This window comes from Podarcis cretensis, assembly GCF_951804945.1.
Source record: "Podarcis cretensis genome assembly, chromosome: 14".
In the NCBI taxonomy this organism is placed as follows: domain Eukaryota; kingdom Metazoa; phylum Chordata; class Lepidosauria; order Squamata; family Lacertidae; genus Podarcis; species Podarcis cretensis.
Window position 1 is genome coordinate 52,830,884 of NC_137183.1, and position 72,089 is coordinate 52,902,972.

A 72,089-nucleotide genomic window follows, 5' to 3' on the forward strand; every position below is an offset into this window, starting at 1 on the left:
CAAAAATAACCAGCTAAGCCAAACCTCTTTCAACCATTGCCTAAATGGCCTCATCCTTCCTCTTTCCCCCTGAACCCACTTCATTTTTTGGCTGCCTCACACATTTGCTTCTGGCAAAAGGAGGTGTCTTAGACGCAGTGTTGCCTGCCAGTTTCTGTGGAAGTAAGATGCGGCTCAGGGACTGCTGGTTGCTGACCCCGTATTATAGCGTACATGACCACCGCTGTTCTCTAACAGAACTTAAATTATTTTACAGACACTTCACTAGAAAGTACAGTAACAAGTCACATTTTAATAGATTTACAAAATTCATATATACAAAACAGTAAGCTAATTCAAAGCTATAATACACATTTTTACACCACATTTTAAAAATCTAATACACAGCTTTCATAAGCTGATGCTATCACAGCAAAATAGGTCACAAAGAATTATACTCTTTTAGTGCTTATAAAAGACCAGGGTTGTTTTTAAGCACACAATTAAAAAATATTACCAGTATGAATTATGGCACTTTCATCACAACTTATTTTAAAATTTGTCACCTTTCAACAATAATTAAGCTTTTTTTGCTCAAGTTAAAGATTAAGGCAAGCACAGGCCTTTTCTGTCCACAATGCTCAATTTTCTGATGATTCACTACACTATACAAGCTCTAGGGCAATATTCTATATGCGCCACCGAGCATGGAATACTGCCCTAGAGCTGGTATGGTGCAGTGGCCAATTGTGAGCAAGAAACCAAGCATTCATCATGTCAGTTGTGCTTCACTAGTAGCTGTAGGCAAACCACTACTATGTCTGCAATATGGGTATAAAACTAGCCTACTCGTGCAAATATGTGGAATATAGATGAAGCACCACTTGAAAAGGAAGACATTTCTGAAACCACTTTTCAGTATAATGTCAACACTAGGCAGCATTTTTGTCAGTTCCCTATTTAATTTTTTCAATTATTCTGCTCCCAACTTTTGACCTAAAGCCCCCAAGATAGTGAACAGAAAACAAACACAAACTTGGATTTATGCTGCTTTCTTCAGCCACCAACCAGGGAAAGGAACCAGATGAAATTGTCCCCAAGCAGATCAGTTGCAGCATGGCCACTCTGTATTGCTCTTATGTATAATCTCTACCAATAAGAACCCAATAACATGCTATGGGCCAGGTGTGCTAAGGAAAATCTTTGGAGAACTCTTGAGGGAGTCTGGGGAAAAACTCCCTTGTGATGTAGTTGTTGCTGGGCTAAATCATCCGGGTTGGTAGAACAGATGTTTGGGCCCACATGAGAGATCCCTCTCCAGCATGTTAGGTTTGTGTGTGCAGGTAGACTTTTATGTGGAAATCATTCAAACATTTGATTACCCACATTCCCCAGTAGTACAAACTATGCATCTGTTTCAGCTCTTACAGTACTTCTAGAAAGTAGATTTTGTAATGTTTAGGTTGGTCCTAATAAGGGTTTTGTCATACTGTTGCTTCTGTGTTGTTGTTTCTTAACCTAGTATACGAACACAGCTACCTATATTTTTGAATGCTTCCAAGAAAGTATTCAGGTTGTATTTTGACAAGGGAATGGAATTTTACCATTGTGGAACAACCACTGAAAATACCATTCTGTGTGTCTTTGCAGTTTGAATTTGGCACATAAATCATGAGAACAGTCTTGGTTGATCTGAAAGTACACAATGGAGTAAAATAAGGAACAGTCTTTTAAGGTATGAGGGCCCCAAATGCTAAAGGCTTGATTTTGTTGGTTTTGAAGAGGATACTTGCTTGCCTTTTAGAACATTTATCAGAGCTTCTGCATAGCCAAAGCCTCTCAAGAGCACACTGCAAGAAACCTGAATTTGCATGTCCCAGTTATAAACAAACAGGCAGGCTAGGAAAAAAAAGATTTATGTGTGTGCCAATAGCTACAGTAGTGCCAATAGGTTGTTTTAATATGCTGCCAAATCCTTACTCTGGGGGAAAGCATACAGGCTCTTCATTGGTGGCTTTTGTTTCAATGCATTTTGTTTCAATATGCACACCGTTAATGCTTAAGCAGCACTGTTTGAAAGTCTAGAAACTAGATCCCTCTCCAAATCTCTCCCTCCCAACAAAAAAACCCATCAAAAAAGAGCTCATCAAAAAAACCCCAACCCTCGAGAGTCGGTATAAAACTATGGGAGGTTTGCTAAATCCTAGGTAACTTGCTGGCTCATTGATAAGGGTTCTTTAAATCAGTGAAATGAATTGGTGGCAGAAGTAGAAACATCTACCATATCCACATCAGTGGCGGTATTTTAGTCACTATCCCAGAGGCCACAGAAAGTCTTTTTTAATGGGCCTCAAACTTGCCAAGTATGGTAATCTCTGTTCATCCTTTATAAATTTTTGTGGATGGCAGAATGCTACTCTTTATTTTGGATAACACAGCTGCTAAGTTGATAAACTCAAGAGTCAGTTTCAACAATATTCTGTTATGCTAACATGGTAAATTCTGCTCATGTGCACAGTCCACTTGAATATGCAGTGTGCGCATAGCATAACATAGGAACTGTGAACTCATGCCAACTTGCAGCTTCCATTTCATGAAAAATGATTTCCCACCCCCCGCCCCGGCAAGTCCTTGCTCCTGGAGAGTTTATATAAAAACAAGCAGATTTTCAGCGGAAAGTCTACTTCCACCTGTGTGTGCACATGCATGTAAATACATATATATGCACACACACCCTGTTAAAGACATGAGGGGGTGATCCTCTTTGTCCATGGTTAAAAACACCAAATGCACAATATACATTATTTACAGCAAAACTTCATCTGACAAATGAGAAGCTGAAGCTGAAGCCTGTTTGGTATGTAATATGCCAAAGCATAAGTTCAAGGCCTGTAATAGACTGTCTGATGTGTAACCCATTTCCCAGCTTAAAAGTATCATTACATCAAGTATTCCAACAACAAATCTTTCCTCTCCCTGCTAATTGTACTTAGGACAAAATGTTCTCAAGGGTTACAATTAAAGGCAAATGTCTTGTGGCTTTGGCAAGAGGAAGAAAGAGCGGGTAATTCAATGGTTGCAGAGCACCCAATACTACTGTACTGGATTGCAAAAAAAGATTTTGAATTCAAAGCAAACTATTGAAACACAGTATATGAGCAGTGCTATGATTAGAAAAGAGGTTTCCCTTATCTGTGTGAAGCTATACTGTTAAAAGATACTTTTAGGATTCCAACTAGTTATTTAAACCAGACTGCACTATAATCCTGAAATTGTTAAAACATCCTGCCTGTTAGATGTTAAGCTTCTACTACAATGTTAATCACAAGAATTATATCAGTGTGTGATCATGACCAAGGCGTGCAGCTGAAGGGATGAGAAGCTGGAGAACTAGAGCTAACAGCATCTTAAATGGCAAAATAAATTGGCTGAAAAATGGATTAGGCTGAACTTGATTTTGACTGCAATCCTAATCTCCATTTACCGGGAAGCAAGTCCCACTGAATTCAATTTCGTTTACTGCTAGGTAGACATAGTTTAGGATTACAGCCTTAATCTGGCTACCAAAATCTTTACGGTAAGTTTGCCCCAGCAAGGGGCTTCCATCATACCAAAAGATAACTATCCGATACCAAAGGAACACAGTAATATAATACATTTTACATGCAAATACTACGGTAACCATACAGAAAAAGAAATACAGTACACGACTAGGCAGAGTTGTAAGAAAAAGAACAATTTGAGAACTGCAGCATATTATTTCTAAGTTTTTATTTTAAAACGCAAGTGGTGGCATAGTTCAGATTGTTATAAATGGGTTTGTGCTACTCCCTGCCACTTAAGGGCAAAGAAAAGTTAATAGGTAAAACCGAGGCACTTTTGGGTAGAAAATACATAAAGTTCAACTTTTTAATTGAATAGTCAAGGCTCCTTATAGATTGTATATTACTGCTGAGGAAGCAAATTAAAATACTGTGACCAGAATACATAAGAGCTACTTATGAATGCCATGGGTTGTGAACATGTCTAATGGGAATTTTCTCCTTTAAAAGCAGGTGCATATTCCACATCACAAACTGCTCTTGAAACTTCTCATGTCAAGATAGCTATTTGAGAAACACAAATCAAACATCTTTTTTGGGATGTGGAATTTAAAGTTTCAAAAGACACATCAATGAAGAAACCCAATGAATAGAAATTGGCAATCGTAGCTGAGATGCATTCCCCTTAACCCTTGAATAGCCATTCATAGCCTGCAAAATTATTCAACACTTTAGCGTACTCATGGCAAAATTGCAATATTGTTTTCTTTTCTAGAAGCAGATATGAAAATAGTAAAATAATTGGTCCTAGAAAGTAAGACAAGTGCCACTAGAAAGTCTCCAAATGTAATTTCATCTCAAAAGGTTGAAATGTCTGCAGTCACTATGTGGTTGTTGTCTTATTGAAATTTTAGTTTTAGATAAAAAGTAGGAGACAAACTCTTTCTTAATTTCCAAAACTTAGCTTGATTTTGCACAAACATCACTATCAGAGTGGAAAATTTCTGGTTCAAAGTCGGGTACACCACACAAAAACATGCTTATATAAATGTGAGTAATCCCCACAGGAAAAAAAAAATCCTGGAATTTGTCCAAGCAGAAGTCATGAGAGATTTGTTTTAGTTTGCTGTTATTGGTGGCATTTATACCTGGAGTTTTGCCTACTGTGCAAGACATGATTGTCCCAGAGGGGCATAAGCTACAGCATTCTGATATCATGATACAGGAAAGAATAAGCCCTTTATAATTTGATATGACAAGTATGGTACCAAAAGTATGGTAAACATTTCTTATGTTTAAGAAGATCCCTGAATAAAGTCTATAGCACTGAAAATGTAGGGTTTAGTGTAGTTAATACATACCTCATATCAGACAGAGTGTGAAACATCAGTACACACAAAATAGGCACCCATAGTTAAATTCAACACTTTAGAATTAAAAAGGAAGTTCACATCAACATTATTCACAGCCTCCTGCAAATTCACATGTACTCTGTAGTAGCCTTAAAGGGGCAACTTTAAACTTGACAGTTTACAATATTTTAAGTGTATATTATATAACCTAGTAAATTCATACAGCAACAATTAAGGATTAGTTCAAAGCAGAGCTCTTCTTTCCAAACTCAGTGCAGCTGTAAAGTGGAAACCTCAAGAGCATTTGGCTTTAGTGCTGTGAGCAGCCTCTGCTTACCAAACATTAGGCTTCCCTTTTATGAGAACACCCATAATATGTCTCATACATAATATTCTGTCAAGAGAAAGTTTTCATATAGTTCCAACTATAGGTTTGAGAACAGAGTTAATGTCTCAGCAGAGCATCTGTGTGAGCTCCAGCCTCATGCTATATGAAAAGTAAAATAAAAAGAAAATAAAAGTCTTATTTTCCATGATGCAATAAACACTGTAACATGTAGTGCAAAGTACAGCCCTGTGTTGCACCAACCCAGGTCTTGGATTTCTGCCCCCCTTCAGGCCAATTGCTAAAATGAAATTCACTAGTGTGGCCAGCCAAGTTCAATTTACAGTTGTAAACTTCAACAAGAGGGAAACTGTAGAGAGTCTCAAAGAAGAGCTGGATAATCATTTTGGCAAGCACAGTCTGGTTACTGGCAAACAATTTTGCGTACACCAAACCTAGATATTGACATATTGCAATGTATTCTCCAAAAAGAAGTATCAATGAACTTACTGGATTTGTTAATTCAGCACCCAAAAAGTGAGGCAGACAGGCTTTACAACCAACAAACTTTCTTGCACAATGACAGTGGATTAAAAAACACAAAATGTCTTTACGTCATTTTTCAAACTTAGAATTATCTTTTCAAAAGGCAGAAGGCAATAATGTTATTCAGAGTTCAAAAGAAGGCACTGCACTTGCAATTTACTACTTTCAGTAGTTTTTTTGTTTGCTTGTTTGTTTAGTTAAGTGATACAGTAGCTAGCTTGAGCTCTCACAATCCTTCTGCTTGTCGCTCCTCCATTGGGACTGGCTATTTTGCAGCTTCCTTGAGCCAAGTAACTGCATGGATCTTTTTTTTTAAATCCATCGTATAGGCTATAAAGGTTGGGCCTTCAACTAGGCTAGGTTTGAAGAGACAGTTCCTTCAGTTTTCCTTCACTGCAACATAATATCCTTAAGGTTTTCCTGAAGGATTGTATCCTTCACAGCATGGAACACAAAGCGGATGTTTTCAGTGTCTATGGCTGTGGTGAAATGATGGAAGAGGGGTTTACTGCGATTCCGCCGCTTTCTGTCAAAACACTGTACCAGGTAACGCTGAACATCTTCCAGCCGGTGAGGATCACCCCTGAAGTCTGAGAAGTACTTCTTAATGCTGACATTCTTCACTTTCTCCACAAGTAGGTCCATTTTGTTAAGGAAGAGAATGATGGAGACATTAAAAAAGAGCTTGTTGTTGACAATGGTTTCAAAGATGTTCATAGATTCAACTAGTCTATTTGTGCGTCTATCTTCCATAAGGACCTGATCATATTCACTTGAGGAGACCATGAATAGTATAGATGTTATCCCATCAAAACACTGAAACCATTTTTGGCGTTGAGACCGCTGTCCACCCACATCGACCATTTTGAAAGGAATCTTCTTGATGATAAAGTCATGCTCCACAATCCCCTTGGTAGCTTTTCTAGCCAGCAAGATGTCTTGCTTACTGGGAAAATAGTTCTGCAGAAAGAGACATGGAGGCAGGGAAAATATCAAAATGGATCAACAGCTGCTTCCATTGAAAGAGGGTACAGATACACTGAGTCAGGGTAGTGACCAGAGGGGTAAAGGAAGGAGAGAAGAAACTAAAGATCAATCTTAAACAACCTGCTCAGCTGAAAATGTGAGTTGAGTCAAGTTCTGTAAGTGAATCACAAGGCCACTCTGCTACATGAACAGCTCACCTTCATTTAAGCTATTTTCATTATGTCTAGTTGGTTGTATGAACTGGCTGTAAACCAATTCAATTTGAAGTAACAAACTGAATAGTTTACAAGACTCCTCAGTATCATGAACGTATCCTTTGAAATTCTGTGTACCATCCTTACAACATATGCAATAAAAACTGGGGTTTCTGACAGCCTGCAACATGCAAGTTTCACTGTTGCTGGCCCTGGCCAAGTCTCCCTGCCACTACATCCAAAGTAAAATGATGTGGTATGTTTAACAATTTTGCAATGAATTGAGCAATAATGCAGACCTATCTTTGTTCCACCTCTCTCTGTCTCAAACATAGAGCCAATTCCTAGGGGCCAAGGTCATGTTGGCCCCCCTGCACTGCACCATGTGACTGATCAGGGAGAGCGGGGCTTACCTGCCCCAAACATTTTATTCAAGGTGGCACCTCTGATATGAACAGTGGGTAGAGGGAAGCATCCCTCTTCCCTGAAAAAGAAATGATACTGCAGAGGTCATTATTATCTAAGAAATTGTTAAGAGTCACATTTTGCCAGACAAAGGATCCACCTCGTGCCTATGTGCATTAAGAGTGCTGTGTGTACTTTAATGTAAGTCTGACTTGCTGACAGTTCCATACAATTCATATCCCATTTGGGAATTATTCAGTTGCCTATATTCACATACTGTCACACAAGCAACCTTTTTGTCTTAATACTTCATATTGAAAGTATTAAGAAAAAAAGGTTGTTTGTGCGACAGTATATGAATATAAGCAATTGCATAATTCCCAAATGGGATATGAATTGTACTAACTACTTTATATACAATATTATTATTATTTTTTTGGGGGGGTGTAAACTTTATTCACTTAGGAACGGCTGCCTTTCACCACAGAGTAGATAGAACTGGAAACAGTGACTGTTCCCAAACTGTGGTCAGTGAATTTACCAGTGTTAGGCGAGCTTCGTTCAGTTATCTAGATTTGTGGTTGAAATGGGAGATGGCACATCAATTGCACTGAATATTCATATTATTTTTAATTGCATTTTTATTTATTTTACTGTATTACTATTTGAATTCCATGGAATTAATTTGCTACCACAGGCAGAAAAATAATTAAGTACCGGTAGTTCACAAACACCTGCAATTTTCAAATCGTCCTGGGGTGGGGGAAATTGGGAACCACTGAGTTAAAGGGTGGTTGAGGAAGACAGTAAGCAGAGTTTAGTTCTGCTCGGTGATTCTCCATTTAGTTCTGCATTTTCTACACTGTGCAGTGTGCAGTGAGAGTTTTTGGTTTTCTTCAAGGCCATATGGTTTGAGCATATCAGACAAAGAACATAAAAAGGCACAATGCATTAAGTACTGGAGGACAGAATGGGGCAAAGAAAAAGTAAATCTCACCAATTGGCCAATCCGGTCCAAATTATCCAGAAAATATTTCACCGATTCACCCTGTTGAGAGAAGAGGACATTTGCAGCTAATTTCTGGAACTGGGGTTTACAAAGCCAAAACCATGTTTAAAGAGGGGGGAAAAACCTTCACTGTACAGAAGCAATATATTGTATTATCCTTGATAATCTTTGAAAACAAGTTTGAAAAGACTAACATGTGGAAACACATGATGCCAAGTAGCGTAGCCTTCCAACAAAATATAGCTCAGTCCAGTCATTTCCAATCTGAAAAGGGTATACAGCCTTTACATGGTTTCCAGTTAAGGCCATCACATGCATCTGAAAATCCTGATCTACTTCCTTCATGTCCAGAAGCAGGTCCTCCAGGAAACACCTTCCAGATTACTCTGAAGCAACCATACAGGAAGAGTAAGAACAGGGATGGCATGTCAAAACCTGCTGCTTCAGAGCAACTGGGACTTGGACAATCTAGCAAGTTTCCTTTCACCCTTGAGATACAAAATGTTTCTGATTCTAAGCTAATAGCAGCAATGAATGCTAGAGAGAAAGGAAGCCCTAGTTCAGCAGTCTTTTTTTTTTTTTAAAGTCCCCAAAACTTAATTTTTATTATTCTATTTTAAAGAATTAAGCTGCTCAATTATCAATAGTGTTTGCTTTGTGGTACACAATATTATATTCTCATTAATATTCCTGCTCCTCCTACCCAAAGAGTTAAACACAAAAGGTTGGGTGATTAATTTTTGCACTGCTGTATATCCTATGCTGTATATCCTTTGACTCAATCTTGCCAACTGGGACCACATAGGAGGTGCTGTTCCCATTGTTGAGCAGCAGCCATGAGTCACTGCACAACTGGGAATTGGAAAATCCAAAAGTATGAGCAGCAGGGCCTGAAATAGGCCAGGTCCCACATTTCAACATTACTTTGAGCTTCGTATCTTGTTCTTTGGATATTTCTGGCAAATATTGTAGAGCTTCTTCCTGCTTTGGTCTTAAAAGGGAGGACTGTGGGGACTCTTGTGTCATTTTCATTTGTGACACTTAACAAGTTAACAAGAAACAGAGGGCCTTGCTTAGTGCACTGACATTTGGAGCAGCCACTTTGGAAAGAGTCTGCACTCAAAAGCACCTAGACAACAACTTGTTTGGTGTTAAGACATTTGATGTTAAGACATGATAAGATGCAAACTGTGTGTCATGACACATTTGTGAGTCGGCTGCAGTGTGTATGTGTGTTGCACAAATGCTCCTTAATTTGATAGTAAAATTGAATTACTGTGTAATGTGTCACCAACATGAAAAGTTTGGAAAGCTCTGATGTAATGTATACACAATTTTTAGTTGTGTATAAATAAATTGGCATCATTTCTTCATGGATTTAGCACTCATGAGATATGAACTCCCTATGAGGTCTCCCAGGGACAAAGCCAACTTAATTTGTTGTTGTCAGATGAAGCACAGGCACAAACTGCAGAAATTTCACACTTGAAGCTTTAGCTAGGTGTTCAGCAACCTTCTTTTTTTTTTAAAAAAAGTGTTAACAGTTCTGATATTTTTCTACAAGTAATCTAAAAGCTTCCCTCTAGTTAATTTATTCTAGAAATAAGAAATTAGATCATTTGGTCTACATTTGCTAGCCCATTAACCTTTTGCTTTTCCCAGGACAAAGGATTAATTTAGTCTTCCTGATTATGGTTCTATGAAGCCCAGTTCCTAAATTTAGTTCACAGTTTAAGGTTAAATCCAGACCAGGAGTTACAAAAAAGAGCATCTGTAAAAGTTCCAGATACATGTATTTTATTTAAAAAAGCATTTCTAACCACTCCATCTTTTTAAAAAATCTCTAAGTAGTCTACAATATATATATATACAATATATAAATAATATCCATTAGTACAAAAATATAAGCTAAAACCAACAATTTTTAAAGCATCCTTCTGTCTGAAGTGCCTCCAGGGGTGAAGTCAAACCGCTGTGTTAGCTGTGACAGTGGGATATTTTCTTTCTAATCTTGCAGGAACAAGAGCTTCATTTTCACTGGCTGCCTCACAGTTCCCAAAGTACAGAAATATAGTTTATGACAGTGGTCCTCAACTGTCTTTTTCTCTGCACCACACTTTCAGAATAAAAATTTGCTTGCACCACACCCCATTTTTTTATTGATAAGAAAAACACTGGAAAACAAAAAGAAACAACACCTAACATTGATTGATATTTTTCAATATTCTGCAAATTAAAACATTATTTTGCTAGTAAGCTATACTACATTATACCACACTGAAATTTTTAAATGTTTCTTGAATATTTCTGCCATACTTGCTATCTTCAAGTGCCATCCTTTCAGAGCCACTGGCTTATGAGTACAGTGGTACCTTGTGTTACATACTAAATCTGTTCTGGAGGTCTGTTTGTAACCGGAAACTGCTCGTAACATGAGGCGCACTTTTGCTAATGGCGCCTCCCGCTGCTGCTGTCCCTCCGGAGCACGTCTTCTGCTCGCACCCTGGGGCAAAGTTCACAACAAGGGGCATCTACTTCTAGGTTAGCGGAATGCGTAACCCACAGCATTCGTAAGGGGGGCAGTACGTAACACAAGGTACCATGTATGTGGGACTCTCAACACCAATGCTGCTAAATCAAATTTAATATGCAGGCAGACCTCTACCTAAAGCAGAGATGGGGAACCTTTTTATCCAATGGGCCAGAGCAGAACTCCACTCCCCACATATCACCTGGGGAGTTTAATCCTGCTTTCTGCAGTGATCTGCTGTACAACCAGCTGCAACTCTATCTGCTGCACACCTGGTGCCACATATGCCAACAAGTGGATGTGGATTTTGGAAAACCTCCTCCCTTACAAATGGGGAGGCCTGATGGGCCAAATGTGGCCCAAGGCTGGAGATTCCTCACTCCTGACACAAATGATATGCCCGTAATATAAATGACAGTGACACAAAATCAATACCACAGCACTAGCACCTAGGACAAGTGAGAGATGAGTGTCCAATATCTTCAAAGCAATAACTATTGTTGAATTAATTTCTAGTCAAGGGAAACAATGTATGAGTGAACTCCACTGTTTATATACGAGGTGCTCCAATTTTAAGTTATCTCTAATAAGTTTAATGTTGCCAAGCAATCATTTATTATATAAACAGAGTGTGGATATAATAACATGTCCTAAGGTGAGCAAGTATTTCAAGATTTAGGGTGTTTTGAAACACTAAGTACAGTGGTACCTTGGGTTACAAATGCTTCAGGTTACAAACTCCGCTAACCAGGAAGTGGTTGCTCCAGGTTAAGAAGTTTGCCCCAGGATGAGAACGGAAATCGCGCGCCAGCGATGCAGCAGCAGCAGGAGGCCCCATTAGCGAAAGCACGCCTCAGGTTAAGAACCATTTCAGGTTAAGAACAGACCTCTGGAACGAATTAAATTCTTAATCCGAGGTACCACTGTAGTGACAGGCATAGATTGATATTAAAGTTTTATAATTGTAAAACCAGGGGCATGGAACCTGTGATTCTCTAGAACTGTTGGACTCCAATTTCCAGTAGCCCTAGCCAGCATGGCCAGTAATGATGGGAGTTGTAGCCCAGCAACATCAGGGGTGGGGCATAGATTCCCAACCCCTGTTACAGATACAGCCTGTGAATTACAGTCCACTGGCAATATTTGTAACTCAGATAAAAGCAAATATTCCCCATCCAGTTCCGCAAGTTGGGCAAGAGTATAAATCCTACATTCAGTTCATTTCCCCCCAAAGGAGACATTGATCTGCAATGTTTTAAGTTTGGGTTGCATCAGATAATTGAGCCGATTCTTACAAATTTGTAAGTGTAGAGTTAAGAAGATATAACATCAGTTTCACACTGTTGTCTCATAAGATTCACAGTATTAACACTCACATTAAAAACCAAGTAGTTAACACAGTATGCTTCATATGTGTTAAGTGATATTTTAGTGGAAGTACTAATCTAGAAACCTCTGCACAATAATGGAAATACAAACTTTAAACTGTCTCAATGCCTCTGAAAAGTAGTCGGGATTACTGTATACAGATGAACAGAAGGCCAGGAAACTTTATAACAGTTTATAACTGATAGCACATTTGTAAAAGGAGCTAGAATTTTATTAATGTAGCAATGACATCTTTAAAAAAGGAGAATAAGGCAAACATCATTTTGCTAGAATGACAATCCTAGTAGCATCAATGCAGTTCAGTGAAGTAGTGCATTTTTCTCTTCAAATACTCTACCAAAAACGTAAGATAAATTCACAAGTGGTCATACATAATGGTTTAGGTGTATGAACTTGTTTAATTCACTTCAATGATATGTTGCTAAATTTTGATGACTACATCCATGTACAGGTACTGAAAGAGCCAATGGGACGTAATGGAAACAGGCTAGGACAAGTTGAAGTTAATAGAATAGTAAACAACTTGCTCTGGGGCCCCTAACATCATTAACTGAGATAAAAGGACTGCCTTCAAAATAAAGCCCTAGCATGCAACTAAGCCACATAATACAGCTATTACTCTATGACTTAGATACTGAACTGCACAATCACATATGGATTAGTCTAGGACTGCAGTTATAGTCTCTAGGACTGAGAACAATAGCCCTGTTCTCAGAAGGCTAAAAGCTTTCACCTAGAGCTTTCCCTAAAAGTCAGGAGTACTGTATACTGAAGAATTTGTACCATTAAGGTAACAACCAAACCTTGGAATACCTTAACTGTACATAGCTTCAGATTTTGCCTCTGTTAGCTATTGTTATACTTCTTTCCCCTGAAGGCTCTTGTGCAACCTGATGTCTGCATGATACCTAGTAGAGTTCCATGTGAATGCCCACCTCCTTCCATATTCTAGCTTAAGACTATATGCAGTTTCTTTCTTCTTCTTCTTTTATGCTTTATTAACCTTACTTACATCCATACATCAAAGATATTTTATAGTCTGTAGATCAAACTCATCAAAATAAAAATTCCAACAAAGAAGTATATTTCTTCATAAATTTGACTACCTGTCCTTCTCAGCACTTTTCACTCTAATAAACCTATTGCCTAAATTTATCAGCAAAACCATAATAAAATATTGATATGCATCTATGTATATCTATCTATATCTATTTTAACCCATTTAACCTTTATTTACAGAGCTTATTCAAAAGCTGCTACCGAATTCAGATTGCAACATTTATTTTTAAAGTAACTCTTTAGAGGTTTCCAGTTATCAATGAACTCCTGTTTTTGCTTATCTTTAATCTTTAATCTTTTCCAAGAGACTATCTAGTTCAGCATATTCTATCAATTTTAGTAACCATTCTGATCTGATGGGAATTTGGTCACTCGTCCAATGTTTTGCTGTAAGTACTCTCGCAGAAGTGGTGGCATACGGAAAGACTTTCCTTATCTTCCTATATAGATCTGATCCTGTAATACCCAATAAAAATGATTCTGGTTTTTTGGGGGGAAGGATGCATTTAACATTATTTGAAGCTCAGTATGTATGCCATTCCAGAAAGTTTTGATCTTTTTACAAACCCACCACATATGGAGCATGGCTCCACTTGATTCTCCGCATCTCCAACATATATTAGGGACACTTTTGTACATATTGGAGAGTTTAGAAGGGGTTAAATACCAGCGGTATAACATCTTTTGAAGGTTCTCCCTTAATGTACAGCATGCCGTAAAGTTCCAATTTACTTTCCATAGGTGTTCCCATTGGCTCATCTTTATGTTGTAAGCAAAGTCTTAGGCCCATGTGATCACTGAGGACTTAACCTCCTCCTCCTTGACTTTCCAGTCAAGGAGGAGTCAGTATGTTTTGGAGAGGGTTTTAGTTTTAGAATTTATTAGATCTGATTCAAATCTGGAAATCTCCATCGAAAATCCTCTTTTTAAAATCACATTTGAAGGTTTCAAATAATTGATAATATTGGAACCAGACTGAGACTTGATCTCTTATTTCTTTGATTTTTTTAAAAAATTAATTGATTCTCTTCCTCTATTAATAATTAATAATTTATAGACAGGCCAATTTCCATTTGTGTTTTTCCTTTTAATGGCAAGAGCTCCAGTTGGCAAGATCCACCATGGCACCTTAGGCTCGAGAAGGTCCTTATATTTTCCCTAAACAACGTAAAGGGAATTCCTGATGACATGGTTCAAAAAATTCTTATGAACTTTAACCTTTCCATAGCCCAGGTATGCATGTCAGCCGAATCTGTTGTTGTACCCCTCCAGGTCCAACAATTCTGGATTTTTGAGTGTGCACCACTCCTTTAACCAGGTGAGACAGGCCGCCTCATAGAACATTCTTAGATCTGGCAGACTATATGCAGTTTCATGGCATTACCACCAGCCAAGTCCCTCCCATTTTTGTGTTCATCTAATGTCTTCATCAAATCTGATTAAGAGTTCTGGAGTACTCAAAAAATTGCATGCTATTGGTATTGTCTGTCAGTATGTTTTTTGCTATATTTTTGTTTTTATCATTGATGTAAAGCATGGTATATAATTTGAATAAATAATAATAATAATGCTGTAAAATTCATTTTAGACTTCTACTACTTATAGCTCTGAAGTAGTATTTTGAGCAGCCAAGCCATAAGTAAGATAAGCTGTCACAATGTTAACACATAGTGTAGCCAACCTTGATGCATAAGGTGTGCCTAGAAATCAAAGGTAAGAATAAGCTTGATAATTGCTGTTCTTGTGGGAAAAGAGATAATCCCCTGGAATTAGTTATTTCTCAGCATTTTAATATTTTTATTCAGTTGAGATATTTTCAAAATAAAGAAGGGAACATTTTGGCTGATAAACCCATGAACCCATTTCTCTCAGTTGAACTAAAAGTAAAGCATCCAACAAAAGACTCTTCTTGCAGGTTCTCCAATGGATCTACATCAGAGATTTAAAAGGTTGCTGAGAGGTTGCTGTTTCAGTAGAAGTGTTAAAACCAGTAAACTAATCCTTTTCCATGACCAGTGGCAGGAGCTGAACACACCACATCTTAGCTACACAGAAAACACACACATACCGTATTTTTCGCTCTATAAGACGCACCAGACCACAAGACGCACCTAGTTTTTGGAGGAGGAAAACAAGAAAAAAAATATTCTGAATCTCAGAAGCCAGAACAGCAAGAGGGATTGCTGCTCAGCGAAAGCAGCAATCTCTCTTGCTGTTCTGGCTTCTGGGATAGCTGTGCAGCCTGCATTCGCTCCATAAGACGCACACACATTTCCCCTTACTTTTTAGAAGGGGAAAAGTGAGTCTTATAGAGCAAAAAATACGGTATATATCTACTAAGTTCAAAGCTCATTTGCCTGTCTCCCAGATAGGTAACTGGAATGTCTCAGAAGGTACTGGAATGTCTCAGAAGGTACTACAGGTAACTGGAATGTCTCAGAAAAGATTGTTCAACAAGAGATACAACGGACATCAGAAATATGGTACTGCACTGGACTATAGTGATTCAATAATCACAATATATCAGAACTAGTCATGGGACAAGAAATATATCCTATTATTCCATTTGCCACTCTAGGCAAATGTCTCTAGGTGACAACTAAAAACACCACAATCAAGTTAATGAAACAGTATATGAAGAAACAGTATTCTGAAGAAGTGTGTATACCCACGAAAGCTCATACCTAGAAAGTTTATACTTAGTTGGTCTTTAAGGTGCTACTGGATTATTATTTTTTTAAGATTCTTTTAAAGACTGTCTTAAGACAAAAAGACTTGATTCTCTTAAGGGAGTTCTTTTTGGACTATCTATATCTATATCTATAATCTTGTTATTTATTAAAACAGGATATGGTTAAAGAACAGGAAAAAGAGATTGGGACAATTCTCACAACATAAAGTTGTAGGAAATGGGATCTTCCAATGAATGATATTGGGCCTGAAGCTTTTAAATTTATTCATAAATGACCTGAACTTGCAAGTGATCAGTGTGATCAGCAAGTTAGCTGATGACATCAGATTGTTCAGAGCAGTGAAAACACAAGGCGATGGCAAGGAGCTCCAAAAATATCCTTCAAACCAGATGAAAGAGCATTAAAATGGCAAAGACTATGCAATGTAAGAATGTGTGAAGTGATGCACATCGGGAGGAAACCTTAATCGCATGTACACTAATGGGGTATGAACTGAGGATGACCTACCAAGAAAAATAATGAGGGTCGTGATGTGAAGACAGTTCCAATGTTTGTTTGTTTATTGTTTATTCATTAACTAACATATTGTTTTCAGGTGAACCTCCCAGAATGTTTCACATACAAATAGTTTTTAAAATAATAAGCATCAGGTAAAACTGCACCATGAAAAAACTAGAATAAGCCACACAAAGGGGATTATGAATGAGAGATTGGCAGCTCTTCAGGCTGCTCTGCCTTCCCCTTTCCCCTATGAGCAAGACAGTCCTCCACTGTGGAAGTGAGAACACTGTGGAATACTGGGAGCTAGACAAGCTTGAAGGCTCACAGGCTTGAAGGCTACACTGTTTTGCAGCATAGAGACTTGCAGCAGGAAAATACTTGCCCATCAAAATAGTACAGCTGTCCAGACAATGCAATGCAAGATGTCCCTTTAAAAAATGGCACTGAAGACTGGCAAAACATCAGCACCCAAGCTGCAGCATTCCTTGGACTGGGATGCTACTGTTAGAATTACTGAAGAGGGATGCAAATCATTAGCATTCCAGCACAAAACATGTTACGTAAAGCAATGGCAATCTATTAAAAACCATTTCTTCCTGGCAGACGTTTTCTAAGCTTTTTTGCCTGACTTAAATGAATAAATAGAGCTCAGTTAAGCAGCTTCTTTTAGTGATGTGGTAGGGCAAGTTACCCTCTCAGGACACATGCCTGAAGTTTGTTCAGGAGTCAAGCCAAATGAAGCACAAGTCTGCCATAGTCTGAACTGCAGAAGTCAATGTTTGAAACAGAGAAAACATTTGAAAGGTGTCAGTAAATGACTACTCAAAGCAACACTTTCCATATTCTCAAAAAGAACACCTTGAAGATTGTTTCCAGAAACTTTTTTTTTATGGAAGGAGGAGAGAGACACATTAAAAAAAAAAGTCAAGTCAGCTACTTCACACAGCCTCTTTTCTTTAAACATAACTGCCAACTAGAAAAAAGAAATTATCTTCCTTTTATAATACACAGTCTATGTGAAAAAAATGGATTCATAGCTGTAGATTTTTTAGTTGTGAAACTTGTGACTACAGACATTTTCACATAAAGCCTTTTTTCCCTTTAACTGAAAAAGACTGAAGTTTCACATGCACCGATTCACACCAGTGGTCCATCTTCTGTCACCTTCAACAGAACAGTGGCTCTTCAGAGTTTAGATAAGAAGGTTTCCCTGGTTTGGTTACTGGAGTTAGAGGTTTGTGACTCAACAGAGTGAAAAATTTGTAGATTTTGACTGCCTGGGGAGCTGAACAGTTGATGCTGATGTCGAAGCGTTTTTTAAGGCTTGGGTCTCCCTCCCCCAACCCCTTCATCTCTCCCCCCACCGCTACACTTCAACAACTAACTATGACCCCCCCCCTTGAATAAACGTCACACTTGTCCCAGAAAATATTACTGAGGTGGTTTATAAACTGCTTTCTTGCCAGCCTGAACAATACCACTTTTTAGGGAAGCAGAGTTGTGTTAATGCACTAATGCTTTCATTTATCTGCACAATAGGGAAATGACCTACTATACCAGAAAACACCTACAAGACGAGGAACAGGAATTAATGGACAGCCCTATCACCCTGGAAGAAATAGATACGGTCCTCAAAAACCTGAAACCACACAAAGCCCCAGGCCCAGACGGCTTTACAGCAGAATTCTACAAGAAATTCAAAGAACCCCTAATGCCCTACATCACCCGCCTATTCAATGACATCATAAAAGGGGGCTCCATTCCTAAAACCTGGACCTCCTCCAAGATAGTCTCTATCCCAAAACCACTCAAAGACAGCCTCAAAGTAGAATCATACCACCCAATCTCATCAATAAACCAAGACTACAAGATATTCACATCAATCTTGATTAACCACCTATAATTTTTCCTACACAAATTATTAGCCCCAGACCAGACTGGTTTCATCCCTGGTCGCAATATAACAGATCCCATCAGGAACTACTGAATCTGATTGATCACAGCAAGGCAACTAAACTCCCACTGACAATTACATCCCTAGACATCCTCAAAGCTTTTGATTGCTTAGAATGGAAATACCGGTAACTATTAGCAGTACTAACAAACATGAAATTTGGTCCCAACTTCTTACAAACCCTCTACTCCTAAGCCTCTACCATTTGGGTTGAGACAAAAAATGCCAAAGAAAGCAGAAATTACAGGATCTCCAGAGAAAGCAATATATTCCTTTCATATCCAAACGGGGGGAGCCACACACCAATTATCAAAGAATTCTTATTCTGTAGTTACTCTGCCAAAGATGACACAGACCTGACAATGTAGCTGATATACACAATGAAGCTTTTGTCACCCAAAGACTTGCTTCCATAATACAGACAGTGGGACTTACCATGAGACACAGATGGGAGGAAGCTACTTAGTGTGCTTTAAGGGAGAAAGAGGGAAGCAGAGAAAATACCGCTATTGTACAATCCACCCACACAGTGCTAAAGGCTCAAGGTCCCAGGCAAGGATTCACAGCCAGAAACTTGATGCACTGTCTATAAAAGTAGAGTGCCTCAAGTGCTTAGACAGTGCTCCTGTGGTCCTAGACTCTTTCCATTAGGCAATTTGATTTGTTTAATATTTGCATCCCGCTTTTCCAACAACAAAAACGTTGAGCTCAAAGTAGCTCACAATAATCACAGTAGCATTAGAAAACAACAAATATTGCAATCACTATATCAAACACAATAGCATATAAGGAAAACTACAAATTCATCAAAACCATTAATTCAATTCAATAAAGTCATACTAATTCATATTATTACCAGGATGCTTCCCAATTTGGATTAGGAGGAGGTTCTGAGAGAGCAATGGACTGTCACCATAAACTTGATGCTGTTAATGAGACTTTGCACTTTGCCTCAATTCACAAGTCACAGTAAACCATAATTCATGGCTCTCATGACGTGCCTCCTGAGCTGTTTGTTTCCCTATCATCAGCACACACAAGTTCACAACCCCCAATTTAGCATTATATTAGAACAAGGGATTGCAATTTGCTTCACTTCAAAAAGCCCCAACCAGTAAGCCAAGAGCAAACCTTGGCTACAAACTGTAGCTTGTTGTGAGCCAAACAAATCAGAATTCATGGATGAGACACAACACAAAGCCAGAGATTGCATTTGTCTCATCCTCCTGCTAGGGGAGAACAGTGAAACAGACCATAAAGCTGTGACCACAGTAAACTATTAACTAGAGCTTACTGGGATGTGTGAACTATGCCTTTGGTTAAATAACCTGTGCTTCAATTCTTACCTTTAGACCAGTGGTTCTTAAAAGGGTGACAAAAGCTTCATTGTGTATATCAGCTACATTGTCAGGTCTGTGTCATCTTTGGCAGAGTAACTAAAACTCCTGTGGCAGGAGAGGAGGGCATGTGTGGTGGGAAGATTCAGTGACAGACAATATTATATTCTGAGAATGATTCCTGTTCTTATGTGGCTACATAGTTTTATAGTTTCTGGATGTCCCATGATCATATTATGAAGTAGTTGTGTTCTATGTTCTAAATCAACCACTGTTAGGTGTTGTTTCTTTTTGTTTTCCAATGTATTTCTTATTTAAAAAATGGTGTGGTGTGAGCAAATTTTTATTCTGAAAGTGTGGTGCAGAGAAAAAAGTTTGAAAACCACTGCTTTGGATAAACTTAAAACTTGCTCTTAGTCAGACCTACCATTCTACTGAATATTTGCTACATAAAATTCTAGAAAGCCCTCTAAAACTAAAAATACTCACTAGGCTACTACCACTGCTTTATGGCAAAATTATGCTCATGCTAAATGATAGAAATGAATCCATATCAATTGTCATGTTGGATGGAGCTGAGAGTTGAAAATGGATGGTGGCAATAATACTCTAGCCCACTTTCACCATGAACTGGTAACAAAGTTCTGTTTGGCATACTCACCAGCTGATATTCACTTCGACGGCTAAACGCCTCCTTGATACCAGCATCCTTCCACAGGCAAGTCAGGGCAGGTACATACAACTGGAACGTAGAAGGCTCAATGGGCACCCCAGCTTTATTTTCAAAGGCCATTAGAAACATTCCATGCTTCTCATTCTCTGTATACTGCCAAGGGATCCCTAGTTTGTCCCGTGCATCGACTAGAACCCTGCAGCCCTAGAGGAACAGATAAATACACTTAGTGACCAAAGAAAAAACTATTACATTGAAGGAAAAAACTATATAAAATGAAGAATTGAAATGACACTTAAAACCAATCAATTTTTTAATTTATATATCTGGCTGTGATAAAATATGAGATGAAGTTAAAACACCTTTATGTAAGTGGCAGTCTGTCTTTGTGCTGTATCATGGCATTAGCTAATAGTAATGGCAGAAGTGAGGGCTCCTTACCTGCTCATCTTGCAGGAGGAGTCAGGAACATTTAGAAGCATCTCTATCTGCTTCACCTTCAGCTTCTACCCTCTTTTCCAGTTTATCTACACACCCTAGCCTGTCCTACTAGCCATTTTTCAACTATTGGCATCCCTGAAAAGGAAAAACTCTGTGCATACTCACATTAGATGCCAGAATTTTGTGAAAAATAAACAGCCCCTTACATAGGTTATACAAACTCTTGAGTCAGGACTCTAACCAAGACCTTAGCTTTTGCTGAGGATAGAGGGAAGAGGCCTCTGTGGTGTTCTGGCAAGCTTCAGGAAAGGTCTGAATTATGGAATCTTCTAGCAGTGTGCAGTTATGTGATTTCTGACCAGTCACTTCAATAAGTTTTTCTTCTTTACTAGTTACCGTAAATGCAACCCCCAATAAAATGTATTTGGATCACATACAGTAATAGCATTCCAAGCAGTAAGAGTTCACAAGTCCCGAAACCAATCTATTTCTCCTTGTAATAGATCAAGCCATGAAAATAAAAACCATGAGAAACACTGTCAACTTGCTAGAACATGCAATGAACGATTTTGTATACAGAGGCAAAGCATCCTCATTTAGTATCCCCTAGAAACAATGCAATTCTTCCATACTGTGCAATTCCTTTAAAATACTTTCATTATGGACCCTTAGTCAAAGAGCACAGTACTTATCACATATCTGAGTTGATATGATCAGTTAACATCAAAATTTGTTTTGTTGCCTTCTATCTATAGAAGGCTTGCATTAAGCACATTTAACCTCAGATTTCAAACATCCATACCAGACTTCAATCTTCTAAAGAAGATTGAATAAGGGGGCTGATTAGAAAGCTTTAACTACCGTATTTTTCGCCCTATAAGACGCACTTTTTCCCCTCCAAAAATGAAGGGGAAATGTGTGTGCGTCTTATGGGGCGAATGCAGGCTTTCCCTGAAGCCTGGAGAGCGAGGGGGGTCAGTGCGCACAGACCCCTCTCGCTCTCCAGGCTTCAGGAAGCTATCCACTAGCCGTGGGAGACCCAGCTCTCCCAAGGCTAGCGGAGACCTTGCCAGCACCCAGAAGCTTGGGGCGTGCTGAGCTCCGCACGCCCCAAGCTTTGGGATTAGCGCAGCGCTCCGCTAGCCCTGGGAGAGCCGCGCAGCTCTCCCACGGCTAACGGAGATCTTGCCGGCACCCAGAAGCTTGGGGCGCGCTGAGCTCCGCGCGCCCCAAGCTTTGGGATTAGTGCAGTGCTCCGCTAGCCGTGGGAGAGCCGCGCAGCTCTCCCATGGCTAGAGGAGACCTTGCCGGCACCCAGAAGCTTGGGGTGCGCTGAGCTCCGCGCGCCCCAAGCTTTGGGATTAGCGCAGCGCTCCGCTAGCCCTGGGAGAGCCACGCGGCTCTCCCAGGGCTAGCGGAGACCTTGCCAGCACCCAGAAGCTTGGGGCGCGCTGAGCTCCGCTCGCCCCAAGCTTCGGGATTAGCGCAGCACTCCGCTAGCCCTGGGAGAGCCGCGCGGCTCTCCCACGGCTAGCGGAGACCTTGCCGGCACCCAGAAGCTTGGGGCGCGCTGAGCTCCGCGCGCCCCAAGCTTTGGGATTAGCGCAGCGCTCCGCTAGCCGTGGGAGAGCTAGCGGAGACCTTGCCGGCACCCTAAGCTTCGGGCTTAGCGCAGCGCACCTGGGGGGGGGGAAATAAAAATTTTTTCCTTTATTTCCCCCCCAAAAAACTAGGTGCGTCCTATGGGTCGGTGCGTCCTATGGGGCGAAAAATACGGTAAATATTTTCTTTTTATCCAAGCTTCACAGGTATAAATTTTCTCCCAATTTCTTTGCTTTTGGAAAGCAGGGAGACAAAGGAAGCCCAACTATAGAATCCTTAGTTGCAACTTCTGTTCATTATGACTAATGTCATTTTCTAAAATGTAGGCTTGTCTGCTGTAACCACACAAGGATTATAACAGTAAGCATTGCCCTACCCATATTTACTTTTTAAAATTTTACATGATGATACTTATTCAGGAGCTCTTTTATCCCACCCGCCAAGCATCAACCTCAGGATTCATTCCTACAGTTAAGGAGTACACCCAAGAACTTTAATGCTGAAGATCAAGGATAAGAAACAAGCTTCAGTGCAAGATTTAGCAGTAAAATATCATGAAGAAGCAGGTTCAAGGCTGCTAGATTTCGCAGTGTAGGAGAGTTGCAGCTTCTCCAGTATTCCAGCAAAAGGGCAGCTAATTAAAATTTTTCAACTATCCATTATCAGGTTGGACTCTTTCTAATGCAGTTTCTCTAATGTAAACACTGAGCCACCCTGAATGACTATTACTTCATCTCCATACAATTTAATCCTTCAGATAAACTGTTCAAAGAGCATGCATTCAACACAAAGCATAGTACAATTATTAAAAGCCTGTAAAAAGGAAGCTATGAACTCAAGGAATGCAGTTAACATTCTTTTTCACTGAACTGCAACTAAGAGTTTTAAAAACCTGCTCCCATTCTCAAGTATTTGGTTTGCCAACAACAATGTTTACTGCTTTAGCTGGGGTTTTCCATTTAAGAATAAATCAAAGGTGAAATGATACAGACAAAAAGCAATTTTAAATTGTGAGGTCATTTTAAGGAGTTAAACCTTATCCCAATGCCCACCGCATAGAAGTTTCTATTATGGGTAAGATGCATTACCAGAATGAAAGAGATTTAAAACAAATGTTAAAAGGCTAATCAAGCTATGAAACTCCCATTTTACTCTTCTATCTAGAGCATTCTTTGCTACAACGTTAATGAACAGTACAAATGAGTATCTGAAGATATTTTGCATTACGTACATTTGTATCCAGTTTGTAGAATGGTATGTAAAACAATAGAACAATTGCAAGAAAGCTATTAATATTGTAGTCATATTGTGCTTGCTACAGCCTATTATCTTCCACTCGCCTCTTAAATTGGGTTGCAAATATGTATGCGTCATCCCTGCCCATACAAGCTAGCTCTGACCTTTCACCTGCTAAGGCTCCAGTGTTCTAAAGTTCTTTAAACTCATCTAGATGCAGTCTTGTTTCACTCCAGCAGCTTTCAAATGGTTACCATTGCACAGCTGCAGCCCTTGCCTGAAAGATTTCCTACACTGGGGAATGAGATCATAATAGTTTCCTATCAGAACCATACTCGTTCTCTTCTTCTGTGGTGCTTGTTCTCATGGAGTGGCTGCTCTTTTTTATTTCACCCCTCTTCAAAATTATTTCCAATAACTGGTAAAGAGAAGTATAACTCCCAGGTAGTCATTTTACGATCAATAGGGAATAATGCTATTTTGACTTTTTTAAGTACAATGCTATAAATAGTGCTTCTAAGAGTTACAATATTACTTTGGGGATTTAAATCCAGTGTCCATCAATCAGCAATTCCTAAATTTTATGAATGTGTACACAGAACAAGAGGATGACGTTCATTCAACACCTACCTGTTGCCTTACATTTCACACAAAACTAATCCTAGTCCCTAAATCAAAGCTTTCCTGAGCAACCACTGCTAGTATTCTAGCAACTTGTTCACAACTTGCCTACAAAAATCTGTACTGGCAGATTTAAAAGTTTGATATAGTACTAGTGGGGAGTGCCCAGCGCTGTCTAGGTATTTATAGAAACAAAAATAAAGCTTTTGTATTAAAATTTTAAAAAGTGGAATCTGTGACTTTGGACCTGTTATGCCAAAAACTGGGGAAAGACAATCTAGTGTTATGTTTTGGTCTGCCAACATGATTCAAAATGGCACCTGGCATCCAAACATCACTGAAGACTGCTGCCCCCACCTAAAAAACCCTAATGCTGTGTTTGGCAAAGGTATCTCCTGAGGTGTCCAAATGTATAGAACAGACAGACATACAAACCACTTTCCAAATATAGAGTAGATTAACAATCACATTCACATAAACATAAGGACTGGACAGTGGCTAACGTTTCTCATTCTGCTGCCCATAACATTTGTAAGTCATCAGTGTCTTTTTAAAAAAATATTATTTATTTATTTTCCCCTTACTGTAAGTTGTCTTGGGGTCGGTCTGCTATCAGACAGAGAGGCAGGATATAGAAATATATATAATAAGTTGTTCTTCTGTTGATGCATACTCTGTAGTGTTTATGGTCATGTACCAAAAAGTGAATGACAAGCAAATCCAGTTTAAGGTGAATGGTAGATCACTGGCTCCCCTCAAGGAAGCTCAACAACTTTGGCTGCCCTGAACCTCCACAAAAGGTCTGGAGAGTGACAACACGAGAATGGGCCTTTTCTGTCGTGGCTCCCCATTTTTGGAATGCTTGCCTGATGCCTTTGTTACATATCTTTAGGCTCCAGGCAAACATTCCTTCTGTCTCAGGCCTTTGGCTAATTAAACAATCAACAATATTTTAAACTAGGGTGTGTGTTTGTTACTATGTTGTGTATACATTTTTGTGTTTTTATATTGTAAATATCCTTGGATGTGATCCTTGATTGAACAGCAGCAAATTTTTTTAGTAAATAATAATAAATACAGTAAACTGTTATATGTGTACAGTGACCAATTTTAGTTAGAATTTCGGCTCATTTAAAAGCAAACTACTTTCTCTGACTCTCATGCTTCAGAGCCATTATGGGGATTAAAAATAAGGTAAGATTCCATAACTCAACCTGACCTTTGGAATAGGCAGAAAAAGGAACCAGTAACTAGGTATTAAAAAAATATCTGCAAACTTTGTATTAAGAAGATGTCTGCAGACTTGACATGAAGGCTGGCAACATTAATCCCGCCATGTGGGAGCCCATTGCAGACAACCATAGTGCCTGGAGACAAGTCAGTCAGGTTGTGTATCCACACCAATGACCAGTGGAGACATGACCACTGGGAGGAGTGAAGGAATCCCATGGTGCATCTGCACCAATGAAACTGGATACGAACGTAATTCGTTCTGGAGGTCCATTCTTAACCTGAAACTGTTCTTAACTAGAGGCGTGCTTTCGCTAATGGGGCCTCTTGCTGCTGCTACGCCACCGGCACATGATTTTTGTTCTCATCCTGGGGCAAAGTTCTCAACTCGAAGTAACTCTTCCAGGTTAGCAGAGTAACCTGAAGCGTTTGTAACCTGAGGCGGTTGTAAGTAGAGGTTCTACTGTACCTTCATCTGCCCCAGCTGCAATAAAACATGTCTCATCTATATTGGTCTCTACAGCTGCAGCAGGTGCTGTAACTCTTCAGTGGTTTGACTTTACCCCTGATGGCACACTCTTCCATTATCTCTCAAGACAGATACTAACTGCAGGTATTATAGAAAAAAACCACCCAACTGCTTCTCTAAAAACATGCATTTTACCAGCATAATACTCTCATGGCAGATTGTTTCATGTGCTACTCTTGAGATCCAAAGGCACCACCAACTTCAGCACTAAATATTAAGTAAATAACATGAATATTTTAAAAATACAGACCTTTTAAAATATGTTAACAGTTTCTCCTAAACATTTGCATCACATTTGACAAGATTATGGGAAGAAGAGCCTAGAGATTTAGAACATTGGAGAATATAGTGTTTATACATTACAAACCCTATATTTAGTGCTGGGCAGCAATCTGGATGCATTAATACCGTTAATGAAAAGACTGTCATGTCGCAGCATCCAGGATGCATGTTCTACTATGATTTTTAGGAGGCCAGTAGAAATTCTTCACCTTATTGGCATGGGAGAAAAGTAACTAAAATGGTTCCATTTTGCTGCCTGAGGAAACCTGTCAAACACACTTCAAACTTATGTTTTCTGGCCTTTATGAGTCTTGCAAACACAAAATCAAGGCAAAGAATCTTAAATATTTCCATATATTTCATCATTCATTCAAATGTTGCTATTTCCCAGGTGAGTACTGTAAACATCAAGATTTGTATACAGAGTTAAAAGACTAAACACATGAACAAAATACAATGCCCTTTACTTAGCCTACAGGAACTTAACAACCCAATCTTTGTATTTGTAACTGCAGTTATGTCTGTACACTATAATACGACTCTCTGTCTCCAAGTAAATCCAATGAAAGGGAGAAGGGATTTTGAGAGTTGTCTTAATGCAAACAAAAAAATGATGGTTGGACTCTGGGAGATGCAAACTGATTAGAGCTACTTATTGGGAGTGCCCCAAACATCCATGATCAGGATTATAATCAATATTACATTGTATTACAACTGAATAGATCCAACACAGAATTTGTGCAATAGTTGTTAAAGTGTTCAGACTGAAATTGCAGGACTAGAAAAGACCTTAGAAATGCCTTAGTTTAAGAGAGAGAAAACACTGAATATTTAGCTTCCAAAGCATATTAAACTTTCCCAGGTTAGAGTTACACTTCTTACTCTCAAACACCTGGCAGCAGGGGTGGGAAACTTTTCTACAAACATTAACATTAGGATACCTATTTGGACATATATCAATCTGTAAGTATAGATTAAGATGGATGTATTGATGTTTGTTGTATTGTGAATGTGAGCTGTTTTTTGTTCTTTTGTCCCCCCCCCTTTCTTTAATAAATTTGCAATTAAAAAATAAATTCTAGTTAACTAAGAGAGGTGTAACCTGCAAACCAAAACATCAACCTCATTACCAGATTATGAGAAGACCGTACCTGCCAAGGTAGCATCTTTTTAAAAGATAGGATGCAAGGAACAAGTCAGGATCTTACAGGTTTTCCAGCCTAGCCTCTATCCCAGAACATCAGAGGAAAGCATTATTAAGCATCACCTCACAACCATTGCTCTACAAAGGAAAGAGCCAATTCTTTAAAAGCAAGAGTTCATCTGGAAGACATCAAGACCCATTGTGTATCTTCAAGGAGTGTTTTGTAACAATAGTTAACTCTTACAGTACTATGAATGCTAAGAACTATGTTTTATACAAAATGCTAAGAACTATGTTTTATACAAATCACTATTTTACTATGAAGAAAGAATTTTTTACTACTAAATGGTGATTGTATTCATTAGCATATGTCATAATGCATTTTGTGTTTTAATAATAATAATAATAATAATAATAATGACTCATGTTCACACAGTGAGGTTTGACTGTTTCCTCTTCAAAAGGGAAGTTCCTCATGTTTCATGACAAAGCACTTTGGAAATTACTGAAATTATACAAAGCTAACTATTATGCAGGATAGGGTGGTGGTGGAAAGGAAGCGGCTACTAAGGAAAATAGAGAAGGATTGTCTTGGCTCTTGGGTATGCTGAAGTAGTTGAGGAATTCTTCAGACTGTGGCAATTCTTGTTGAAATTTATGGCTCTACAAGTTCAGGCATTTCAGAGGAACAGTGCAGTCCTTACCAAGAACACTACACACATGATGATAAACCCATATGGAAATAAACCAGATTTCAGCTCCTAAGGTTACACACTGCCAGCTGACCACCAAAGCAACAGCAGCTGACTTTTGTTAGTCCAAAGGCTGCATTTGCTGATGACTTTGATCTAGCAAGTTAAATTAAAGTCAACTTTAAAACTGCACTGGAGAGTAAGGTCCATTGAACGTAGAGGGATTTGCTTTCAACTAACCATTTATACAATAGTACTGCATGAGTCATGTGATTGTCAGATGTGCTAATTTAGGTGTTTTATATACTTTTCTATTCCAGGTGGATATACTGAACTAATAGAGTCTGTGTATTCCCAACACTAGCGCTTCTCATAAAAAACTGCCCTGAAGCTTAGCCTTGGTTAACAAGCAAAACCATCATTAACCAATGACTATTTACTTAAGCCAAAGCAAAACTGATGTTTGGGAAGCCTGCCCCATAAAGTGCTAGGAAAAGCTACAACTCCTAAACCATTGCCTGCGCTAAATGGAAAAGTAAATTTTGGATTAGGGGCTTACATTCAGCATTTTGTTAACTGTGTGTCTTCTCTGTAATAGAAAGATTTATAAAAAAAAACAGGATAATACCAGAAGAGTTTCAAAAACAAAAATAATCTAGTATTGCCATTGTTTACCAATTGCAAGTATTACCTTGACATATGAATGCATTTCTATAATCTGTATTTAACACCTAAGAAATAGGGAAGGTTTCAATAACTGGTAACTAATTATAAAAAATGATGTTCTAAAATGGCAACATAAAAAATTGAATTTGATTTAATTTTTAAGCCTAGCTTAATATGTTTCTCTTCTAAAAAGAAACCTGGTTTAATATGAACTTAAATGCAAATTTATAATGTCATGAAAATGAATTTATGATCCCTTCATGAAATAGTGCTTTTCTTTGAAGAGAAAGAATGAGGAAGAAAACATCTTCATCAGTCATTACAAGATTTAGGTAGGTAGCTGTGTTGGCCTGACACAGTCAAATATATTAATAAAATAATAAAATAAAAAATTGCACACGAAAGCTTATACCAAGAACAAACTTAGTTGGTCTCTAAGGTACTACTAGTCATTACAAGGGTACAAGTACAGTACAAGAGTTCATATATTATGGTTTGATACTGTGCATCAGTTAGAAAGTCATTTTAAACACTAGAATTCAGGTGACGATATCTTATATCTCACCAGGATCATCCATTGAGCTCATGCAGATTATCTTGCATTTCTGTTTTGTGCCCAGTTACCTGAGCTCTGTGTTGTGTTCAATTCTGAAACAATATGTAGTATGGACATTAATTTACCATAAAGTGGAATAACACTGTTTTGTTCCATATCCATCACCACTCCCTTCTATAACAAGTATTACCTTGGTGTATGAATGCATTCCTATAATCTGTATTTAACACCTAAGACATGTTACAGCCCTATTTTATGCATACTTCCCTGGAAGGGAGTTCCAGTTTGTTTGGTGGGACTGGTTGCCAAATAAGGATGCAAAGGATTCAAAACTTAGCTTTCAAGTAAGCATTCTTGCTTACAATTCTTTCATGTGCATACACCTTATCTGTAAGCAAACATAATTCTATAGTACATAAGAATTTTGCTGAAGGGTTACATAATGGCTCTATTTGGCTAAAAACTAATACAGTCTAATTGTTACAGTAACCAGGCAAAACATATGCTTGTTAGGGAAGTGGGCAACTGGATTTAAACTGGTTTTTCTTCTTCTTAGTGATTTAAATCAATCCATCCACTCACTTTTAAGTTATGTTTTCTCTATATGGATACACATTTCATCACTTTTCCTAACCTCAAGATTACAAACCCTCTTCTGTGCTGTCAAATGGAAGCACATATAAAATCTGTGAAAGTACTAGAACATCAATGTTTTCTTTGACAATGACAGATGGCCATTCAATTCAAAAAGGCTGCATTTTTATAACAGAAACAGCAACTACCGGTATTTTCAAACCCTGAAGAGCATAATACAAATACAAATACCTATCTTCTTTACACAAATAGTCATTAAAATAGCACAATAAATAATTGTGTAATTAATCTTAATGAGGTAAATGAAAATGAAATTTCCCTAGAAGGCCTAAATGTTACTGTACTGCTTGCTAAAGTGAAATACTTCACAGGTTCTCTTCTAGGGTTTAATGTTAGGGACAATATTGATTAATAGTTTAGTGAGTGGGGATAAAAATGCAGAGTGTCAACAACAGAACCACATAGGTTTTTTCTTTTCTTTTAAAAAGAGCCATTAAAAATAACAATACATGCTCAGTTACATGTTCGCTTAGGACAGTGAACACATCCAAATCCCATTAGTCAGCATATACTTGTATGTTTTAAGAGCAACTGAAAAATGTATCACACTTGCCACTTGAGCCAGTGGTCTTATAAAAAAATAACAATTCTGATAATAAAAATCAAATGAAACTACAGAACTCCAATGTTCATAGTCATAAGCACAGTCTTAAAAGGCAAACACTACATCACACCAAGTCCGAATACACAATTTTTGCTTTTATAATACCAATACAATAGCTCACAACCTGATAATGCTCTTGCACATGACTTCTATAACACAAATTGTCTTGTAGAAAGATACTATACTCCTATCCACTTGCATGTTACCAGCAGAAATTCAGTGCCACATCCACAGCTCCTCACATTTCTGTGCCTAAGTCACAAGCAATCAATAATACAAGGTGCTGTGAGAAGATCAAGATGTGCCTGTACCAAAGGGTACCGTCTTCATTAACTCCAGGATGACAACTTCTCCCTCCTTGTCCTACTGAAGGGTTTCTAAATCCACTCATTTAAAGCTACCCTTCAGTCCACTGCTGTATCTGAGCATGAATGCACCTTCTTTCATTTTACCTTTTCCCTGTTTCCTCTTCAACTGTTCAGTCCTAAACTTACACCTAAACTATGTTGCTGGGTTTTAAAAAGCTCAGTATTATTTCTAGTTTATGCCAGTCCTTCATAATGTCTTCTTCCTATTTATAACCTCCTTTAGCACAGCAGCCAATCAACCAACCATCTTGCTGCTTATTGTGATTGCTTGGTTTCAGACACAATTTGCCCACAATATGATTATGAACACATTTTTCAGAGCAAATTTATATCCTTATTTCCAAGTAGGGGCTTGTTTTTCAAGGGCTGTGTAACATTCAAAAACACTGTGAGCATTACCACAAACATACTAGTAATATTGTGGCAAAGAAGAAAACCAACTTCTGTAACACCATAAAAACTAACATGTTTATTATTGTATTAGTTTGTAGAGAAGAACATCTGATAAAGGAGGTTCTTGGCAATGAAAGCTCATGCTAAAAAGTATTGGTTGTGTACAGCAGCAGAGCTTTTTTAAATGAACCTAACAAATAATGCATCTCTTCAGAAGCATTACAGTATAGTTGTCAAAACCAATAGCCTAGAACCTGCTTGCAATATTCAGGTTTATATTGTCTTTACAACAGAAAATGTGGATTCCTGGTATAAGTTTTTAACCCTGAAGGCTGGGGAACAATATCTAAAAACAAGTCGGTGCAGTTGGCAGGGTGTGCATATCTTGCTGAGTTCCTTGTTCCTCCAACTCTACACCTCCCCTCTTTACTTACTAGTATATATTCTAAGACAGCAATATGTGCAAATGGCTAGGTCTGAGTTGAGCTGAATTTGTTCTGAGGTTGCCTGTGTGGACATACTGAGTCCACATACCATAGGTTCAACACCTGTTATTCTAAATGTCATTTTAATACACTGCAATTAGCAAGGTCAGCTTCAGTGACCCTTCTAACCAGGTTTGCAAACTGTAATTTAGAGCACTGCACAACCAGCAAGAAGTCTGGTACATATATAATTCTAAGCAGAGCTAAACTCAAAAAATAGAAGGGAGAGGGAGTTCTCACATAAGAGGAGAGAGAAATAAGCTTACTTTTCCATGGTTAAAAACTGGACTGGCACAGGTGTAACTTTGCCCAGATTAATAACTCCTTAGCTCACTTTAGCCACACACGTGCATTTTCATTCAACTCTAAACAGAGATGGGCAATTTTCATCTATTTCATTTCAACACATACATTAATGGTGACCTGTGGATTTTGATCCATGTCAATGACAAAGCAAAGAATAAGAAAGCAGCCAATATTCCACATTCTGTCACTCTTGGAAACACGCATGCTGGAAGAGGACACTGACTGTCACAACTCTTTTAAATTGTTTTATTGAATTTGAGTATGTTTTGCTTATATGGTTGTAAGCTACACTGGAACTGTGTGATGAAGGGTGCACCGTAAACTGCTTTCCAGGGAGTCTACATACTTGGTGATGGCATAAGTTTCTATCATCCCATCCTCCAATTCCAGAAACCTGGAACTGGGCCCTTCTCTCCTCCATGTCAGTCTTTGGAATTTAGGCAGGAAGGTTACACCAAGAGGTAATGGAGAACACCATTACTCCTCACACCTGGACATACCACAAAGAGAAATCATGTAATCTGCACCTCCCACATAATTCCATTTGAACAACAGATAATCAAAACATTGAAACACAGCTATAATCCAGGAGATGTGAGACAGGGCTATTCAGGATGCATAGGAGAAAGAGGGGAAAAATAAGAACAGGAACACTGAGAGAAGTTGGCTTCCAAATAAATATTGGTCTTACAGGACTATTTCAAGAATGGTTTGCACAACACAGTAAGCTAAACTGTGGCTCACTGGGACCGCACAAATACATGGCATTCCAGAGACCTTGCAGTTTCTTTCCTCCTTCCCCAGTCCTTTTTTGATTGTACTCTGAACTAAGTAATGGTTTGGTTTACCATGTTATCCAAAGCGGGACTTATTGTTATGTTCTCTTTCTCACTAACCATAATCTGCAGCCAACAATAAACCATGGCTAGCAGTGAGAGAGCTTAACTATAAGTCCCGGTTTGGATGACATGCTTAGCTCTGTGAGGTACAGGAGTAAAGCAGCTGTGAGCTTCTCTCTGGGAGTCCATATGTTTATGCAGTCCTGGTAAGACACGGTTTGGCTTATCCTTTTGTGTCAACCAATCCAATGGATACAAAGTTGTATGAAGCATTGCAGGGGATGGACTAGATTACTTTTTGGGTCCCTTCTAACTCTACAATTCTATGATTCCAAGTACAGTGGTACCAAGAATACTGTTCCAAGAATAATTCAAATAAATTACAGAAAACAGACTACTTAGGAAAAGCAATATAATGCCACCTAGCATAACACTGACAGCCCATCTCTTTGTACCCACACTGGTATCACCTCCCCCTTACACAACTCCACCCGTCGCCTAGCTCTCCTACCTTACAGGATCATTGTAAAGTTGAACTGGATGTATATGTAGCACATACATTGACGTGTGAGGGAAAGTAGCATACAGTGGTACCTCGGGTTAAGTACTTAATTTGTTCCGGAGGTCTGTTCTTAACCTGAAGCCCCACTTTAGGTAATGGGGCCTCCTGCTGCTGCTGTGCCGCCGGAGTACGATTTCTGTTCTCATCCTGAAGCAAAGTTCTTAACCTGAAGCACTATTTCTGGGTTAGTGGAGTCTGTAATCTGAAGCGTACGTAACCTGAAGCGTCTGTAACCCAAGGTACTACTGTAATAATCATTTTATTATTATGACTTGACAGGCTGCCTTCCATATATTCCTCCAGTTTATTTTATTAAATATAATTACAGCACAGCTTTCTAGTTATTAATCAAACCATTCAAAGCAACACACAATTCCACCACCAGCTGCGTGTTTCTCATCTCCTACCTTACTGAGGGAATACAAAACACACTACTTTCCCTCAGAATCAATGCACACTAAACAGAACGCATAACAGCCTCACCACACTCATTCCACCCATCGTCTGGTTCCATCTCACAGGGCTGTAGTAGGGTTTATACAATTGTATGAGAAGTGCTGGCACTGTTTTCCCCAGCCATCTGTTTCAGTATGCCTGACACTCCCATTTTATTTCAACCTTCTTATTCAGGGCATTCTGTACACCACTCAAAACAGCATTCCTAAGTCAATGCAAACCTTTGGACCTCCAGATGTTGATGGACTCCAACTCTTATCATCCATACCTATTGCCCATGCTGGCATTAGAAAAGCCTTGCTGAAAATTGAATCATCATCAGGCCAAGGGCCCAGCGAGTCCAGCATTCTCTTCTCCCAGTGGCCAACCAGATGCCCCAATGGCAAACATGCAAGCAGAACCTGAATATAAGAGCCCACGCCCCTCCTGTGTTTTCCAGAAACTGGTATTCATAAGCTCTGATCCCTCAAGGACTGTGCAGCCAAAGCATAGCCATTATGGCCAGGAGCCACTGACAGCCCTTTCCTCCTCCACTGATTTGTCTAATCCACTTTTAAAGCCAGGCAAATTGGTGGCCATGTCTGGCTGCAGTGGGAGTGAGTTCTGTAGGCTGCCAATGCGTCACATGAAGAATTTGACCCGACTCTCCCAACGTCCGGCAGTGTAACAACCGGGACGTGGGAGGCCAGGGTTCAAATTCTGACTCGGCCGTGAAGCACGCTGGGTGATCTCGGCCCTGTCATCGTCTTCCTGGTCAACCTAAACCTACTTCACGGGGTGCATGTGAGGGGACCCTGCACACCCCCTTGAGAGGGAAGCTGGGATACAGAGGGGGCAGGCAAGCCAGCAAGCAAACCAGCCCAGCGGTTTCCAAAGGGACCCCCCTGCCCCAGTGGCATAGCGTGGGGGTGCAGGGGGTGCGGCCGCACCGGGCGCACCATCTGGGGGTTAGGGTTAGGGGGTGCAAATCCATGGGTTAGGGGGCGCTAATCCACGGGTTAGGGGGTGCAAATCCATGGGTTAGGGGGCGCAAATCCACGGGTTAGGGGGCGCAAATCCACGGGTTAGGGGGCGCAAATTACTTGCCTTGCCCCGGGTGCTGATAACCCACGCTACGCCACTGCCCTGCCCTGAAGGCTTAAGACACGTCACGAAAGGAAAAACGGGGCGAGGAGGGATGAGGAAAAGCAAAGCCACTCCCTCCTAAGCATATGCCACTTATGGAAGCTTTTAAAATCTTTCTCCTCCTCCCCGCCCCCCCCCCCCCGCTCACCTTGAGGGCGTTCTCGTAGATGGTGGCCCTGAACTCCAGCAGCGCCTTCTGGTCGAACTCGCGGCCGTGGATGATGCGCATCTGCTTGAGGAAGGTGGACTTGCCGCTCTCGCCGGCGCCCAGCAGCAGGATCTTGACCAGGCGCCGCACCGAGCGCCGCTCGCGGGCCAGCATCGCGTCGATCTCGCGGCTCCGGCGCCGGGCCTCGCGCTCCGCCTCCCGCCCGCCTTCCTTCCCCGCTTCGCCCGGCGGAGGCGGCGGCGGCGGCGGCGGCCTCTCGCCCCGCCGGCCCGACGCCGCGTCGGCCGACAAGAGGCAGCGGCTCAGGGTCCGCACCACCCCGGACATGGCAGGCCGCGGAGGGAGGAGGAGGAGGAGGAGGACGACGACGGAGGGCGGCGGGCTGAGGAGGCGTCAGGCAGGGCAGCCGCTCTCGGGCCTCGGAGCTAGGAGACCACCGGCCCGCCCATCGCCCCTCCTCACCCGCCGGCGGAGCTGAGGGCGCGGCCCGCCGCGGTGGGCGGAGGGAGGAACCGGCCGCCGCCGCCGCCGCCGCCGCCTCCGCGATTCCCCCTCAGAAAAAAGGCTTCTCTGCCCTCCCAGAAAAAGGGCGGGAAAAGGAGCCCCTCGCGCGCCCCTGCACCCTCAACCGTCACTTTCCGGCCGTTGGTCTTCCCTCAGGAGGGAGGGGGCGGGGGGGGCAAACAGCGGGGCGACTCGCTCTGCCTTCGCTCCCACCGCCCGACTCGCCGCCGACTCTCGCCCGCCCCGCCCACTTTCTTCCGCACGCCCACCAGGCGGAGGGGCGGGGCGAGCTCAATGGGAGAGAAGCATCTCTCGCAAAGTAGCCTCTCATTGGGAGAGACGCATGTCGCTCCAAGCCGGTGGGTGGTTTTTCTTTTTTTTTTACCCCTGTCGAGTGAGCTCGCTCTGGATTGAGGGGCGGGGACTTTGTAAAGAAAAACCCCGAGAGATTTATGTGGGGGGGGAAGAGGCGGGGTTAGACGCCCCCGCCGACCAATAAGAGCCGTGGGGAGGGAAAGGAGGGGGAAGGGGTTAAAAAAAAAAAGAGGAGACAGGAGGAGGAGCTCCTCCCCTTCAAGGGAGAGGTAGTGGGAGGAGTTTTCCCATGCTGAGAATGGCAGGGAGGCTGACGGCTTCGCTCATTGGATGGGGCGTTGGAGTGACGTCAGTCGGGGAAATCATGAATGGGAAAAGAGGAAGAGGGCGGTGCTCGTAGAGAGATGCGTTCGAGGGGGCGGGGATAGCAACCCCCTGCTAAGAGACAGGAAATGCAGAGCAAGAGCAGCGCTTAGAGATGTCTGTCCGGCGTCTTCTGGAATATAGGGCATGATGTTGCAATGATCTGTATGTTTTAATAAATCTCATGCCTATATAAGCACGTGTTTTTTTATATTGTGTTTTTATGATGTGAACTACCTTGAGATCTATGGATAAAGGGCGACATACAAATTTAATAAATAATAATAAATCACACACACACATTCTACCAATGTTTCCTTGCTTTTTAATCCTAGAATTGTAGAGGCATACCAAGGGTCATCTAGTCCAACCCCCTGGGATGACTACTAAAGCATCCCTGACAGGTGGAGATGACTGCCACGCCCCCCTCGCCCCCAGCCCCCAAATGTTTTATTATATCTGTTTCTATTTTAGCTGTAAGATGCCTTGAATCCCTTTTAGGGAAAAAGACAGGTTATAAACGAACACAGCAATGATATAGGAAGCCTCCAAATCTACAGGGCCGCGCCCTTCCAGATGTTTCAGGCTACAACTAGGGTTCCTGTGAGCTGTAGTCCAAGAGAGCCAGTGTGGTGTAATGGTTAGAGTGCTGTGCTATGAGCTGGAAGTCCTGGATTCAAATCTCCACTTTGTTAACGGATAAATCTGAGGGCTCCCTTGGACAAGAAAGAAGGACACCAGCCAGAAATACCAGAGCAAAACAGCAGCCAGTAGGCTTGGTCTTTATTGAAGACTGTCGTGACAGGACTCCCACCTGCCACAAGGTGGAACAAGATGGAAGCCCCAAACAAAAGAGAACCCAAAATTTCATTAGCTGCTAATCCCCATGTTACACCCCCCCAAACTACATCACTAATACATCATGATTACATCATGAGAGGAGAGGTCTGGTGGCAGTAATCTGAGCATCCTGGACCCTGCCACATTCCTCCCCTTGCCCTCCACCAAACACCCATCAAGTGTAACAAAAGAGATATTTTCAATTCCCTGTTTCCCAGCCAAGTTAATCACACCCTTTTGTCTTCATCTGGGTTTGGTATAGAAATTCAACAAACAATAAATATGTTCTAATCCATGTTAGTGGTTATGAATATGGGGCTAAGGAACATATTCACCCCTGATTAGCTAATCCAGAATAATGGAGCGTGATATTTTGATGCCTGCTTGAAGAGCAGGCAGTATTTTGCCAACCACAGTGTGTTGCTTTCTATGTAAGTCCTCCCCCCCCCCAACAGGGAATCTCCATGCAGGAAGAGAAATGTGCTCCACAAATGGCATGCAGAAACCTCTTTGTCTCTTTAACACACAATAAACTCTTTCAGTGCAGTCTCCCTTTGTGGTTATGTACAATGCATGCTGCCTCCTTCAGTATCTCTAGAAATCTACCATCTCATCTGTCAGGTGCCACAATTTCTGTAGGGAAAAAAAGATGAAGACTTCTGGAAACAAAATACACCCTTATATCCAGGAGCAAAGAGCACTCGAAAGCAGCCTTTTATATATGGGAAAGTTCTTTCGCACTAGTGCTAGTGTAATGAAAGATCTCTGCACAGAGAACCTGGTAAACCTGTATAATGAGCAAATATACTGAAGTTGTCTGCCATCACTCTGTTCAAAAAAGAGCAGCCCAAGCGACAAGAGGATTCAAGGATCTTCCCTGAAAATAAAGGCTGAAACATTTGAGACTTTTAAGGGTTTTTTATTGGGGGGGGGGGGGGAGAAGAGATCAAATGGGGCACAAGATGTTGTTGTTGTTGTTTAGTTGTTTAGTCATGTCTGACTCTTCGTAACCCCCTGGACCAGAGCATGCCAGGCCCTCCTGTCTTCCACTGCCTCTCACAGTTTGGTCAAGCTCATGCTGGTAGCTTCAAGAACACTGTCCAACCATCTCGTCCTCTGGCGTCCACTTCTCCTTGTGCCCTCCATCTTTCCCAACATCAGGGTCTTTTCCAGGGAGACTTCTCTTCTCATTAGGTGGCCAGAGTATTGGAGCCTCAGCTTCACAATCTGTCCTTCCAGTGAGCACTCAGGGCTGATTTCCTTCAGAATGGAGAGGTTTGATCTTCTTGCAGTCCATGGGACTCTCAAGAGTCTCCTCCAGCACCAGAATTCAAAAGCATCAATTCTTCAGCGATCAGCCTCCTTTATGGTCCAGCTCTCACTTCCCTACATCACTACTAGGAAAACCATAGCTTTAACTATATGGACCTTTGTTGGCAAGGTGATGTCTCTGCTTTTTAAGATGCTGTCTAGGTTTGTCATTGCTTTTCTCCCAAGAAGCAGGCGTCTTTTAATTTCATGGCTGCTGTCACCATCTGCAGTGATCATGGAGCCCAAGAAAGTAAAATCTCTCACTGCCTCCATTTCTTCCCCTTCTAAGATAGGTAGAAATAAACACAAGAAATACTGGTAAACAGAGGGACATATTTCATCCTCTCGTGATTCCAGAACTGAAGCTCACCCAGTGAAACTTACTGGGCAGACAAACAAAAGCCATTATTCACATGGCGTGTGATTCATCTGTGGAATCCATTGCCATGAGACAGAGATGGCCACTCTGCATCTTATGGCAATGGATTCCATAGGCAGATTACACATTGTGTGATGCTACACTTTGGTTTAGACAAGGGAAGAGAGAGAGAGAGAGAGAGAGAGAGAGAGAGAGAGAGAGAGAGAAAGAGAAGAGAGGATAGTTGGAGCTCTAGGGGGTTAAAGGAATACCCAGAAAAACTGGGTGCAGTGTCTTACAATACTGTGAATCATTCTATTTTTCTCTTATAATTATTCAATTCCTTCACCCCTCTTTTTGGTAGCTGAAGGTGTCTACAGCCCTCATGTCTCCAATTCATTCTGGAGGTCCGTTCTTAACCTGAAACTGTTCTTAACCTGAGGTACCACTTTAGCTAATGGGGCCTCCAGCTGCCGCCACGCGATTTCTGTTCTTATCCTGTTCTTATTTCTGGGTTAGCGGAGTCTGTAACCTGAAGCGTATGTAACCTAAAGCGTCTGTAACCCGAGGTACCACTGTAATAATCATTTTATTATTATGACTTGACAGGCTGCCTTCCATATATTCCTCCAGTTTATTTTATTAAATATACTTATGGCACAGCTTTCTAGTTATTAATCAAACAATTCAAAGCAACACACAATTCCACCACCAGTTTCTCATCTCCTACCTTACAGTGTTATACACTTTAACTGGTACCACTGTAGTCTAAGCCCCCAAGGAAAATTATCTCCTCCAAAAATAGAGAGGTGGCATTAAATTTCGAATATAGATTATACATACTGCCAAACTGTATTGTTTAAATGAACACTTACCAGCCACTTGCTGGATGGAGAGGATGGAAGAGGATGGAAGATATCACCATATGTAGTGGCAGCAGCGGCGTAGCGTGGGTTGTCAGCACCCAGGGCAAGGCAAGTAATTTGCGCCCCCTAACCCGGGGCAAGGCAAGTAATTTGCGCCCCTAACCCCTAACCTGCCGCTGCTGCCAGCTTCTTCTTGCTGCTGCCTGGGCTGGTCGGGTGTGGTTCTCTCCCGCGCTCAGCGCTGCGCTGGGCGACCGCTGCACTGTCCCTCCCCCAGATAGTCCCTCCCTCGCTCTCTCTCCGCTCCGCACCGCAACACACGCCTGCCACCCCCCCTCCACAGTGGATGGCGACCCGGCAGCTCAGATCGGATTCGCACAGCCAGCACTGCAGTGAGAGAGAGTGAGTGAGCCAGGTAGGGGCAGAGAGCTGCGAGTGCGAGCGCCCCCCCCCAAATGTTGCGCCCGGTGCGGCTGGCCCCCCCTGCACCCCCACGCTACACCACTGAGTGGCAGTGCCCAGCAGCACAAGATTTCTAGGTAAATCTCTTTCAAACAGTACCAGGAGACTCTTTCAAGTGGTTCATAGTCTGGTGAGCACTTCAAAATCTCCTGTAATGACTTTACAAAGTTATTTGCAGATAAAATAGCTCAGCTTTGGAAGAAGGTAGACTCCACTGTGGGGGCAGGGCTGGACTGGGCAAGTGTCAGAGCTCTGCCTAGCCAGGTTGTATGGGGTCAATTCCAACCTGTTACCTCTGAGGATGTGGACAGGCTGCTTGTATGAGTGAAACCGACCACCCGTCTTCTTGATCCTTGCCCATCCTGGCTCATAAAAGCGATCCAGGTAGGGCTTGGGCAAAGGGCTTTGTGGGGTGGTGAATGCTTCCCTCTGTGAGGGAGCCTTCCCAGACTCCCTTAAAGAAGTGATTATTAAACCGCTTCTTAAAAGAACATCTTTGGACCTGACCATTATGGCCAATTACAGTGGTACCTCGGGTTACAGATGCTTCAGGTTACAGATGCTTCAGGTTACAGACTCCGCTAACCCAGAAATAGTACCTCGGGTTAAGAACTTTGCTTCAGGATGAGAACAGAAATCGTGCGGCGGTGGTGTGGCAGCAGTGGGAAGCCCCATTAGCTAAAGTGGTGCTTCAGGTTAAGAACAGTTTCAGGTTAAGAACGGACCTCCAGAACGAATTAAGTTCTTAACCCGAGGTACCACTGTATCACCCAGTCTCAAATCTCCCATTCTTGAGCAAGGTAATTGAGTGGGTGGTCGCTGAACAACTCCAGGCACATCTGGAAGATGCAGACCATTTGGATCCCTTCCTTTTGTAACAACATGCAAAAAATAAAAAATGAAAAATAAATCCTGTATGAGGAATGTGAGCCCAATATATATTTGCTACCTAAAGGGCAGCTCAAATGCTGCCTCCCTTCATTTTTTTTTTTTTAAATCAGATATCCTGCATTCATCTCTCTTCACATATACACGAGCATGGCATGACCAGTCCTGCATAGGAAATGGTAATGTTTCTGTAGGCTTCATCAATAACCACTAATTGTTTCTGCAACATGCCTTCTTCGGGTGGGTAGTGACAGCCCAAAGCCACTAGGTGACACTGCTCTCCAATTTTTAAAGTACACATTCCAAATCTTCTGCATTTCCTGATTTCTTTTCGTTGCCAATGCTTTTGGTCCTTCTATTACACCTGTTTATTATAGATGAAAATAAACCTCATCAGTGGTTACTAACCACAATGGCTTTGATCGTCTGAAGCATCTGGCAGGCTTCAGAATACTGGGCTAGACAGGGCTTTGGTCAGATCTGGCAGAGTTGTTCATATGCTCTTAGACCCTTCTCCTCTGACCCAGCAGTTGGGTTGGTGACTGGGCCCAGGACCTTGGCAGCACTGGGTGAGCCAAGGTGGGAGCATTTGCCATTTCAAAATCCCTGCACCTCTCCTTACTTGCAAGTAAACATACATAGGATCATGCTATATGTATAGCGGCCATTAGGCATGAGAGACCTGGTTTCCAAATCTATTAATAAATGAAATTAAGCCCAAATTAAATGCTTCTCAAATTATCATCATCACAAAAATGCAAAATAAAAACACAAAATACATAATAAAACAAGAACAAACCAAACCAATGAATCCCACCTCTTCCACAAACACATCTAAAAGGACATAGACTGCTAATCAGTCCAAGGTCTAGTTGAAAAGGAATGTTTTCATCTGGCACCTAAAGATTTATAATGAAGATGCCACACAAACTTCCCTTGGGGAGAGCGTTCCACAGATGGGGAGCCACTGCAGAAAAGGCCCGTTTTCATGATGCCACCCTCCAGACCTCTTGTGGAGGAGGCACACAAAGAAGGGTCTAGCATGAGGATTGCTGGGTCTGGTTTGGTTCATATGGAGACAGGCAGTCCTTGAGGTATTGCAGTCTTGAGCCATGAAATACTTGATAGGTCCAAACCAGGACTTTGAATTGGGCCTAGAAACTAATTGGACGCGGGTGGCCCTGTGGGTTAAACCACAGAGCCTAGGACTTGCCGATCAGAAGGTTGGTGGTTCGAATCCCCACGATGGGGTGAGCTCCCGTTGTTCGGTCCCAGCTCCTGCCAACCTAGCAGTTCGAAAGCACGTCAAAGTGCAAGTAGATAAATAGGTACCGCTCCAGCGGGAAGGTTAACGGCGTTTCCGTGCGCTGCTCTGGTTCGCCAAAAGCGGCTTAGTCATGCTGGCCACATGACCCGGAAACTGTACACCAGCTCCCTCGGCTAATAAAGCGAGATGAGCGCCGCAACCCCAGAGTCGTCCGCGACTGGACCTAATGGTCAGGGGTCCCTTTACCTAGAAACTAATTGCATTACAACATCTGGCTGATCCAAATCAGGGTGCTCGCGAGGACTGTACTTTAAAGATCACCCCATTTCCTTCTACATGGCTAGAGCAAAGGGGAACATCTCCAAAGGGCAGTGGCGTAGCGTGGGTTGTCAGCACCCAGGGCAAGGCAAGTAATTTGCGCCCCCTAACCCGTGGATTTGCGCCCCCTAACCCGTGGATTTGCCCTAACCTCAGATGTTGCGCCCGGTGCGGCCGGCCCCCCCTGCACCCCCCACGCTACGCCACTGCCAAAGGGGAAAGAAAGACGGAAGAAAAGAAAACCCTGTGTACTTTTGCACATGCACTGGGGACTGGCAACGTGGTGAGTGGAACAGGTGGGGGCATATGAGAATGCGGGAGCTGTGCTCCAGCAGTCTCGGGGTTTCCTCTGTCACAGGAAGGTGGCTGGTTGGCTAAGGGTGAAGTGTAGATGGGTTCTCACGAGACAAGGCACAGTGATAACAGCAAGAACGTTTATTGAACAAACAGAACTGGACAACAGGGGCAAAGCAACTGCTTATATACATTTCTGAAGGCCTGGGCCACTCCCACTCCCAACGGGATTGGCTGTCTAAACTTCCAAGCTGCGAATCGTAAGTCAGAGTTTAAGGGCCAATGGCAGAGGCCCAAATCCTGAAATGTTCTGTGATTGGATATCATGTATCAAATCAGAATACAGGGGCTCAGAATCCTTAGTCCAGACTCAAGCTCAGGCAAAGACAGACCACGGAATACAAAACAAAGGGGAAGCCGCCTTTTCCTGTAGCATTTCTCCTCCTCATTCTCTTGCCCCATGGAATGAAATCTAACCTCAGTTTTTTCTTGTTGCTGTTGTTGATGAGACAGGAAGTGTTATGTACTGAAGTTCTCACCCTGGGCCAGCAGGGGGATACTGGAGATGGTTTTCACTCAGGTCCACATATGCAAATAAGGAATTGAAAGTGGCGTTCAGTGATTGGATAGTTACAGAAAGTTGCTACTCTTGCTTTGTGCTTGAGCTCTATATAACCAGGTTGGCTGAACCCTTCAGCTCAGTTCTGTTCTGGCCTGTGAATAAACAAGAGCTGTTTGAAGAATCGCTGTGTCGTCTGATATGTTCACCCACAACTTAACAAGTGAGGCATGTTTTTGCTCTGAGTGGCTGAGAGGATAGGGCTTCAAGCAGCTCTTTGATGCAGGGAAAGGGGACCTGAGTAGCCTTGCTGACCTTTCCCTTCCCTTCATCCCATTCCCTTCCCTTCATCCCCATGAAATGGTTTTATCTGGATTGTGCTCGTTTTTGGGTTCAGCGCTCTGGTGCAAGGCAGCTGACTCGTGCCAAAGTGCCAGACCCAAAGATGGGATGTTCCCGGATCCAATCAGAAGCTTTTAACGGCTTCTATTATTCCTGGATGTCTTGCTTAAATCAGGAACCTTAAGCAATATGTAATTGGCAGCCGGTGCAGTCAGGCCAGGATTGGTGTATGCTCAGAACATCCTATTAATTTCTCTGGCAGAGACAGTTAAGCATATGTTTGACTTCCCCAGTGGCATCAATGGGACTTAAAAATGCTTAGCTCTGGCTGGGTCCTGCTCAATGTAATTAAAAGCACATGACAAGATATCCATGCTTATATTCTGGTTGCAACAAGTACTTTGAAGCTCTCATTTAGCCCCACTGACGAAGTGAGTGGCTGCCCTGCGCTGTGCATAACATTATGCCAGAGTTGAAACATTGCAACCCCTCTGCTCCAGCGTAATTTCCCATCATGCACCCTGCTAACATTGGTTCATATGTGCTGCATATTATGTAAACGCCTGCTAGGCTTCCGGGGTCAACGTCAGTCTCTCTCCATTATTAATTTAGGTCAGGTGTGCCACATTTAATTTTCATTTTCCTCACACAGTCTTCTTCCTGCCCCCCAAGGGGGATGAAATATAAATACTAAAATATGTGTGTCATGGCTCCTTTGTCAATTAATCTTCACCCATTCCATAATTCTTAGAGGAACGACTGTTCGCCTTCATTAGCATTCAGAGCCAGGGCTGCCAAACAAGTTAGTTTACTTTCGGAACATGGCGCCTCCAACTACTCTTCAAATTATTAATTCTTGAAAGATGCTGAATATGTTTTTGAACCTGATGTATGGCTCTCCCATCGACGTTCTGCAACAAGGCCCTTGCCGGGTTACACAGAGGAAATGAGTAAGGAGCTGGGCTCGGTGATTTGCATAGCCAAGGTTGAGGCCCACCATGCAAATGAAGGATCTGGAGAACCTCGACAGGTGTAGGGATGGGAGCAGGTGTGAGCGATGGCCGGATGCGGTGCACTTCAGTGGCTCTGCACCTTTGAACATGGCGGGGTCTACAAGGATGGGAAACAGATGGACTTCATAGTTTAGAGAAAGCGCTAGCGAGAGGCGACCTTAGGGAAGTTTGTCAAATTATGCAGGGCATGGAGAAAGAAAAGTTTTCCCCCTCCCTTCTCGTAACATCCAGAGAAGCTGAATGTTGGAAGATGCAAGGCAGGGGAAAGGAAGTACAGTGGTGCCTCGCAAGACGAAATTAATCCGTTCCGTGAGGCTCTTCGTATAGCGGTTTTTTCGTCTTGTGAAGCAAGCCCATTGACAGCTTAGCGGATTAGCGCTATAAGCGGTTTAGCGGCTTTTAGCGATCAGCTGTTAAGCGGCTTATCAGCGGATCAGCTGATAAGCGGCTTAGCGGCTTAGGAAAAGGGGGGAAAAAGGGGGAAAAACCCCGCAGTAACTCGCCAGACATTTTCGTCTTGCGAAGCAAGCCCATAGGGAAATTCGTTTTGCGAAGCGCCTCCAAAACGGAAAACCCTTTCGTCTAGCGGGTTTTCCGTCTTGCGAGGCGTTCGTCTTGTGGGGCACCACTGTACTGTATTTTTCGCTCCATAAGACGCACCTGACCATAAGACGCACCTAGTTTTTAGAGGAGGAGAACAAGAAAAAATATTTTGGGTGCAGGCTGTAGCCATGGACATGCTATGTGACCTGATGGTGAATTTGGGGTGACCCAATGTAAAAATCCTGAGGATCCATGGGCTTCTACCTCCCCCCTCCCAGGCAGCTTCCGCTAGCGTCCTTTATCTCTCTCCCGATCCCACCAATCAGCTGCTTCCTTTCAACACTCCCTTCCCTCTTGTTTGCCTTAGTGTCTTTTCCTTAGCTGGAGCAGTTTTTTGCTCCTCCTTTTCTTCTATTTTCTTTCCTCATTGATTTAGTCTTCCTGTTTCCCCCTTTGCAAGTTTGCTGTCTTTACCTCCCTTCTCCCAGGCAGCCTCCTTTATTGCTAGCATCCCTTACCTCCCTCCCCAATCGCTTGCCGATTAGCGGATTTGTTTCCACACCCACTTCCCTCTTTTTTTTTATTTAAAAAAAAGCGCTATCTGCTTTTAGCCCCTGGGCAATTCGGCTCCAGGGACCATGCATTCGCTCCATAAGACACACAGACATTTCCCCTCACTTTTTAGGAAGAAAAAAGTGCGTCTTATGGAGCGAAAAATACGGTACTTTGCCCAGCTTCAATGGCTTCTGGCCATGGTGTCTTTGCTCTGCCTCCACGGCAGAAATGGAAGTTCTTGAAGCCACAGGAGAAGAGAGTTGCTCTCATCCCACTGGCAGGTTTCCCACAGGCATCTGGTGGGCCACCAGGGCCAGATTTAGGTTTGATGCGGCCCTCAGCTGCTAAAGGTAATGGAACCCTTTAGATGTCCAGCTGTCCTTTGTCAACAACAAACCGTCGCTGGTTTTTGGTGTTGAATATATGCTGTATGGTAATTTCTGGACCTAATAGGTATCCAAAGCCATTTGCACATAACAAAATATGTATTGTATCAAAGTAATTGTTGAACTGAAACACAACCAGTCAATGCAGAATGTAAGCAGCCTATATATAGAAAGGAGCAAAACAGTGATATTTGAGGGAGCAGGCTAGCAGGCGGGGCTCATGACTTACAACAGAGGAGCCTACACAACACAAAACACTGTTGCTTTATGTAGATTTTATTTGTTTTTTATCTTATATTTTGGAAAAGTACATCCAGTTTTTTCCTTTAATTTTTTTTGGGGCCCCCAAGAGAGTGGGGCCCTAAGCTATAGCTTGTTTAGCTTATACGTAAATCTGGCGTTGTGGGCCACTGTGAGAACAAGATGCTGGACTAGATGTGCCGTGGTCCTGACCCAGCAGGCTTTTCTTATGCTCTTACTCTACAAATGTTTTCAAGGATCCTTCCCCAGCCTGGTCCCTCCACAAGTTTGGGGCTACAGCTCCCACTAAGTTGGCTTGGACCAATTGGAGTTGCAGTTGGAGGTTGGTAGGCAAAGCATGGTTTTAAAGCATGGGTGGGCAAGTGTGGTGCCCAAATCCAGCCCTAAAACGATTTCAGTGGGCTCTGGGTTACCCATGCTGTTCAAAGAACATTCCCTCCAACATGTTGAGTACCAAAACCACGTGACCCGCATGGAGCCCAAAAGACGTGCTTTTATTGAGGCTATGCTGTTGCAGTGATCAAAACTGTGTGTTTTGGGGCACCGTGCAAGATTGTGGGTCCCCAAAGGTGATTTTTTTCAGGTTGAGATAGCGCATAATTGCGCAAGACCACAACGTGAAAAACGGCTGCCATGCTCTCGCAGGGAGAAACAGGATGTCCTGGTTTATCTGTGACACTTGTCTGTATAATACAGGAATCAGCAAACTTTTTCAGCAGGGGGCCGGTCGACTGCCCCTCAGACCCTGTGGGGGGCCTGACTATATTTCTTTGGGGGAAATGAACGAATTCCTATGCCCCACAAATAACCCAGAGATGCATTTTAAATAAAAGCACACCTAATGTAAAAACACGCTGATTCCTGGACCGTCCGCGGGCCGGATTGGGAAGGCAATTGGGCCGGATCCGGCACCTGGGCCTTAGTTTGCCTATCCATGGTGTAATATGTGGGTGCAGGGATGTAGGAAGGTGGGCGGGCTGCCCCGGATGTCATCCCTGAGGGCAGGTGACAAAATACCCCTAGGCGGATCGCCGCCTCGCACCCCTGGGCGCCAATCACCACCCTTGACGCCTATCGCCGCGCCCATCATCCCCCTGGATACCGATCGCGCCACCCCCTGGGTGCATGGCTGGGTGCCCGAGTGGCTAGCTCCACCGCTGTGTGGAAGCATGCAGTGCTGCTGTGATGCCTGGACATGTGTGCTCCCGGAGACTTAGGCTCTTCCTTCTAGCCATCACCTCTTGTGGCAAGGTGGGGTGGCCAAAGGGCATGGCATTTCTGGCTCTTGGGCCCAGAATAATAATAATAATAATAATAATAATTATTATTATTATTATTATTTATCTATACCCCACACATCTGGCTGGGCTTCCAACTCTGGGCGGCTTCCAACAAAATATTAAAATACTGTAATACATCAAACATTAAAAGCTTCCCTAAACAGGGCTGCCCTCAGATATCTTCTAAAAGTCTGGTAGTTGTGAGGCATCTAATCATAGCCTGCATTTTTATTGAGGCTTGATCAGGGCCTGTATTTTAAAATGAGCTTAAAGATCTTCAAATGTTTTATGCCAGGCAGAAGAGCAGCTGCCTAAGAACCTCGGCAATGTTTTTCCTCCTAGACAAGGGGGCCCCCTGATTTATAGCAGAAAACAATTCTCAAAGTCAAAGGGAATTACAGGCTGACAGCCAAGGTTACACTGACCCTACATATTACAGAAGATAAAAAAGCAGAGAAAAACATAATTAAGAGTGGGTAAATAGTAAAATAAAACCATGTGCCTCCCATTAAACTTGAGCCATATTTTCCTAAGGTTCAAAGGTCAAGAGCAATGGAAAAGCATCTAGCTGGCAGAAAGGAAGAGAGTATTTTGGGAAGTCTTTTTCTAAAGTTGTTTCTTTCTTAAACTGAGATCCTTTTAAGATTTCTTTTCCTTTTAAAAAGCTATCTATGTTATGTATTAAATATATTGGCTTAAATGTAATTATGCAAAAGAATTAGAAGCTAAGAAATGTTAAATCCTTATGCTAGATTCTTATTTCATATAGTTGGAAGAGATCACAGGGGCCATCAGCCACCAGCCTAGCCCCCCCTGCCAAGCAGGAAACATCATTAGAGCATACATATGGTTGTCAAGCTTTTGTTTAGAGACCTCCAAAGGAAGGAGATCTTTCAATGATGATCCTTGACATCTGTTTAAGATAAAAATTTAAGATTAACCATCTGTTTTGGAGGGCAATAGGGCGAGGTGAGCTGGTAATTAAGGTTCCTTGTTGAGACACATGTAAGATATATTACTACTTATTTGTCATTTATAGATAGAAGAATATATAGCTTTTTGTTTCCCATAAAAGGGCAAGAGGAAATGGGTGTATCTTTTGTGATTGGTTCTAGCAAACAGCCAATAGGAATTTCAACCAGGCTGATTGGACAGAGGCAGCCACAGGAGGAGCAAGGGGGCTGGATTAAGGAAATATAAGTGCTGGCCAGAATGGCAGGAGGCCAGGCCAGAGCTTGGTAACCATATACCACTGTGCCTCATATTTATTTGTCTGACAAATAAATTATTATTTTAATTTCTCTATTGCTGTGTTGAATATTTCATTCCAGCTAAGCGTTAACCACAAGCAGGGTGCTACAGTTGTTGTTCTCTTTGACATCTGGTTGGAGGGCGTTCCACAGGGAGGACGCCACTACCAAGAAGGCCCTCTGCCTGGTTCCCTGTAACTTGGCTTCTCGCAGTGAGGGAACCACCAGAAGGCCCTCGACGCAGGACTTCAGCGTCTGGGCAGAACGATGGAGGTTTAGACGCTCCTTCAGCTATACTGGACCGAGGCCGTTTAGGGCTTTAAAGGCCAGCCCCAACACTTTGAATTGTGCTCGGAAACGTACTGGGAGCCAATGTAGGTCTTTCAAGACTGGTGTTATGTGGTCTCGGCAGCCGCTTCCAGTCACCAGTCTAGCTGCTGCATTCTGTTGTTGTTGTTTTTAAATAATATTTATTAAAATTTCAAAAAAGTTACAAGAATAAAAAAAGAAAAGAAAAAGAAACAAAAAAATTACAAAATACAAAAAAGTAAAAACAATTAAAAACAAATCAACCTTTCCATATCTTGACTTTCATTTACTTGTTTCCCTGACCCCCTCACACCTCCCTTTTTTGTGTCCTAGTTCAGTTAGTTATTTCAGCAAATCCTTTCCATTTTTGCTTTTATCTTAGTAATTTATCATAATATATTATAACTTTACATTCTCACCTGTTAATAATCCATCTTTAAATACTCCTTTATAACATTTACTGCTAAAACCACATAACTTCATTCCAACATCCTTCTAACATTCCTTAATTTTACAATATTTCTGTAGATAGTCTTTAAATTTCTTCCAATCTTCTTCTACCGACTCTTCTCCCTGGTCTCGGATTCTGCCAGTCATTTCCGCCAGCTCCATGCACTCCATCACCTTCATCTGCCATTCTTCCCGGGTGGGTAGTTCTTGTGTCTTCCAATACTTTGCGACGAGTATTCTTGCTGCTGTTGTGGCATACATAAAAAAAGTTCTATTCTTCTTTAACACCAATTGGCCGACCATGCCCAGGAGAAAGGCATCTGGTTTTTTCAGGAAAGTATATTTAAATACCTTTTTCATTTCATTATAGATCATTTCCCAGAAAGCCTTAATCCTTGGGCATGTCCACCAAAGGTGAAAGAATGTACCTTCAGTCTCTTTACATTTCCAACATTTATTATCGGGCAAATGATATATTTTTGCGAGCTTGACTGGTGTCATGTACCACCTGTATATCATTTACATAATATTCTCTCTTAAGGCATTACATGCCGTAAACTTCATACCTGTGGTCCATAACTGTTCCCAGTCAGCCAGCATAATAGCTGCTGCATTCTGGATTAGTTGTAGTTTCCGGGTCACCTTCATAGGTAGCCACAGTAGTCCAAGCGGGAGATAATTGCAGTAGTCCAAGCGGGAGATAACTAGAGCATGCACCACTCTGGCGAGACAGTCTGCGGGCAGGGAGGGTCTCATCCTGCGTACCAGACGGAGCTGGTAGGCAGCTGCCCTGGACACAGAATTGACCTGCGCCTCTATGGGCAGCTGTGAGTCCAGAATGACTCCCAGGCTGCGCACCTGGTCCTTCAGGGGCACAGTTACCCCATGCAGGACCAGGGAGCCCTCCACACCAGCCCACCCCCTGTCCCCCCAAAACAGTGTCTATAGAGAAGAGAGAAGCCCCTGCTCTGGAAGAGAGGGCCAATGGCTTCAAGTGACAAGGAAGGCGATTCCGAATAAACTTCAGGAAGAACTTTCTGACAGCGAGAGCTGGATTAGTGGAATTTCAGGGGGTTGAACTTGGTGATCTTTTGCGTACCTTGCAACTCTATGATTCTATGAATATAGAAGCTGGCCTTCCCGTCACGTTTGAAAGCATGAGAGTTAAAAGCAAGCCAGAGGAACCAGCAGAGTTTTTGCCAGGAACTGAAGCTACCAGCTCAAGCGAACATCTGTTTCCCCTTCAAATGCAGAGCCGCAACAGCGAGCCACGCACGAGTTTTATGAAACCCTGTTAATTTCCTGCTGGCCTGGGGATCTCTCTGTCAGTCTCTGTTTCTGTCTAATCAGATGAAAAGTATTTTCGCAAAATGCCGCAGGAGGGGGGAGGCGCTCAGGGTTTGGCAAACAGTGGGGTGGTGGTTTCATTTTCAATAACAATTGTTATTCTTATTTTTAACGGCCAGTCTAGTTACGAAGTATAGCAGTCTGCAGCAGTGTCAAGCAGCACAGCACTAGGCCTGTCTACTCAGACGTAAGCCCCATTGAGTGCGGTGGACCTTACTCCCAGGTAAGGGCGTATAGGATTGCGGCCTGAAGTGCTTTGTAGGCTTTTGCAGCCTGAAGTGCTTAGGTCCAGTCGTGGCCGACTCTGGGGTTGCGGCGCTCATCTCGCTTTATTGGCCGAGGGAGCCGGCGCACAGCTTCCGGGTCATGTGGCCAGCATGACTAAGCCGCTTCTGGCGAACCAGAGCAGCACACAGAAATGCTGCTTACCTTACCACCAGAGCAGTACCTATTTATCTACTTGCACTTTGATGTGCTTTCGAACTGCTAGGTTGGCAGGAGCAGGGACTGAGCAACGGGAGCTTACCCTGTCCGTGCGGATTCGAACCGCCGACCTTCTGATCGGCAAGTCCTAGGCTCTGTGGTTTAACCCACAGTGCAACCTGCGTCCCTTCGAAGTGCTTTGTATCTCGTTTGTATCTTCATAAATACAACATTAGCTGTGCTGTATTTTAACAGCTAAGGCCTGGACTGTGTGCTCCAGCCTTGGACAACCTGGTACCATCCAGATGCTTTTGACTACAACTCCCATCAGCCTCTTCAGCTAGCGGAGTATGCAGTTCTACAAAGGCTGCCGTACTGTTGACTAGTATGGGACAACCAGCTACAGGGAATCAGGCAAAGGGCCTTCTCGGTAGTGGCCCCCACCACTTGACACAGAGATAAGGATTCCACACACCATCAGGAGAACTTTGTTATTCATTCACATGTCTTTTGAGAGCACTGGTTAATACACTTTATGTATTCAGTGGTCTGTGTTTGCCTGAGCTTGAGTCTGGACTAAGGATTCTGAGCCCCTGTGTTCTGATTGGATACATGATATCCAGTCACAGAACATTTCAGGATTTGGGCCTCTGCCATTGGCCCTTAAACTCTGACTTATGATTCGCAGCTTGGAAGTTTAGACAGCCAATCCCGTTGGGAAAGGGAGTGGCCCAGGCCTTCAGAAATTTATATAAGCAGTTGCTTTGCCCCTGTTGTCCAGTTCTGTTTGTTCAATAAAGGTTCTTACTGTGTCTTGTCTCGTGGGAACCCACCTACGCTTCAATACATATAAAGGCTCTGTCCTCACGGGCCCATCGCTAGAATCTGGATCTGGGCACTTTACTTGCCCTTGAAGTAGGAAGCGCCAAAGTTAACAGGGTGCATGTGGGAAGCTTGAGGACCCCGCTTTTTACCTGTTAAAAAGATAAGCATGTTTCTAGTCCACATGCTTATGCAAAGAAAAGATTTGAAAACCTAAGGCCTGGAAACAATCGAAGCTCTCGGACAAGGATTGGCTCTCAAGGTGTGGCTCATAACAGCTCCCTTCCACTCCAGCTAGTGGCCCCATAGGCAGGGAGGATGTGGGCTTCTGGAGGGCCAGATGTTCTGCAACCCTGTCTTAGCTGCTCTGACTCCCAGAAGCCTCCTTGACACAGCTCCGGGTGGGAGCTGCAGACGCAGCATCGTGGGAGTGACTGTCCTTATGTCCTTCCTGCTGGCCCGGCCCACCCATGAGGCAAAGTGAGGCAACTGCCTCAGGCGGCAGAATCCCCAGTAGCAGCAGATCCAGCCTCCGAGGAACGAATTACCCACTGCTGCTGCTGCTGCTGCTGCTGCCGCTGCTGCTGCCAATCCATGTGCTCCTTTGAGGCCAGATCTGCCAGCTCCTCAGCAGAGGCGTAGGAAGGGGGTCCGCCCCAGGTGTCATGACTGAGGGGGGCAACAAAATGGCAGGCAAGTGGGCGGCACACCTTGCGCCCTGCGGAGAGCAGGAGGAGAGTGAGCAGCAACTTCCCCGCCCCTCTCCTAATAATAATAATAATAATAATAATTTATTTATACCCCCGCCCATCTGGCTGGGCTTCCCCAGCCAGTCTGGGTGGCTTCCAACAAAATATTAAAATACAGTAATGCATCAAACATTAAAAGCTTCTTGTTATGTACTGAGTTGAATAGGATCCAAAAGGCAGCAGTCTGACTGGTCCTAGAACAATAGGATTCAGAATGCAGCAGTCTGATTGGTCCACAGGAGCCACCCAATCCAGCTCCAGGTGGAAGTGAATCCGCAACCTGATTGGCCAACAGGAGAATCCCGGAATTAGCCATTCACGTGGGGCCCATTGTATAAATAATGTATATAAAGCAGACATTCTGGGGGAACTTCCTCTATGAGCTGAATAGAGAGCATGAAATCCACTCTCGACTTCGAGCATATTTCACTTCTCTAAGCAGGGCTGCCTTCAGATGTCTTCTAAAAGTCTGGACTGTGGCGCGTGAGAGGGCACCCTCCGCCCCCCGCCCCCCTTGGGAGCATGCCAGGCCTGGTCAGTGCAGGCATACGCTCCACCGCTGCTCCTACGCAGCTCACCCCCAAAATGCTGCCTCTACAGCAGCCTCTTGGCCAACAGGAGGCGCTGCTTGTCTCCTCCCACCCTTGTTCCTGATGTAGCTCTTTATCCTCCCCTAGTTCCGGAGGTAGATCTTCCTTCACCTTCTTCCCTGGTGAGGGTGGGGGCACCATTTTGTGGCTTGCCTCAGGAGCCAAAACGTCTTGGGCTGGCCTCACCCAGTGGCGTAGCATGGGGGGTGCAGGGGGGGCCAGCCGCACCGGGCGCAACATCTGGTGGGGGGCCCGCGCTCGCCGCCTCCGGAGTCGCCGAAGAGCCTTGGGCGCAGGCTGTAGCAGAGCCCCATGTCTCGCGGAACCGACGAGCTGTGCGCTCGTCCGGGCTGAAGGCGTCCGGCAGGCAGCGGCTCTCAGCGCTCGCCGCAGTCCCCACGCGTCAGGGCCGCGGAGGGCATGCCAGGCAGCCCCTCCTCACAGCCCCGCTGCAGCTGCTGGGCCATGTTGCATTTTCCTCGCCTCTCTGCCCTCCTCCTCCAGGCAAGCGGCGTCGTTTGGGCGGCAGCGCCAGCGGCAACTCGCCACAGATCACCTGACACGGACCCGCCACCACCGCCGTGGCTACCTTACCGTAAATACCCCAGCCCAGGCAGCAGCAAGAAGAAGCTGGCAGCGGCGGCAGGTTAGGGGTTAGGGGCGCAAATTACTTGCCTTGCCCCGGGTTAGGGGGCGCAAATTACTTGCCTTGCCCCGGGTGCCCCACACAACCCACACTACGCCACTGGCCTCACCTCCCTGAGGGCAAAGAAAATGGTGACACCACACAGTGGCAGAAAAAGCTCGGGGGAAAATGCCTTGGAGGTGCGCAAGGCAGCGAGGCAGCAAACGCAGACTGCTGGCTAGAGGTGCTCGTCCCATTTCTGCACCGGCCCATTGGATTTCCCATTATTTAGAGCTTTTATTTATTTCCCCATGCCTCGGCGATCTCGTTGTTTACTTGTAACATTGTGCTGACAGCTTCCTGGTTCCCTAAGGCTTTCTATCTGCTGGCATAAAAGCGGGGGGACAATGCACACTGCACCTGTGTTACAAGAGGGTCCCTCCTCCCCCCCCTCCACGCCTGTCAAAAGGCAGGGATTAGATGCAGAATAATGCAGCCCCTCCACCCAGCGCCTCCCCCCCCCCCCAAAGCTGTAACTCAGCCTTTGGACGCTACCGGCACCATAAATTTGGACAGAAAGTGCAGCTCAAGCAGTTTGGGAACAAGAGCCGCTGAGTCTGATTGAATTACGGCGACGGAAGGCAGCTGGGATCCCTCCGCAACCAGGTTGTTAGGCGCTCTGGCGTAGGGAATGATTACTGGTGATTTTAATGAGATTGACTTTTAATTTATAACTTGGGGAGGGGGGAGGAGGAGAGACCTGAGAAAGATGGTGTGTGGCCAGAGCAGTTGGGCGAAGGGAAACGGAGCAAGCTCCAAGCGAAGGTCATCTCGAGGCCAGCTTCTGGTGGCCTTTCCCCTTTTCTTGCAAATTTACGGCCTTGGCAGGTGAGCAGGAGGAAGTGCACCGTTGTCGTTGCAGCAGTCATTCCAGCAGGTTGCTCCAGTGAGCACTGTATGTCCCCAAAACTCATACTGGAGGGGCTGGTCAGACCAGGGTGAGGGGTGGGAGCAGTTGGAAGAGTTATCCAGCGAGTTGGGACAGGCAGCTTCAGGATTCAGCTTTGAGACGGAACGGATAACTGTCACGGTCCGGTTCACAGGGAATCGAAATCCCAGCTGGGGACGTCGGGACCGGGGGCAAGATGGTGGGGTGGGAGCAGGAACGGGAGTCCAGAAGCCAGGAGTTAGGAAGCCAAGAGTCCAAGGGTCAAGAAGCAAGGAATCACAAAGTCAGGGTTCCGAGGATCTAGAAGCAAGGAGTCATGAAATCAGGGTTCCGAGGATCAAGAAGCAAGGAGTCAAGGAGCCAAACACAGCAAGGCAGGGAACATGTTGCTGTGGCAAAGAGCCAAAGGGAAATGCTGACCTTATATCCCTTCCCAGCTCTTGCCACCAGGTGCTGTGAGTTACCAGTCGGCCTCACCTGTGAGGCCACGCCTTGCCTCTTCAGAACAAACTTAGGAAGGCCCCAGTCCTGCAAAGTCCTATTGGTCACAGGGCCTGGCTCCTGCAAGCACTCCTGACAATAACTCAGGAGGGAGTTACAGATGAGGAGTCTGATCCCCGAAAGATCCCAGCTGCATGTCCCACGGGTGCTCTGCCCTGCCCCGTCTCACGTCACCCAGATGTTCTGCACCCACTCTTGTGCCAGCCTGGATCCCAATCCTGGCACCCCCTCTACAAACACTGGAGCCCACCCCAGCCCATCTTCTCAAGAGGAGACGGCCACTCAGTCTGGTTCAGAGCAGCCTCTGCCACTGCCAAGGTTGCAGAAATGCAAACGCAAGCAGTGTCCTCACAGCAAAGGCAGGGTTGCTCTTAGACTGAGGGACAAGCTCTGCAGCTCAGGCTTTCTTTAACCTGTTCCGGCAGCTTGGTCCTTCAGCCTAAATGGTGACCTTGAAGGGCCCAGTTCAGTCTCTCCCATGGAAACAGTGCTGTTGGCAGGGAAGACGCCCACCTGCTTTAAAATAATAGTGTAGGGGGGCATGTTGCTCTTCAGGAACTATGATGGTGGCTCGATTTGCCACCCCCCCCCCGGGGTCCAGCTGCTTCTTTGTAACCTTAATGCTAGCAACATTGATGAGAAAAAAAGGGATCTGGAGAAATGCATGGCGCCGCAAAAGAAACAGAAAGGGTGGGAGAGGGGGAGGGGGAGAGGCACTCAAAGGATTCCAGTACTATCACACTCCATCATCCTGGCGTCCAATCAACTCAATTTTATGCACCAAAAATACTGACATATTATGATTAGATCATTGAATGCAGCCTCATATTTTATCACTGAGCTTTCAAGATTGGACGTGAAATAGATATTTACCAGCTAGAGGGAAAGCAGATGGAATGATTAAGGGGGGAGCTCAAGAAGTGTGAAGGGATGTTGCAGGCCGTATCCTCAAGTATCCGACAATGAGGACGTGAGAGAGCTTTGCTATCAGCAGGCCACAGCCTTCCAGCCTCCGTTCCTACGGAGAGAGGGTTCATTGACACTTGTCTTGCTGCTTTTCCCTGCTCTTTAGTGCTCAATCAGAGCAAACAGCAATTCAAGTTTTCACCAGACTAGCATTTGCTCTCATTTCATACCCTCCAACATTTTCCCAATGAAAATAGGGCTGATCGCCGAAGAACTGATGCTTTTGAATTATGGTGCTGGAGGAGACTCTTGAGAGTCCCATGGACTGCAAGAAGATCAAACCTCTCCATTCTGAAGGAAATCAGCCCCGAGTGCTCACTGGAAGGACAGATTCTGAAGCTGAGGCTCCAACACTTTGGCCACCTCATGAGAAGAGAAGACTCCCTGGAAAAGACCCTGATGCTGGGAAAGATGGAGGGCACAAGGAGAAGGGGATGACAGAGGACGAGATGGTTGGACAGTGTTCTTGAAGCCAGCAACATGAGTTTGACCGAACTGCAGGAGGCAGTAGAAGACAGGAGTGCCTGGCGTGTTCTGGTCCATGGGGTCACGAAGAGTCGGACACGGCCAAACAACAACATCTAATAACAATAACAATAACAATAATTTTACTAGTTATACCTCACCCATCGGACTGGGTTGCCCCAGTCTTGGCAGTTTCCTCCATATATTAAAAACATTAAAAATTTAAAAACTTCCCAATACAGGGCTGCCTTCAGATGGCTCAGGGGTCAGATAACTCCAAAATTTATCCAATGAAAATAAGGACGTCCTGAGGAGAAGTGGGACATTCTGGGATCAAATCAGAAACTGGGATGGCTGTAAGGTTCTGAAGGTATTTGCCTCAAACCGAGTCTCCCAGAAGTAATTCTTCTTCTTCGTCACTAGAGATCTGTTTCCCACTGCAAGCCAGGCAGGTTGGCCTACATGCTTCAAGGGGGCTGTGCCACCAGCATTTCAGCAGCCGGCTGCAAGGGGCAATCCCAAACTACCCTATGCTCTATAAAGTCTCATCCTCGGAGTCTGCGCTGCAGTCAGAGCAACTTGTCACTAAAGTGGAGACCCCCAGCGGCTGGGTTCTCTCACCACCCCCATCGTCAAACGTATTGCAGTTCATTCCTTCCCACCAGAAGGCAACAGGGCTCAACCTGACGCGCGGGACCATGTGCCTTGCCATTTAGAGAAGAGAAGCATTGCATCATTTGAGCTACACTACACACTAATAACAGCAAGAGCCACATCTTCTGCTTTAAGGAGGGAGCAAGGATACTGCTGAACTCAAGGTCCTTTAAATAAGGGCTTAACAGCAGATGGGAGACAATAGGAATTGGGTTTTTAAGTATCAGACAATATTGAGGGGGTGGGATTGTTTGCATTCTGGTCTGCACAGGCATGGAGATTTTCAGAGAAATGGAGGCGGTATTGTGCTGCAAACATTTCTTTATATATTATGTTTGGGGTTTTTTTTTTTTTGCTTTGTTTTTTGCATTTTGCCATTTTCTCTTCAGACTAGCTTTCGCAGGTTTCCCTAGGACTGATTTACACATTTATCACTGCCGCATCCATGGTGACTTGTGCAGCCAGATAGGCCGTCATGGAGCTAATAGCGCAGGTAGAATTTCCATATTGCCTCCCTAGAAAGGCTTTTCAATTGAGCTGGTTCATGCATTCAGGGGTGATCTACACATTATGCAGAGTGCAATGGCAAAATGAGATGTGTGTGTGGTGCAGAGAAATCTGGACTCTACCACTTCAGACTACAGATGAGGAGCCACGATTCTGACTGCTCCCTGCACACAGAAAAAAGTAAGGCTGAAATCCAAACCACACTTACCTAGGACAGCGCTGGATTTAGGGTGCTGTGGGCAATTTCCCTGCACAGGGCGCAGAACCAAGGGGGTGCATAATAAAAATAATAATATTACCCACCTATATTTCTACAGGTACCTACTGAGAAGATTCATTAAATAGCAACTGTACTGAAATGAATTATTGCAAAAATAAGAAATATTTAGGGGGGAGCACTAAATATTGCCCTCACTCTGGGCGCCTTACTATCAAGATCTGCCCCTGGCTAGGAGTAAGACCCATTGAATTCAATAGATGTACCCCAGTAGACATGGTTAGGAGTCCACTGTATGGCACCATGGAGCATTGTTTAGCAAAACCCACTTCCTGGTGTGTTGTTTATTATTTATCCATGACATTCACATCCTATCTTTCCTCCACGAAATTCTAGACAGCCATGGATCTGCCCTATGGCTTCTGCTGTCAAGAACGATGCAAATAATTCATTCAGCTTCTCTGCAATCTCCTTACCCTCCTTTTCCATCCAAGGGCCCAACCGCCTCCCTAAATTTCTCCTGCCATTAATGTCTTGAAACAAGGTCTGGATGGTCTTAATGCTTTTAGCAATGTGCTTCTCAGATTCTTTTTTAGGACCACTCATTAATGGCGTCACCTCCAGTCAGGAGCAGAATCTTCAGCTAATAGTTCCTATGGAACACTTTGCTCCAAGCTTAACATAAGAAAGCTGGTACTTAACAGACCTGGATAGAGCCATTACCTTAGCAGAAGGACTTCTTTTTTCTGCAGAAGCCATTCTTGCAAAAATAAATGCACAGGTTTAGAGGGGAGGACCCTGGGCCCCAAGATGGCATCTAGACAAAATTCCTAAATGCACAACATTGTGACCTTTTCCAAGCTGCAGCAAACAGTCTCCTCATTTTCCACAATGTGTCAGATGGCTCACAGCTACCAGTCATCAAGCAGACAGAATCAAATGATGCATAAGCATGAATGAAACCATCCAGAAATGCGCTCACGAGGCAGTAAACATGCATGGAGGTTTTTAGCTGGAACACTGCAGACCCCTCTTGTAAGTGCTCTATGTCTGCAGGGGCGTAGGAAGGGGGCGGGGTGGGGTGGGGCGGGCCGCCCCGGGTTCCATCATAGAGGGGGGGGGGTGTCAAAAAGGAACCATTACTTCCTTACTAGGGCGGTTCATTAAAAACTTTTATTTTTAAAATGCCTGCTCCAAAAGTCTGATCTTACTACACTTGGGATTATATAGCTATATCTGAAATGTCATGCATATCAGTTAATATCTTGACCCTCCTCCACGAAAATAACTGTTTACTTGGCCGTTTTCATATGTCGTGAATGCTGAAATTTCAATTCAGTGGAGCCAAAACACAATCCATCCTGTAGATTCAAGTATCTGTCCACAGTCGCCTCCTTATTATCAGAGGCCCATAATCCACATTCCTTTGTAAGAAAATATGAAACAACGTAAAACTATTTTTGCAGGCAAAAAATAAAAATAAAAATCAATGTGTGTGTGTGTGGGGGGGGGGGTGACAAGAAATTTTCTGCACCAGGTACCACCTGACCTTCCTACACCTCTGCCTGCTAAAACTGTGCGAACAAAGGTTGGCACCTCCAGACTAAGCTACACAGAAGGATGCACCAACCCTTCTGGCTTTTTTACCTAAGCCCTCCATATGTGTTTCCTACATTTCCGTGACTCAGTATCATCTGGGATGCAAGGCATGGGCTGCTTTCGGCAGTAGGGGGAGCTAGGATTCTTCCAAAGGAAACCACACACACTCCCAAGACCCAAACCTCAACAAGTCTTTTTATTTTATTTGCCCGTTGCTATAAATGCAGAAAGAGAAAAGAGCACAGGACAAAAAATCTTGAGGAAGAGAGAGAGAGAGAGAGAGTGAACCAGTTGTCAGCGTTCCAAGCCAACTGCAATAAATTACGGGCCCTAGTAATAATAACAATAAAGTATGAATGAAACCAGTGCCAGATTAACAAAGATATTTAATGCTTCCAGTCTCTGATCGATACCGTTGAATTGTGTCTGCTCCAGCTTTTCAAACCTGGTTCTGGTCCCATCCATCACTGCTGGTGTGTGTGTGTGTGTGTGTGTGTGTACACCCCCCCCTCCTTCTATTCTTTCCTCCCATCAGTCACAAAGCTTGCACTTGTAAAACACATTTACAACATGAAGGTCTTTCCCAGCCTTCCTTCCAGCCCATGGTGACCCCAGAATTGGCTCTGCTGATGGGATCAACTTAGCTTTCAGTTAACCCCTTCTGGCCTGGTGCCCTATGGTACATTTGCTCAATTATCCATCCTGCTACTCCTGAAAACCAGCAAGAAAAACTATTATTGGGTATAGCCCAAGGACAAAAGTTATGGGAGTTGGAGGGGAAAAAACCAAACAAACCCCAAGGAATCTGGTTGGATTTGACTTCAGCTGGTTCAGAAGGAAAAGCGAGCCTTATTTGCTCAGGCCAGTGGTTTGCACAGCCCCTGTTAATGTTCCTGATGGTAGTTAGTTCCAGATGGAGTCACTTAATAGTCTGTTCCCTATTATTGACCGCCAGCGAGCTGCCAAATACTCATTATGGACGTGCATTCCCAGACCACCTTGCTTAATAGCTATTGATATTCCTGCCTCTTCTGTGTGTTCTCAATCATCCTCTGAACTCGGCGATCCTGTTCGCCATCATCACCTCTTGAGATGGCGGTTTCACAGGTCATGTGGACAATGTTCCAGCATTTCTCTCTGGGTCCCTCTGCCTCTGAAGGCTCCCAGAGGTTGCCTCTTCCTTGTTGTTTATCTACAGCAGGGGTCAGCAAACCTTTTCAGCAGGGGCCCGGTCCACTGTCCCTTAGACCTTGTGAGGGACCGGACTGTAATTTGGAAAAATAATAATGAACAAATTCCTATGCCCCACAAATAACCCAGAGATGCATTTTAAATAAAAGCACACATTCTACTCATGTGAAAACTGTTGGGATGTGTCCTGGGAGACGGGGGTTATTTGCAGGCCCCCAGCTGACTCCAGCCCACCGGCCGGCAGCTGGGCGAACTTCGGTCTCCCTTGGAACAGCATCAATCAGCGACTTATAGCTTCAGAAGCCTTCAGAAACTTGAGTACACTCTAATCAGCAGAGTGAATAACTTCATAACGGAAGTGGCGGGCAGAGGCATATGTAAAGCGTATTTACAAGCATTTTATTCAGCATAGTTCATAGACAAAGAAAACATGTCTGTTCTCTTTCGTGTCTAAGCAAAAGGAGGAAGCACAAAGCAAAAGCAATACACAAACGGAAGTTCCCAGCAAGCTGTGCTGGAATGTAAACAGACATGTGACATACAACAGCTCCACACATCTGTTTAGGTGGAACGGAACATCATAATCCTAACAAAAATATGCTGATTCCCAGACTGTCTGCGGGTTGGATTTAGAAGGCAACTGGGCCGGATCCAACCCCTGAGCCTTAGTTTGCTTACCCATGATCTACAGCAGGGATGGGGGGCTCCATATGCTGTTAGACTTGAACTCTCATAAGCTGTAGGCAGTGTCGCCCGTGTTCGGGGATGATGGTAGGGTTGCTAGACCTCCAGCTCTGACCTGAGTTAACCCCAATGGGGATGGCATGCTAAAGCACAGAATCTTAATGGGATCAAATTCACAAGGCATACAGGAAAAGCTACATAAGGAGAATAACCTTGTGGGATAACCAAAATGCTTAAGTCTAATTAAAGCATGAAGGGGTTAATGCCGAAGAGTAAACTGTCCTGCTAGGCTTAGCAGGTCACTCCTCCCTGCCTGGCGTGGAAGATATTTAAGGTCTTTGTTCACCCTTCAGTTTACCTGAGAAACTCAGTTTGTGGGGATCTCGGAGCTGGTTGCTGAAGCTCAGACCACATGGCTCTAACCACCCTTTCTTGTGTTCCTCTACCAATAATTTAGGAACTTTCACCACTGTAACTAAGCCGAGTGTTACTGCCTGTGTTTTCTGATGACCTTTGGAGAGTTTGTAAGCAAACCATTTTGAGCTTCCCAAACATGTGATCTTTCTCTATGCTAAGGTAAGACAGGAACTTCGGAAGGAAATCAGTAGGACATATTTTAAAGGTTTAATGGCCTAAATTTCCATGCTTTACTTTGCTGCATGTTTTGTGATTTTAAATATCTGTTTTCTCTCTCCAAAAAGTACTTGGACCTTGGAACCCAGGAATTCTCCTTTTTTAGAACCTATTTTTCCTTGCCAACCAACAAACCTCACGTTAGAAAAAACCTTTAGGAGCAGCCAGGTTGTGTGAAAAGACTAAGCACAAATGTATTCATAAGTAATAAAATTATTTGGGAACAGGATCTTCTACTATGGATAAATGATGATTTGTCGAATGCTAGATGGAGTAAAATACCCATTTGAAATCTGTTTCTGCTAGAATAAGAGATAATGCTATAAACATAAAATACCGTTGGTGCCTCTCTCACAACATCCTCCATAGAATTAATCATACACTTTCACCATTGTGTTGGAGCAATTGTGGGGGATGAGATACCTTTTCCCACATGTGGTTGTTATGTCCAGATATTGCTGCATTTGGGGTAGGGTAGTTTTTCAAGAGATTCATAAAATTACTTCCTAATCTTCACTTTTTGATCCTTTGTTGGCATTGCTGCTTATCTTTGATGGACAAAAAATGTGTTATACAATAATCTTGTGGCTTCTCTTGTTGTCTTTTGATTGCTAATATCTAGCAATCTTGGGACGCAGGTGGCGCTGTGGGTTAAAGCCTCAGCGCCTAGGACTTGCCGATCGAAAGGTCGGCGGTTCGAATCCCTGCGGCGGGGTGCGCTCCCGCTGCTCGGTCCCAGCGCCTGCCAACCTAGCAGTTCGAAAGCACCTCCGGGTGCAAGTAGATAAATAGGGACCGCTTACCAGTGGGAAGGTAAACGGCGTTTCCGTGTGCGGCTCTGGCTCGCCAGAGCAGCGATGTCACGCTGGCCACGTGACCTGGAAGTGTCTCCGGACAGCGCTGGCCCCTGGCCTCTTAAGTGAGATGGGCGCACAACCCCAGAGTCTGTCAAGACTGGCCCGTACGGGCAGGGGTACCTTTACCTTTATCTAGCAATCTCCTTTAACTAATCTTTTCCAACAATGATGCCATGGAATATGGTGCTAGCAGTGATGGCCAAACTTGGCCCTACAGCTGTTTTTGGACTACAACTCCCATCACCCCTAGCTAACAGGACCAGTGGTCAGGGATGATGGGAATTGTGGCCCCCAAACAGCTGGAGGGCCAAGTTTGGCCATCACCAATGCTTAATCTAAGAGTACTGAGAAAGGGATCTGGATGGGACAAATGTCAATATACAATTGTAGAATTGGAAGGGACATCTAGCTTAAGCCCCTGGGATGCAGGAAACTTTTACCCGATGTGGGGCTCGAATTCACGGCCCTGAGGTTAAGAGCATCATGCGTTACAGACGGAGCCATCCCATGGCATACTTTTATGAAGAAAAAAAATTTGCAATCCTATGACCAGATCCTGCCAAACATGGTTGACCAATCTGGGCTAATACCTGCAACAAGATCAGAGCTGTTTAATGAAATTTATACATAATATTGAATGGGATTGTAAGCAATGATCGTAATTCCTGCTGAAATGTTCTCTATTGTTATTCTTTCTAACCTTTGTATTTTTATATTCCGAAACCAATAAAAAAATTCTGAAGAAAAAGTAAGGAATAAAGCTTTATTTACCATTAACTTCCAGCATGCTCCTACAGAAACACAGAAGGCAAGACAGAAACGTATTTGAAAGTCCAAATGAATTGACTGAAACTCATATTATTGATCTACTAAGATGTCTTTAATTAAGAAACAGCCCTATCGGTTACCAAACACCTTGGAAACATAGCCAGGGGTGTGTGTATTCTGTGCAAAATGTTAAGGGAAATGATTCATAATTTTGAATAAATCATGTAAATCAAGCACATGTTCATGTTATCCATTTTGCATATTGCAGTAGTACCCATTATTTTGCATTATTCTTGTTTTGATAGTCATGAGCAGGAACAGCGAGCTATGCAGAACACTGAAGCATGTCCCCAGAGTCCTGAGGACTAGAAACTTGTTTTGTTTTTTTTAAAAAAATTGAGGTTTCTGGAAACCGCATTATGTGACCGATACCACATCCAATGTCTTTTCTGCAGAATCAAGACATGCAAGAGGCTTACTGATGCTGCTGCCAAGTTCGGCGTTATCAGCTCTGAGTAACTGTTGCTTAATAGTAGCCCCCTTTTTTTAAACACAAAAACAGCAGGATGTTTTGCCTCATACGCACAGAGCTCATGATCCCAGCTGGCTGCTCTTATCACTGTGGAAATAAGCCAGCGCACAGGCCGTTTAGCAGAGGAATTCGGGGAACGTGCCCCATCATGCTGTGCGGCTTATTTTTGGAGGCTTGCAAAGTAAATACTGGTAATAAACAGTGATGGGAAAATCGATGGGAACAAACGAAGCACCAGCCGCGCCGCATTTCAGCTTCCTCTGTCTCATTGTGGCTGCTTTGATTAATAACGAGCAATCTGATAATGAGCAGGACCTCCCAATGGCTCTGGGGGCCAGGCAAGCACGGCTGGCTTCTGCGTCCAAAAAGGAAGGAAGGAAGGAAGACAGGCTGGCAAAAAGCTGCCATTAGCTGGAGGGAGGCTGACTTTGAAATGATGGCTCAGTCTCCCAAGGTTATTAGAGATGGAACGACCATGAAGTCAGCTCTGGGGCCAGCGTGGAACATGCTAAAGAAGAAGACAAATCAGTGTGGAAAAGCCGTCCCAACTCCACTACCACAGAAATGGGTCCAAAAGTTGTCCTTCATCAACCTAGGCTATAAATTCTTCCAGGTCAGGTGAGAGGTATTGCCTGGATGACGGTCCTAGACTGGCCTCACCTGGCTACTTCCTTGCACTCTCCGGTCATCTTGGCTGTGTCTCTTCCTGTTTCCTTTCCACTCATTTTGGTCTCATGCTTCCTCTTTGATCCAGGCTAGCAACATATTAGTTTTCAGCCAGGATGGCGCTTAGAATATTGAGTCAACAGCCTAGGGCGGCCACAAATAAGAGTCCTCTGATTGACAATAAAGAATCCTAAGAAGGGAGAGCCTTGGAGAGAACCATTTGCAGTTTGCACCTGGGAAGTAGGTGCACTGATCTCCATCTTTTCCACCATGATGAATGGCGTTGGCAGAACTCCAGGGTTGACCTGAATAATAATAATAATAATAATAATAATAATAATAATAATAATAATAATTTATTTAAACCCCGCCCATCTGGCTGGGTTTCCCCAGCCACTCTGGGCGGCTTCCAACAGAATATTAAAATACAATAGTCTATTAAACATTAAAAGCCTTCAGATGTCTTCTAAAAGTCTGGTAGTTGTTTTTTTCTTTGACACCTGATGGGAGGGCGTTCCACAGGGTGGGTGCCACTACCAAGAAGGCCCTCTGCCTGGTTCCCTGTAACCTCACTTCTCACAGTGAGGGAAGCACCAGAAGGCCCTCGGAGCTGGACCTCAGAACAATGGGTGTGGAGACGCTCCTTCAGGTATTACAGGACCGATGCCGTTTGGGGCTTTAAAGGTCAGCACCAACACTTTGAATTGTGCTCGGAAACGTACTGGGAGCTGAAGTCCCCAGATATGCCTGGCTTCCTCTGGTGTCAGGGAAAGGCCTTGAATCCCCAGTTGGGCATGAGCGCCTTAATTTTTTTGTTTTGTTAAGAAAACCACATGCAGCTTGCAACCTTCAGCCTGACAGGAGCCAGCTTCAAGTTATTGCATAAAATCTTGAGTTGGGGGGAGTCTGCCTTCCTCCCCTCCTGCCTCCCCTCTCCCAATTAACCTCCGTCTCCAGGGCTTAGTGGTGGGAAGGAGCCCCAGCAGAGATTTAAAACCACAAAATATGCATCAAAGTAAAGTGTGGAAATGTAGGCTGTTAAACCTTTAAAATATCCTCCTTTAAGTTTCTTCAAAGTTCCCATTCCCACTTAGAATAGAAAAAGACCACACGTTTGGTAAGTTAAACGTGGTTTACTTACAAACTCTTGAAAGGTCAGATGCATGTGCTTTCCCATACAGCAGCAAGAAAAAACAGGCAGTACAATTTAGTTTAAAATGTTGTATAGAAACGCAAAGATGGTTTGCTAAAGCAACACGGTCTAAGCTTGGAGAATCCAGCTCAGACATCCTTACTGGTCAGTTCACATGGTGGAAAGAGAAAGAGCAAAAGGCTTTGGTAACCCTTCCTTCCTCCCAAGGTGAGTGGGTGTGACCTAGCTAAGACTGGCAGGTCAGCTTACTCTATGGTCTTAACCCCTTCATGCATTAATTAGAGTTAAGCATGCTGGTTATACGAGGCTGAATCATGTCTCACTTTCGTTTTTTAAACTTTTCTGTGTCAACTAATGGTGGATGTAAGCCACCCTGAAAAGACTGTGTGTGATCTGAACATCAGAGGGTTTCTGCAGCAGGAAAAAGAGATAACCATGACAGGCAAGGTGAACTTAGAAAAGAAGACTTGGCTGTGCCTGTATTCCTAGTTGTTACAAACTGAATTCAGAGTCAGGGTCTTAAAAAGCTCAAACCTGAAGCCAAACTAGGATGCCTCAGGGTTGCTGTGTTTATTCTCTGAAGCTGTTTTAAGAAGTGACATTAAAAGCACTTTTAAGCTCTGGAGTAATAATGTACGGCACTTATAAAATGCTTTCGAGCATTCAGTGCCCTGCACAAACATTGGCGCAGCAATCTTTAAAACAAGCTTGTAAATTAGGCTGGTATTATTGTTCCCGGACTGCAGATGTGGCACTAGGGGGCCGAAAGCCACTGCTTGAATTCTGTCTGTCCTTACTTGCCAGGGATATCTCCTCTTTCCAGGGTCCTGCCTATGGTAAACCCCTGTCGCTTTTGTTGGCCAAGAAATTGATTCCAGATTGGAGACACTGGAAGTTGGCGCGAGAAAGCATAATGTAGAAATGGAATCTTTTATCACTGACTGGAATAAGCTTTCGTGTGCATGCACACTTCTTCTGATACGTGTGTATCTGAAGAAGTGTGCATGCACACGAAAGCTCATACCAAGTACTAACTTAGTTGGTCTTTAAGGTGCTACTGGAAGGAATTTTTTTATTTTGTTTTGACTATGGCAGACCAACACGGCTACCTATCTGTAACTGGAATAAGCTTGTGGAGTTTTGGAACAATAATTATACTACTAGATGGGTCCTGGGTTGTGTTTCCCCCCTAATGTTGTGAGTCAATAATGTGCACGTTCTGATCATAATATGTATAGTATTACCATTTTTGGAGGGAAAATAAACCTTGTTATCTCGCTTTCCCCATGACACGTCTTGCCTACTGCACCAGAATGGATGAAGGGTATACTATGGAACTCACACCCACAGGAGGCAGTAATAACCACTGACTTGGGTGGCTTTAAAAGAGGACTTGACAAATTCATTGACGATAAGGCTATCAAGGTCTACTAGCCGTGATGGTTCTGCTCTGCCTCCACAATCAGAGACAGCAATGCTTCTGAATACCAGTTTCTGGATGTGCTGTTACCCGGGGGTAACCTGGGTAACGCGGTCCAGGTCTGGTCCCGAATCCAAGGGGTCTGCGAGAAGTCAGTCCGACAGGGCCAAGGCAGGACATGAGGCAGAAAGCCAGGCAAGGTCAGGCACCAGATCTCTGGCAGGTTCTGGCAAACAGCAACCTGTGGTGTAGTGAGAGCCAGTGTGGTGTAGTGGTTAAGAGCGGTAGTCTTGTAATCTGGTGAACCAGGTTTGATTCCCTGCTCCTCCACATGCAGCTGCTGGGTGACCTTGGGCTAGTCACACTTCTTTGAAGTCTCTCAGCCTCACTCACCTCACAGAGTGCTTGTTGTGGGCGAGAAAGGGAAAGGAGAATGTTAGCCGCTTTGAGACTCCTTTGGATAAAGCAGGATATCAAATTCAAACTCTTCTTCCCGCAACTTGGGGCGGGGTCCGACAGCCTTTTATCTTTGTCGGGGTAATGGCCGGTCCTGATCCTCCGGTAACTCACCTCCCTGTCTCGCCCGAAGGTGAGCACTCCTCCTGCGAGTACTCAGGTCTCTCCTTCTCTCAGACCTTAGACTCTGCAGCTCAGGAGACGTCGGTGGGTTACTAGACCCAGAGGCCGCCTCAGCCTCTCCTGACCCAACCGGTAGTGGAGCAGCTGTAAGTGATGGCGCAGCTGGAGGCAATGAGGTCATCCCCGCATCTGTCTGGTTCCCTGTAACCTCACTTCTTTCAGTGAGGGGACCGCTAGAAGGCCCTTGGTGCTGGACCTCGGTGTCCGGGCAGAACTATGGGGGTGGAGACGCTCCTTCAGGTATACTGGGCCGAGGCCGATTAGGGCTTCAAAGGTCAGCACAAGGTCAGTAACGTACTGGGAGCCAATGTAGGTCTTTCAAGAGAGGTGTTATATGGTCTCCGCGGCAACAGAATCTACAATTCTGTGATTCTATTATTCTTAAGCAGGTCCTCGTTTTCCACAGCATCACCAGTCCCCTGATCCTTTAGCTGGAGCTATTGGGGACTGATCATGGGATCTTCTCCAAGCAAAGCATGTGATCTGCCATGGATCTATCAACCTTGATTGACGGAGCTACCTTCCTGGGATACTCTACAGGTGAAGGCAATTTAAGATGAATGAAAAATCTGGAGCAACATATAAGTGCCCTAGTCCAGTTTATTAGTGAAGTTGGCCCATATGAGAAGATGGAAAAGATTATTGTTAGGGGCTTATAGGAGGAAAGCCACATTTATTATCTGATTGTACCCTCATACTTCGTTGGTGCTGTTAAGGTGGGCAATAAAGAAACAGAAACTATAACCTTTTGCTTTGCAAAGCAGGGCTGGAAACACCCCCATCAGTCCCAGCCCAGCATGATCAACAGTCAGGGATGATGGGAATTGTAGTACATCAGCATCTAAAAGGCACCAGGCTTCGCAACCCTGTTGCAAAAGCTGCAACAGGAACAGTTTTTTTTTTAATGGCGCAGCCTTAAGGCATAACTCATTCTTTGGTTTCAAAGAGCAGTGAGATCGATGTGACACCTACTTCAGAGTCAATAATCACTTAATAGAAGTTGCACGGGACTTGGGTTTTGAAGTAGCTGGCTTCCAAATCTGCAAATCTCCTGTGTTTAACATATGGAGCATGGGGGGGGGGGGGGGAACAGTGCAAAGCCCACATCAATTTCACTCAGTTCTGAGCTATATGAATACCAAAAAGTTGAGATTTGAAACAACCTTTAAAAAACTCTGTTGATACAAAAGCTGCTGAACATTTTCTCTCAGGATTGCCATCCAATTAAAGGATTTAGTGTCTTGATTAGTTTTTAAGTGTTTGGAGTTTAACAACTGATTGACTAAACTTTCATCCCACAATCAAGCCTATAAAAAGCTGCCTTTGGGTTGGCCTGAACCATAACTTATCTCTGTAGCAAGTCACTACAGCAGTGTCAAATGGATCCAGTAGAGTTTCTTTGTGGACGCTAGACTGTGCTGAGAAATTTCATATTTTTTAAAAAGGAACCAGTTCAAATTCAACTTTTCCAAAGGGGAACTATTTCCTGTCCAAAGCTGTCCTTTTACAGAACAAACCAGTTTAGTTAAAAGTCATCCAGGTGAACTTTTTAGTTCATAAAAAGTTCATCCTTGGCAAAATAATAATAATTCAGCATTCTGAATGTTACAAGCTGTTGTGCTGTGTAAAATGGGCCACACACAAGTAAAAAGATACCCGACAGACAGAATGCCAGAAAATGTATTTCCCTACTAGAAAAGGCTCGTTCTCTTTCATTTGTGCCTGGCACACAGTTGCTGAAGGCACCAAGCATCATTTGCTTTGTACCTGTACTCCTCACTGCAAGCTGCTCCTGTTGGCAGACAGGAAATCTCTTCAGCAGGGATGACACAGGAAATGCCTCACATTCCTTCTTGCCGATAGCTTAGCAACTTAAGAGTCCTTAGCAACAGCAGCACCTCAGTCTCTGCCTAATAAGCCTTAAAATCACCCCACACTTTACTTTCTAACTTTCTTTATAGATGTTCAATTAGCTAACATTTTTTTTTTCTTTTTTAAGTGAAACCCAAGAGTCCAGGGCTGGATCTAGACACATCAAAGAAGCATTTCAGTTAAACACGTTGTAAACTTTGTGTGAGAAATCGGGTTGGCAAAAACCGAACTCCGCAGTGCCACCTGGTGTCACAGTGTTATAGCAACACATATGAAGTGCTTTTTCTTAGCCAATGCAGCTGAGTCCCAGGTCTCCAGAATCCCATGGGGAGAGGCAGGGGTGGAACAAATGTGAAGATGAACTAAAAATTTTTCAAAGTTGTACCCCCAAATGAACTGAATGGACCTGGCAATTATGGGAATTATGCTAGAACAGGTAGATCACTGGATGTCTGTAGTAGATTACTGGTAGATCACTGGCTCCCCCCAAAGAAGCTCAACAACTTCTTTCTTTGGCTCCCCTAAAAAAAGCTCAACAACTTCAGCCTGAACCCCTCAAAATGGGGTAGATCACTGCCAGTTTTTAACTCTGTGATTAGATCGCTGGCCACCCCTGCTCTAGAAGATTCACCTAGCAGACAGGACCAGTCCTCTTCAGGCATTATGAAAGTTACATTAAACATGTTGGGAGCAGAGCAGGGATGAGCATGCTAGCTCAATCCCTTGTCCCCATTGCATTCCAACGCATGCAAGACGATAAGTCTTCTGTACTTGTGATGAGTTCTAATATGCACAGAGCACATGAATGCAGAAGCTCCCTATTGCCAATAGCTGACCTCCATGAATGGGGCAGAGCAAGCATGCTCATCCACATCACCCCTCCGTCGTATTTTTCCTTGATTTTTTATGATTGAATGACTAGTTTATTGCTCTCTGGCCAATCAGGCCTAATGCACACACTCATACTAATGCATGCATCACTAAAAAAAATTAAGCATTAAAACAAGTGCATACAGAGTCCGTTATCGTAAAAAAACCTGTTTGTACACATTCCCTCACTAAAACGGGGCAATAAATTTATTGCAACCTGT

General features: G+C 43.5%; 1 protein-coding gene across 1 annotated transcript; it reads right to left on the reverse strand.

The window, feature by feature from the left end:
• Positions 1–272: 272 nt before the first annotated feature.
• GNA12 (G protein subunit alpha 12) lies at positions 273–35,831 on the reverse strand. The gene is made up of 4 exons (XM_079953935.1): positions 35,415–35,831; positions 20,464–20,679; positions 8,328–8,378; positions 273–6,704 (listed from the first exon to the last, which is right to left on the reverse strand). Exons 1-4 carry the CDS (start codon positions 35,760–35,762, stop codon positions 6,135–6,137), a joined length of 1,185 nt encoding a protein of 394 aa, XP_079810061.1. The 5' UTR covers positions 35,763–35,831; the 3' UTR covers positions 273–6,134.
• Between the last annotated feature and the right edge of the window lie 36,258 nt (positions 35,832–72,089).

What these genes read in the sequence shown, in the direction of transcription:
- GNA12 (XM_079953935.1), bottom strand. Translation starts at nt 35,762, where the DNA reads ATGTCCGGGGTGGTGCGGACCCTGAGCCGCTGCCTCTTGTCGGCCGAC. An exon ending in GTCGAAGTGAATATCAGCTG is followed by an intron (nt 8,379 to 20,463) that starts GTGAGTATGCCA and finishes TTCTCTCAACAG; the next exon opens with GGTGAATCGGTGAAATATTT. An exon ending in TGGACCGGATTGGCCAATTG is followed by an intron (nt 6,705 to 8,327) that starts GTGAGATTTACT and finishes CTCTTTCTGCAG; the next exon opens with AACTATTTTCCCAGTAAGCA.